Consider the following 72,089-nt stretch of genomic DNA (forward strand, 5'->3'; position numbering starts at 1 on the left):
TCAAACGCCTTACTAAAATCTAAGTAAATTAGATCCACTGCGTTTCCTTTATCTAAAAAATCTGTTACTCTCTCAAAGAAGGAGATCAGGTTGGTTTGGCACGATCTACCTTTTGTAAAACCATGTTGTATTTTGTCCCATTTACCATTGACTTCAATGTCCTTAACTACCTTCTCCTTCAAAATTTTTTCCAAGACCTTGCATACTGCAGATGTCAAACTAACAGGCCTATAATTACTTGGATCACTTTTTTTCCCTTTCTTAAAAATAGGAACTATGTTAGCAATTCTCCAATCATACGGTACAACCCCTGAGTTTACAGATTCATTAAAAATTCTTGCTAATGGGCTTGCAATTTCTTGTGCCAATTCTTTTAATATTCTTGGATGAAGATTATCTGGGCCCCCCGATTTAGTCCCATTAAGCTGTTTGAGTTTTGCTTCTACCTCAGATATGGTGATGTCTACCTCCATATCCTCATTCCCATTTATCATGCTACCATTATCCCTAAGATCCTCTTTAGTCTTATTAAAGACTGAGGCAAAGTATTTGTTTAGATATTGGGCCATGCCTAGATTATCCTTGACCTCCACTCCATCCTCAGTTTTTAGCGGTCCCACTTCTTTCTTTGTTTTCTTCCTATTTATATGACTATAGACTTATAGACTATATACTTAAAAGCAGATGCTTAATTTTCAGCACTTGAGTAGCCCCTTTGACTCCAATAGCATTACTTCAGGGTTTTGCTGGCTCAGGGCAAGAGGGCTGAGCACCATGCAGGATCAAGAGATTTAGATTAGGGAAGTCACAGTGGCTGGTTCTGGTGGCCCCAGAGAGATGCTGATCTCCTGATCTTTGTTAGTCCTGCACTTCATGAGGCAGAGAGCGAGATAGTTTAGGATGATACTTCTGCAAACTTCTGCCTTGGGGTTTGTGTATGGGGCTGGGGGATTTATTGCTGTGCCGGGGAGACACTATTGTACATAAAAGCAGTAACAAAAAGAAGCCTGTATTTGGAGTGGCACTAACTTGGCACCATGAAAGGAAAAACTGCAGCTCCACTGGAAAGAGTGGGGTAAAGGATTTAAAAGACTAAAAAACCCGACAATTTTGCTTGACTTGAAATTCAACTATATTTTCCTCATGCAAAATGAAAAATAATGCTGGTAATTGATACTGATGGTTAAACAAATTGAAACCATAGGCAGAGAATTAAGTTACAGTTTTATGGAAAGAACAGAATATGTTTAATAAGCACTAGCTAGAGCCAACAGGTCTTGCACTGTATAACTTGCAGGGTGTTTTAATTATGTTGAGGTCAGAATATCTGTTTCCAGCTTTAATCAGTTGATTCAGTTTTTTTATTGGGTCAGAATAAAAGTGCAACAGGGATTTGGTGCATAGATTTATCTTGTATATTTAAAATATGAATTAGAGATAAAAAGGTAACATAGTCTATGGTATGCTAGTGATGCCAAGCTGTGTTTATGACCAGGCATTTAACTTCAGAAATATGGATTACATCTTTGAACAATATGTTGTCTGAATTCTGAGTGTTGTGCAAATCTTGGATTCTTAACCAGTGGCTCTTACAATAATTTTGAGTCACAAAGCAGTTTAGTTTATATTACAAGGTGATAGTAAAATAAGAAGGAAACAAACTTTCCAAGCCCTCTTTGGACTCACGGGGTCCTTTGCTGTTGGAGTTGAGCTATACTGGTATCATTTGTAAATGGTGCTCTTTAATGTGTACTCTCAAATACCAGTTCATTGATGTCAAATGTGACTTAAACAAGATAAACTCCTTGGTTTTCCCTTGTTGTATCTGCAAGGAGGTACCAGTTTTGATGTAATTCTGTCTCTTTCTCTACATGGGAGATGGGTAAAGAAGTGGGGAGGGGGGAATCGCCTATTTATATTTTTCATAGTGGTGGACATCCACTGGTTTGGACATCTCTCGGCACTAGACCTACTCATTCCATCACCTACTCATTAGGCTTTTTAAAATTTTCCTCCCCTTCCTCTGAGCTCAGAAAGGCTTTGCTGAATTCCAAAGTTGAAACTACAAAAACTAGGTCCAAAAAAAAAAAAGACCACTGAAGATTATTGAAGCTAGGTAGAAACAAAAGGACGACTGAAGATTATTAGATTGATAGGTTTAAGGTATAACACAGACAAACTTAATTTTATAATAGCTTTTTATATAGAGAGGAGCTTTTCAAACCACTGCATGCTTTTCATTATGAAATTAAAAATTATAGGTGAAGAAGCCATTTTTTTTCTTCTTGCCAGTCATTCACTGACCTGGACAATACTCAGGGGATGTATCCAGTAGTAAGAGCCAATTCTTATGGTGGAAACAAATATTCAATGTATGGCAACATAAACTCAACTGGGAGAAATGAAAATGGAGTGTATTCATTTACTTTCTCTAATTTTTGTTTCCTTGCTTAGTCCTTCAGTGGCAGCCAGAAGGACCAAAGACTACACTAATTGAAGAGATTATGTCAGTTATGTAGTATGTGTTGAAAGAATTGGAAATCTCCAGTGGGTGTGTTGCAAATCCAATGTGCAGACGTAAGGTTCTCAGGAGCCTCTTGCAGAATGTATTTTGATCCTATGAGGGGACTTAATGGATGCTTCGAATGTTTGCCATATGTTTGATATGATCCATTGACAGCATTAGTATTGGAGGCTCTCAAACATTTTTGAGACCCTTGGAGGTATGAGTAGACCCTTGGAAGTATAAGTATCTGATTTTCTCCACTCATTGGTCCAATGTAGATAGATGATGAAACTGGCTGTTTTTCTAACAATATTTGGTCTTGAAACAAATATAAGGGAGAGAGAGAAATTGTTTAAGTGGAACTTTTTGTTTTCTGGTTGTATACAAAATCAGGATCTTAACTAAATACCATCTTCTGCAAGACAAAGTGAAGATACTTCTTTCATTGACAGAGGTTCCAACTTGCTCACTCTCCTAACAGAAGAAATTTCTGTAAGGAAGGAGACAGACCAGGTATGGTGAGGTCTCCAGCAGAAAATTAAAAAGGAGGCTTGTTAGAACCAGACTTCACTGGGGGTGTCTCTTTTGTGACAGCTGTGACAAAATGGGAGAAGGAGGGGGCTATTACCTGAAATCTTGAATTAATAAGCCAAAGGGGCAGAGGATCGACCCTTTACAAAGTTTAGGTTGATAACTTATGGAACCCAGCCATGGGAAAATTAGAGGGTGCCTGCAATAAACATTTGAAGACGGTTTAGACTGAGGTGTAGGTGTAAGCTGAACAAGTCCTCCAAATCCTCTTGTACGTTAGCGCTATAGAAGGTTTCTGAGACTTTAACAGAAATTTTACCTGCTGCAAAGTATTATATGCATGTTGCTGAACTTTCTGGTTCCACTCCATAAAATCAAATCTGTGAGTAATGTGCATACTAGCAGATACCTTTGTCTGAGAATAGCCCACGAAGAATTTGGACTAGCAGCTAGTGCACTGAGCTGGAGTTAGGAGATCTGTGGTTTGTTCTTTGTCAGGTTATGTGACTTGCGACTTTGTAAAATTGAGAATTATATTTGCAGAAGGATTATGAATAGAGCTGAGCAAAATATTTTGGCCAACTCTTTTTTTTTTTTAAAAAAAGCCACTGAAAATTGCATATTTTGGTTGACCAAAACATTTTGTCTTATGCTTTTTGGACATGTTGCCAGAATGCCACAAGATGTGGCCCATCAAGTCCTTGCAGCTGCACAGGAACAGACCAATGGCAAACTATCATTATGGCTGACTGTTTGGCTAAGCGTTGAAGAAGAAAAAGAAGAAAACATTTTGTGAATTCGTGTTGATTTTGTTGTATTGTTTCAGCTGGAAAAAATTCAGAAATGTTGATTGATTCATTTTGACCTTTCAGAAATTTATTCTTTTGTTTTGAACACATCATTTGGAAATTATCAAAACAAAACCTTTTGGTTTTTTTAAACTAAATTCACATGGGGATTTAAGTGGCACTCACAAAATGGAGGAGAAGAGGCCCTTATGTCCAACAGCTCTGTGGTTAGGCCATTCACCAGGGATGCTGGAGACCCAGGTTTGAATCTGGAGCGGGGGCTGGAACCCAGGTGTAATTCCTCTCAGGTGAGTGCCCCAGCTACCAGGCTGTAGACTCATTCTCTCTCAGGCCCACTAACTGTCCAAGTATGTTCTAGAAAATGGAATTGATTCAATGTGAGAGAGATCTATCTTAAAATAGCCAATAATCTGGTGGTTAGGACATTGAGCTGAGAAAGAAGAGAGCAGGGAAAGGAGGCCACCAACACTGCCTGCTCCTTGGTTTTGTGAATGGTGCCCTAAATCCCCATAAGAATCTAGTCCAAAAATCAAAATGCTTTTACTGCAATTGGGCTATAATTGAGAAGGCTCTCATGCGAATAGGGCTCAGATTGTGTGAAGACAGAAGAGGCCACTGGTAGGCGAGTAGAAAAGGGAGTAGTGAAAGATTGGTCTGTGAGGTGGGTTGAAGCAAACAATTGGTGCTTCTTAAAAACCTGGAGGGAAGTTTTTCACTGGATGCCTAGTTGACAATGTGGTCAGACATTGCTGCTTGTTAAGTAAGCAGTGTTTTATTCCATTATGCTCTTGTGAGCCCACAGATGCTTTTGCAGGTTCTACCCCATGGGGGTTCTGTGACCTTTTGGTCTGCAGCAGCAGCTTCTTATTCTGAAGGGGAAGTTCCAACTTGGGGGCTGGCCACGTAAAGCCTTATATGGCCACTTGTGTGCTCCTCCTTTCTGCTTGCCTGGGGTGAAGTCGCAGACTTTGTTCCAGCCAAACCTTGGAAATGGCATTAAGAGAGGCAGCCAACATCCCTGAAGGCTTCCTTCAGTGTTCAAGGCATGGAAACTTCTTGCAAGGGTCACACTCACAGCCAGCCAAGAAAAGTTATTAGAGGTCACCTACACATGGAGAAGAGACCTTCTGGGCAAATTCTCCCATAGTGCTGATTGGAGGAGGAGTTAAGAACACCTTTTCAATAGCAATAGGAACCCCTTGCTTTAGATGGGTAATCGAAGAGGAAAAGCTCCCTTAGTTGCAGAGCAAGGAAACTTCATGAGATCTTCCTCTTCCAAACATAGAGATTGAGAGATTGTTGTCATCAACCTGTGTGAGATCATACTGATATTGTCAGCTTCAACTTTTGCAGACTCTTGAAGAAGAGTTTGGGCTAGACATGAGTGGGGAACCAATGAGTGCATAACTTCAGAGGCAGCCAGGCTGTTAAGGGAATAAGTTGTGCAGAGGCAGTGGGCTATCCTTCTAATGTACTAGACTTCTTCTGATACCCTGAAATGTGCAGAATTTCCCATTGAATCCTGGGACATCCACAGGCTCGGAGAGCCATTTTCCCAACTAAACCACCCAATCCAGATGAAATGATTAGAGGAACTTCAGTGGCCTTGATGCCACGGATGCTATGCTAACTTTTGCCGACACTGTGGATTTTACACAGAAGGCTACAGTTTGGCTCAAAATATTTTGTATACATTTTTATTGCATGATTAATAGAACAAAATAGTCTAACCTGCACTAGGAGGCGAATAGTCTATTGCTGGCTTTTTCACTGACAATAGTAGCTTCTTTTCTTCTTGCGGAGCACTGTGTCTCAGGAAATGAAATATTACTGTCACTTGATATGTACAAAAACTAGAACTGTATATTGGTTGATGGTCAGCTTTGCATGGACATACCAGACTTAGAGAAGAAGCTGTGGAGCCCTTAGGATTTGGTTCAGTTTAGATAATTTGGTTCAGTTTAGAAGCAGAATGCTCCAATCAAGCACCCACATGCCGTGTATAAAGCATGTTTTGAAAAGTTACCATTAATACTAGAAACAGACCCATTCATGATGAACTCCAGATGATTCCATATATTAATATGAAAATCTGGATGTAATTCAGAGATTCTTGCACTGTTAAAGGAATTGTGACACACTTTGGAACTAGCAAAAAAATGATTCATAGCATCTTTCCTAAGTGGGATTTTTTTAAACATTTATTTTGCAGTGGCTTTAAGTCCAAGCCAGTAGGTTAAAACATCTATTTTAATAAACAAGTGTTTGTAGACAAAGTTTGAAATGGAACACATCTGCAGAACAACATCGAAAGAACAATATTTGAGAGCTTTCCCTCAAACCCTCCCAAAAGGGATTTTAAAATTTTATTTTAATTTTTTACACTTGAACTGTAAAATGTTTGAGTGTTGGGCAGACAAATGGCTAATATTGGCCTCAGTTCAGTAAATATCTGCAAGAAAGAAAGTATTGTGACTTTTTAATTTTTTTACTTGACATATGTTATTTCTCTCACATCACTCAAGCAAAATACTCATTGGCCTTTAGAGGACATTTGACTGAACAAAGCCTTTGGGAGAGGGAATGAGAAAAGATCCTTGGCTCTCTTCTATCATGGCACTGTTGCCAGATGCTGCTGGGGGTGCAGTATGAAGCAGCCAAAGGGTACCCAAGGATCTGACCATACATTGCAAGGAGCAATCCTGTAGCCAAAGGGAAGGGGACAGATAAACGCAGAGGTCTTTTCCATCTCTAATATATTGGATTCCATGATTCATTCTGCTAAATGATGGAAAACTTTTCCCAGTTCAAAAGCTTTCCATTGTCACCAAGTGAGTGCATGCTGAAAAAGTATCCATAAGCCAAAATGATCTTGCTCAGCCAACTTTTGCATGGAGGAAGGAGTAAAATGGACAAAATAACAGTAAATGCAGACCTCTGCCTTATGTCAGAAATAGGAAAGTTAATTTAAAATCACCCTTTCTCCTCTTTTGCACGATTGTACTTTTCCCCATATAATCTACAAATGTGTGATAAATTTCTAACACCTTCAAATAAGCATCTAAATTGTTAGGATCTTATCCAAACTTGTTCTTAAAAGGTTTGTCCACCACAGAATATAAATCCAAGTGTATCAATCAATGTGTACATTTTCATGTATTCCTTATTAATGTTGCATACTCTATAGCCTTCTCCCCTCCCCCTCCCCCCCCCGGGGTTTTTAAATCCCTACATTAGGCCTTTGAAGAATCCCCCATGTTCCCTGTTTTTATACCTTTACCGTTTAGTCCCTCAGTTGTATCTACTATCCTTCTGGGAAGAAGTCCCCTCCCCCTCCCTAAACAAGCCTGTCAACTTTGCTTCTTTATGAGCAGAAGGGGTTATTCTTAAATGGTGCCAGTTGCTTTCTCCTTTATGGGGAATAGTGAGAGAAACGTTTATTACTGAGCTGGGAAGGTGGACAAAAGAGAGAGAACAATGACATGGTCTCTTTTGTGAATAAGACAATCCCTTCCTATGATAAATATTTACATCAGATAGGTGTATGGATTGTAGGTATGCCTGCAACTTATCTTCGGGTATTTGGAAATGTGTGTCTATTATTGTTTCTTTGAAAAGGAATGTGTAATCTTCAAACAGAAAAGGAACAGAGCCAACAATGCATCATCTCTTTCAAGATGAGCTACTTTGTGCTTTTGTTTGTTTGTTTTTTTAATATTTAATATGCCAACAAGAGAATACTTAGTTTTACTGCATAAAGGCAAAAAACTATTTGAGGTGGTTGGGCTGAATAACCATACTGCATACTATAAAGGAAGGTATTTCAGTTTATATGGGAATAGAACAGCACCTACCTAAGTCTCTACCTTAAAGCCTTAACTCTGTGCTACATGCTGGGGTCTGTCATTGATGATAAAACCAATTGTCATAAATATAAAGGGAAGGGTAAACCCCTTTGAAATCCCTCCTGGCCAGCGGAAAGCTCCTCTCACCTGTAAAGGGTTAAGAAGCTAAAGGTAACCTCGCTGGCACCTGACCAAAATGACCAATGAGGAGACAAGATACTTTCAAAAGCTGGGAGGAGGGAGAGAAACAAAGGGTCTGTGTCTGTCTGTATGCTGCTCTTGCCAGGGATAGACTAGGAATGGAGTCTTAGAACTTTTAGTAAGTAATCTAGCTAGGTATGTGTTAGATTGTGATTTCTTTAAATGGCTGAGAAAAGAATTGTGCTGAATAGAATAACTATTTCTGTCTGTGTATCTTTTTTGTAACTTAAGGTTTTGCCTAGAGGGGTTCTCTATGTTTTTGAATCTAATTACCCTGTAAGATATCTACCATCCTGATTTTACAGGGGGGATTTCTTTATTTCTATTTACTTCTATTTTTTATTAAAAGTCTTCTTGTAAAAAACTGAATGCTTTTTCATTGTTCTCAGATCCAAGGGTTTGGGTCTGTGGTCACCTATGCAAATTGGTGAGGCTTTTTATCCAACATTTCCCAGGAAAGGGGGGGTGCAAGTGTTGGGAGGATTGTTCATTGTTCTTAAGATCCAAGGGTCTGGGTCTGTAGTCACCTAGGCAAATTGGTGAGGCTTTTTACCAAACCTTGTCCAGGAAGTGGGGTGCAAGGTTTTGGGAAGTATTTGGGGGGGAAGGACGTGTCCAAACAGCTCTTCCCCAGTAACCAGTATTAGTTTGGTGGTGGTAGCGGCCAGTCCAAGGACAACGGGTGGAATATTTTGTACCTTGGGGAAGTTTTGACCTAAGCTGGTAAAGATAAGCTTAGGAGGTTTTTCATGCAGGTCCCCACATCTGTACCCTAGAGTTCAGAGTGGGGGAGGAACCTTGACACCAATATATAGGAAGACTGAATGCTAATTTTAGATAGCTCTCTCAACTTTTATTTTTTGTTTCTTTAAAACAAACAACCCTTTAACTTAATTTAGGATGCAGGATTTGCTCATAATACCGGTTTCTAAACTGAAAACCAGAAGTCAGAATCAGAACACCAATGAGTGGGCATTGTGATAATTAAAGGCTTAGCTGACATTTAAAATGCATATAATGCTAGATTTAGCCATATCCCATAGCTGAACAATAAACAGATATTTTCCAGAACCTGTGATCTTGTCTTGGAATAGCAAATAATACAATATTTTGATATTGGATTTAAAAAACGTATATATAAAAACCCGAAAAAAGATTAAAAAAAAAATAAAGCAATAGACCAAGCATTTCGTTGATTATTCAGAAAAATCTACTCCGTGTGAGTCACAAAGAAAAGCTCGTATAGCTTATAAGATCATAGGCATTTATGTTTCATTGGCACTGCTGTGGAAGCGTGAAGATATTCCACTAAATAAAAAATATTATTCATTATTTGTTTGCTGCCCGAATTGTGTTGGATGCTTTCCAGATATTCAAGAAGAGATGGTGCTTTTCCCAGTGAGCTCTCACTCTAAGGATGACAGAGGATAGTCTTCCTAGTTTGGTTGTAAATGAGTTCAGTTTTTCTATCTGCATGAGATATAAAATATTAGCTAAACCTGTGTGTATTAAAGGAGTGCTTTAATCCTCCAAAGGTTGAGTGTTTTGGTTTTGACTGGCAAATACCAACCAGAAGCTTGCAAAAGTCTTGCAAACACACTCCTAGATTGTGCAGGCCATGGATATATTCACAGGAGGCACTAGGAAAGCTACAAGCCTGAACTAGTAGAGTTTCCAATCAGTTGGCCTTGCAGGTAGGAGGAGCTTGCAGATGAAGCTGAGGCTAGGGGAACAGACTTCCAACTCCGTGCATCCCCAGGTTCTGTAGTGTAAGGAAGTGCCAGGCTTACAAAGGCAGAGGGGATAATTGTGTGGAAGGCTAATCCAGCCATGCTATTGTCCTGGTTCATCTTTCCTCCTTTGGGTGCTGTGCCATCACTAGCTGAGTGCCCCACAGATTGACCCAGGGCAAATTAGTGTTGTTTGAAACATTAACTGTCAACTGAATTTCTGCATGGAAATCTATGGGGTTAGCATGGAATGATTCCAGAGAGAGAGGTGGGTCTCCTGCCCCTTCTCAAAAACCCTACAGATCACACGCCCATAGTCTGGAAAAAATGCCTTACAACTCAATCTATTCAATTTATTGAAGAGGAAATTAAAAGGAGACTTGATCATGGCCTATAAGCTCTACACAGGGAGAGATAATGGCATAACCGGAGCCAATGGCTGGAAGTTGACATCAGCAACATTCAAACTGAAGATAAAAAACAAATGTTTAGGAGTGATGATGGAGCTGTTTGCAAAACTCCATGATGATGGAGCTGATTGTGTGTAAATTCTGCAGCACTTGGGAGTTTTACATCAAGATTGGATGTATTTTTAAAGATATGTTCTAGTTCATCCCCAGGTTATTGAGCTAGATGCAGGTATCACTGAGTGGAATTCTATGCCCTGTGTTATGCAGGAGGTTTAGATTGGTTGATCATAGTGGTCCTTTTTGGCCTTAAAAGCTATTAATCCCCATTGAGGACATGAGTAAATTGTAAGTACCAAGATGTTCAATGACTTGTTCATAATCACACGGTGAATCGGGAGTCTTGACTCCTCGGCCCTTGCTTTAATCACTAGTGGCCGGATTTACAAAATTATTTAGGCATCTAAACGTTAACAAGCTCAGGAGTTTTTGTAAATGTAAGATGCTTACCTCTAAAATCAATGAGCGTTAGACATCTAACCTGCTTGGGGACTTTTGTAAAACCTAACTACGTCTTTAGGTGCTTGAATATCTCTGGCCCTAGAGCACTCTTGCCCATCCTGTACCATGTTTACAGCTACATGAACAATTTGTCAAGTAAAAATTGTTTTACGCATGTAACTCCCTCTTCTCCTCCTGAATTATCAGAGCACTGTTTGCTATTCCTAATTGTTTGACAAATATTTTGTGCAAATAAGTATAAGCCTACGGTTACTTGTGAATTGTCCTCACTTTATTCATTCAGATATTCAATATTCATGGTTCACTATGCAAGTTGTGTGAGTGGTCACAGAAGGGATAGGGTGTCATTCACATTTCCAAGATGGATGACCTATTCTAATCTATCAAAAATGCATGAACAAATCAGTAGCGCTTTCCATTCTTTAGAGCAAAGGGAGAGAACTTCACAGGGAGAAAGAGAGAGAAGGGGTAGAGAATCTTGGGACATATTAAATAGTTTCTATTTTTCTTTTCACATAAAAAAGAGCATTACCCTAAAATTGCAAACATAGATTCTTTGTTTTTTAAAAAAAAAAAGTTTGTGGCACTTTTGCTTTCTAGGGGTATATCTACACTGCAAAGTTGTCGACAAACCAAATGTTTAGGAGTGATGATGGAGGTGATTGCAAAGGTGTGTGTAAATCCTGCAGCACTTGGGAGTTTTACATCAAGATTGGATGTATTTTAAAAGATATGTTCTAGTTCATCCCCAGGTTATTGAGCTAGATGCAGGTATCATTGGTGGAATTCTATGCCCTCTGTTATGCAGGAGGTTAGATTGGTTGATCATAGTGGTCCCTTTTGGCCTTAAAAGCTACTAATCCCCATTGAGGACATGAGTAAATTGTAAGTACCAAGATGTTTAATGACTTGTTCATAATCACACGGTGAATCGGGAGTCTTTTAAGTAACCCCTTAAAAAAGCCCTCCCACGAAAGACAAAAGTTTTGCTTACGCAAGTGGCGGTGTGAACACGGCTTTGTTGGCAGGAGTATTCTTCTGCTGACAAAGCTAATGCCGCTCATGGGGCTGGACAAATTTTGTCGGCAAAAGTGCCAAAAAAGTACCAACAAAGAGCGTTTATACACGCTGACTTTTAGCGACCAGGCTGTGTCAACACAGTCTAGTCGCTAAAAGCTGCATGGTGTAGACAAGCCCTAATGAATATTCTAAAGTTAGTCTCATGGATATTCTATTAAAAGACATTGTGAATACCAGCAAAGTACACCTATATTTTTTCTTCCAAGAACATTCAAAAACCCTATTTGCAGTATTCCCCCAGCTCTTGAAATTTTTAATCCATTTCTAGTTAAAATCCACAGTCCACACTGAATTTAAAACATTAGTTTGATAACAGCTTTTCTTACTGTATAACCAGGTTACAGCACCCATGTTTTAGATCTTTGTAACTGGTTGAATATTTGGAAAAATAAATAGTACTCATATAAAAATATTTACACATTTTAGCTTCATGTTTGAATCAATAAGGAATATTTGAACACAATTAATTGAACTTTGGCACAGGGCTGAAAAATTACGTAGTTTGACAAGTGTCATAGTAAACTAAGATGGAAAAGCCCTAGGAAGATATCTTGTCAATCCTTCTGCCAATGCAGGATTGTTCCCTATAGTATATTTCTAATGCTAGTCCAATTTTACACAGACCAAGTAATCAGCCTTTTAGTTCCAATGGAATCTAAAAAAGGAAAGTATTTAGTGTCAAAGTTTTAGAACATACGTGTAGCTCTATAGCTGAAATTTTCATTCGATTCGCCCCCCTCCCCCCCCCGCCCCAGAAGTTAGTAGTGTGTATGTCTGAGTTTCTAAATCAAACATTACTTTTTAATTTCCACAATCATTTTGAAAACTAAATTAACTTAATTATGCAGCATAAAGTAAGTACTGTTGTATTGCTAGCAAATTAGACCTCACATAACCACCAATAGCCCGGTTCTAGAATATCTTATCTTCATTGGAAACTGCCTTAGAAGCTTTGGAAATTTCTTAGCCCTTTCTTAGAAGAGGAGGAGGCCTCTTTGAAAATATTCAGACAAGACAGGGCTTCCTCTGGAGAGTGTCAGTAGGGGCTGCTGAAATAAATTTGACAATTTTCATAATTTCTTCTTTGCAACTTCTTTTTCTATCATACATGTACTTTTTCTGTGGTCTACATCAGTGATTCTCAATCAGTGGTCTGGGACCCCCTGGGGGGACACGAGCAGGTTTCAGGGAGTCCGCAAAGCAGGGCCAGCATTAAACTCTCTGGGGCCCAGAGCAGAAAGCCAAAGCCCCACTGCATAGGGTTGTAACCAGGGGCTCTGAGCCCCACCACTCAGGGCTGAAGCCCGAGCCTACGAAATGTAGCTTCGCGGGGGGTGGGCCTGTAGCATGGGGCCTTGGGCAGTTGCCCTGCTTGCTACCCCCTAATGCCGGCCCTGGCTTTTATATGAAGAAAAACAGTTGTGACACAGGTGCGCCATGGAGTTTCAGCATGTTGGGGAGGGCCTCAGAAAGAAAAAGGTTGAGAACCCCCGGTCTCCATTATACAAGTAATATGTGCCAACGAGTGGGGAGTGGGCAGTAAAGCCTGCATTGGATGTGTGGGTCAAGAGACACAAAGGGGCCAGAGATGGTGCCCAGATTCTAGGCTGGAATGACAGGGAGGTTTGTGGGATGATCTATGGTGACAAAGTAGGGAGGGCTGGGAGGAGAGAACCAGTTACTTCAGAGAAAGGTGCAAGGATCTCTATAATAGAAAATTGTGGAATAACCTATGCATGAGGGAAGTGTCTCTCTAACGTCTGTAATTAGTGGCTGACTTACATTGTGAGGATTTATAGCCCTTATATAAGTCACCCTATCCAATGTAACCGTGGATAATCTCATTATTGTTATAAAAGTCTCATCCTGTTCTGAATCCTGCTAAATTCTTAACTTCAGTGATATCTTGTGTCAATGAAATCTTCAGGTTAATGTAAATAAATTTCTTATCAGTTAACTTTCTGCCTTTCAGTTTCATTGGGTGCCTCCTTGTTGTAGTATTATGAGACAGTAAGTAGGAGCACCAGATTTACCTTTTCTAGACCATTAATTGACAAGGTTTTATCATGTCTACTCTCTAAATTAAATAATCTTCATGCTTTTAAACTCTCATCATACAGTAGTCTTCGTGCTTCTAATCATTTTCACTGCCTACCTATTGCTGCCATTCCTTTTCTGAGATTTGGTGACCAGCTCTGAACGCAATGTTCTAGGTGAGGGGATATCATCAATTTATATATTGCCATCATAATGTTCTTATTTTCTATACCATTCTTTATACATCCTTATTGTTTGGTTTGATTGGGTTTTTTTTAACCCATCACTCTGCCTTGAACAGAAGTTTATTGAGCTGTCCACAGAACATGAGTCTTTTCTCTGAGCTGAAATAATTAATTTAGAACTCAGTAAGATACATGAGTAAGTCAAATGATTCCTTTCAATGTGTATTACTTTGCCTTTGTTAGCAGTGAATTTCATCTGCCATTGTGCCACTAGTTTTGCCAATTCCTTTTGCAGTTCCTCACAGTATTTAATCTCAGTTCTGTCATCTACACATTTTACCTCCTCCTTGTTCATCCCTCTTTCCCAGATCATTAAAAATATCTTAAGATTAGTCCAAGTATAGATCTTTTGGACCTGCAGCTATATTTACACAAAAAGAATGTACATCTCCATTATTATATCGTGAGAAAACATTCACATCTTTACTGAAGATAGACTAAAACTTACTATAATGTCTAATAATATAAAATGATACAATAACAAAAACCAAAATCATAGAATCATAGAATATCAGGGTTGGAAGGGACCTCAGGAGGTCATCTAGTCCAACCCCCTGCTCAAAGCAGGACCAATCCCCAATTAAATCATCCCAGCCAGGGCTTTGTCAAGCCTGACCTTAAAAAATTCTAAGGAAGGAGATTCCACCACCTCCCTAGGTAACGCATTCCAGTGTTTCACCACCCTCCTAGTGAAAAAGTGTTTCCTAATATCCAACCTAAACCTCCCCCACTGCAACTTGAGACCATTACTCCTTGTTCTCTCATCTGCTACCACTGAGAACAGTCTAGAGCCATCCTCTTTGGAACCCCCTTTCAGGTAGTTGAATCAAATCCCCCCTCATTCTTCTCTTCCGTAGAATAAAAATCCCCAGTTCCCTCACCCTCAAAAGTCATGTGTTCCAGTCCCCTAATCATTTTTGTTGCCCTCCGCTGGACTCTTTCCAATTTTTCCACATCCTTCTTGTAGTGTGGGGCCCAAAACAGGACACAGTACTCCAGGTGACGCCTCACCAGTGTCGAATAGAGGGGAACGATCACGTCCCTCGATCTACTGGCAATGCCCCTACTTATACATCCCAAAATGCCATTGGCCTTCTTGGCAACAAGGGCACACTGTTGACTCATCTCCAGCTTCTCGTCCACTGTAACCCCTAGGTCCTTTTCTGCAGAACTGCTGCCCAGCCATTCGGTCCCTAGTCTGTAGCAGTGCATTGGATTCTTCCGTCCTAAGTGCAGGACTCTGCACTTGTCCTTGTTGAACCGCATCAGATTTCTTTTGGCCCGATCCTCCTATTTGTCTAGGTCCCTCTGTATCCTATCCCTACACTCCAGCGTATCTACCTCTCCTCCTAGTTTAGTGTCATCTGCAAACTTGCTGAGGGTGCAATCCATACCATCCTCCAGATCATTTATGAAGATATTGAACAAAACCGGCCCCAGGACCCACCCTTGGGGCACTCCACTTGATACCGGCTGCCAACTAGACATGGAGCCATTGATCATTACCGTTGAGCCCCACAATCTAGCCAGCTTTCTATCCACCTTATAGTCCATTTATCCAGCCCATACTTCTTTAACTTGCTGGCAAGAATACTGTGGGACACAGTGTCAAAAGCTTTGCTTAAGTCAAGGAACAACACGTCCACTGCTTTCCCTTCATCCACAGAACCAGTTATCTTGTCATAGAAGGCCATTAGATTAGTCAGGCATGACTTGCCCTTGGTGAATCCATGCTGACTCTTCCTGATCACTTTCCTCTCCTCTAAGTGCTTCACAATTGATTCCTTGAGGACCTGCTCCATGATTTTTCCAGGGACTGAGGTGAGGCTGACTGGCCTGTAGTTCCCAGGATCCTCCTTCTTCCCTTTTTTAAAGATGGGCACTTTTCCAGTCGTCCGGGACTTCCCCCGATCGCCATGAGTTTTCAAAGATAATGGCCAGTGGCTCTACAATCACATCCACCAACTCCTTTAGCACCACCAACTCCTTTAGCACTCTCTTTCTCCACTTTAGCACTCTTTCTCCACAGAGGGCTGGTCACCTCCGTGGTCACCTGGTTTTCAAAGATAATGGCCAGTGGCTCTACAATCACATCCACCAACTCCTTTAGCACCACCAACTCCTTTAGCACTCTCTTTCTCCACTTTAGCACTCTTTCTCCACAGAGGGCTGGTCACCTCCTCCCCATGCTGTGCTGCCCAGTGCAGTAGTCTGGGAGCTGACTTTGTTTGTGAAGACAGAGGCAAAAAAAGCATTGAGTACATTAGCTTTTTCCACATCCTCTGTCACTAGGTTGCCTCCCTCATTCAGTAAGGGGCCCACACTTTCCTTGACTTTCTTCTTGTTGCTAACATACCTGAAGAAACCCTTCTTGTTACTCTTAACATCTCTTGCTAGCTGCAACTGCAGGTGTGATTTGGCCTTCCTGATTTCACTCCTGCATGCCCGAGCAATATTTTTATACTCATCCCTGGTCATTTGTCCAATCTTCCACTTCTTGTAAGCTTCTTTTTTGTATTTAAGATCAGCAAGGATTTCACAAAATATTGTTATACAGCTCTTAAACATACGTCTAACAAGTAATTTATAAAATCTTTATAGTGTTGGTTTTTTTAAAGCAATCCTGCTTTAAATCCAATGAAAAACAGTTAAGGGTCAGTGAAACTTTCTGAAAAGCTCAGAGATTACTGTCCAAAAATACTCATGCTGAGTTACACTTCGATATTTATTACTGTGTGTGACATATATTGTTTATATGTGAAGATTCTTTCTGTCTAGCAACTCTGGAAAGTCAGAAAAGGCAGAAAATCTTAGCGTAAATCTCTCTTGATTTTTCTTGATTTCTCAGAAATCTAATATAGATGACCCCTGCTATGTTGAACTTTTCCACAGTGAATTCCTTAGGATTGTAAACTTTTCCTCAAGGTCTACTACCTTTCAGTCTATCCCACCAAATCACAAGCACTTTGTAATGAGATACTATTACAATGAGGAATCGTTAGCAACATAGACTCCTTGTCCAAGGAGTAATGGACAAATTACTCCTTAATTAAGCGTTTACCATCTGTTCCATTCCCATTTAAGACTGCAAGAAGAACATATTTTACAGTTACATCAGTAAAAAAATTAAATGATTGGAGTACACAGTACGGTTTATACGTATTCATTTAGACAGTGTAACATATAATGGTAATGGTGATGTTTTCTCCTTGCTCTGGGCCTCTATGAAGGAGAACAGTTAATTTCTGACACAATAAATTTGGACTTATTTTGATGCATTAAGTACATGAAAGACTTTTTTTTCCCTCCAGGTTTCATTGGATGTACATCTTTGTCTCAGAGCATCCTGGCGGGATCCTGGAAGCAAAGCTTAGCTCATTCTACAACACGTGGAGAATTAAAGGATATCAGAGGCATTAAAAACTGACAACTGCAATTTTAATATGCCAGGTAAATGGAGCTATTTTGTGTCACTTTCTAAAGTTGTTAACAGTTATGCCATGACTACGATTTACAGAAAAAGGACCTGCTGGTAGCTATTTAGAGGGAAAACAATGATTTTTCCTGCAAACTCATGCCCTGGTAAATTACAGTAAAGACTGATAGAATAGCAATTAAATGAAAGAAAATCCAGTGGCATCATTAAAGGATGCAGTTAGGGGAAAACTTTTTGTGATAAATATGCAAGTAAATCCTTTCCCTTCCATTCTCTCTTTCCACTGTTTCTTCCTCTCCAGGCTTTTAAAGTATTGTTTCAGTATTTTAATAGCTATACAACATGTACAAAATTTCTTTGCTGCTGTTTTTGAGTTCAAAATAAATTAATACCTGCAGCAATAATGCACAATAGATTTATCTCTGAATTAACTTCACACTTACATTTGATCAGGAGAGCATCACTAGTACCAGGCTAAGACCAGTTGTTCTACTTTCCATGAAGGTTCTCTTTTCTGATCAAAAAGATTGGGCCAGATTCTGAACTCTGTTACCTTGGTGTACCTTGATTGAAGTCAGGTGAAACTAAGATCCAAATTCTTCTTCTTGTAGCAACTAGGAGTCCTAGTCATAAATTACGACCCCCATTGTGCTAGGTGCTGTACAAGCAGTCTGGCCTGCTGTCTGTTAATTACCAATTCTGCCTAAGTGCTTAGTCATAACCTTTGTAGTGCTATAATGGACTGACATCAACCATTTGCGAGGGGGAGCTCTTCTGATGATTTTAGGAGGCACTGACTCTAGAATGACTGGTTCAGCCATATGAAGAATAGAAATGGCAGGCTTAGCAGAACAAGACAAAATACATTAGAGAGAGATTTGTGGCAACCATGAAAACCACCTGTAATAGAAATGGAAAAGTGGAAAGACAATCAAACCAGAATATACAGAAGCTGATTGCTAGATCATTCCTACAATTTTTATCTTACTGAAGACAGATTTTAAAGATTGCTCAATATGAGCTATTTTCAATATCTTATGGACGTACTTTTGGCTAGTACCTTTCCCCTCAATATACATAAGTACTTTTCTTGGGGGGGTTGGTTTTCTTTGGAAGAGAGGTGCCACAGGGGCTTTTGTGTTTAGTTTAGAGAAGGCAAGGTAGAAGAGGTGAGTCCTGTGCTTGGCAAAGTCTGTGACGGTCCTTAGATCCTGTAGGAATTTCTTCCACAGTCTCAGACTGGTCCCTGAGAAAACTCTGTCTTCTGTGTAGACAAACTTTATCCTTATGAGAGAAAATTCCACTGTGCCAGAGGAGTGGCATTGTCGACCACAGTCTTCATCCCAGAACAAAACACTTTCAAACATCCCTTTCAAAACAAAACCTCCTGAGCCCAATTATTCAATTATTTTCTTTCTGTAAATCATCTTTTATGTTTCAGTCTGGGTCCCACAGACCCCACCAGTGGAGGCTGCCTGACTGTTTGTTTGAAGTGATCGGAGGTTTGGCTTGTTAGTAGTCTGAGGAGAGATGGATTAGTGGGCAGAATGCAGATGAGGTGGTTAAAAGTTCATGATAAATACAATTTATGATTTTGTTCTATAATTTATAACATAGATCATGGATATAACCACTGTGTGTGTATGGGCACATGTACATATACATGGGGTATCTATAGATGTGGGTTGTTTATGTATGGGTTCTATAGTAAAAAAAGAATTAAACAGTTGTAACTGGTTTCAGAGTAGCAGCCGTGTTAGTCTGTATTCGCAAAAAGAAAAGGAGTACTTGTGGCACCTTAGTGGTAGCTGACATTTTGCTGATATAGTACAGAATCAGCTCGGGTGTCCTGTTTAGAAGTAGATAGCTTGACATAGGAAATACATCCCACAATTGAAATGAATGGAAAAATCAGAAACTTTCAAAATCTTGAAAAGTTCTGTTTTTTTTTTAAGAAACTTGTTTTATTTAACAGTGGTTTAAGTGTATAACATTGTTTATTTTGCCTAAGTGAAGGTTCTCTTCTAGTGGAGAAATCAAAGTTCTTCTCTTTTCCTGTGTCGATTTTATATTTTGTATTTAGGAGGTGATAACATTTGGGCCATACTGGCTATAACTATTCTTTACTGTGTCCCTTGGGAGTTCAAGCTCTGAAATGAAACCAGAGCTGCAGCTGTGGCAGTAACCATGTGGCTTTTCTAACGAGAAACAACTTGCTGTTTTTTCCCCCTCAGGCTAAACTTGTGCTCTACACAAAAAAATAAAGACTCCAAATCATGGTTAGGCCACAGTCTTCTGAAATCTTTCATTTGGATCAAAGAATGTATCCTTAAATTGGACTTAATGACAACTTGGTGGGAGGGGGGAATGTTGGGCTATGAATGACACGTTTGTATGTTGAGATGCCGCTGTAGAAAAAATAACATCTTTTGTCTATTCTGTTTGTTAATCCCCAAACTTCCTATGAAATAGAAATATTTTTTAAAACAGTATTCAATACAAATACATCATCTTTTTATACAAATTGTAGATATTTAAATAAGTGGATTTATTGGAAAAAAGTTTAAATTCTTCAGATTTAGCTTTGCGATAAAAAATTGGTTAATTTTCGGCAGAGTTTGAATACCACATACTGTTTAATTAATTCTAACACATCACCCATTGATGGGTTAATTTTGTGTATATGGAATTCTATGCTAGACATAATTTTGCTTTGGCAGCCGTATTTACTCCAGTAGGCTAATTGCTGGGAATCCCAGTTGTTAAGATGAGTTTATGATGTGTTAGCAAAAACCAAAAAAACAGCTGACAACCACACACTTTGTTTTCAGGACAAAATTTATATTTACACTCATTTTTTTAAGTGATGTTGAACTATTAGAACGCAGAAGAATTCACTTAAGAACAATGTTTTGTTATAAAATACTACTTTTTAAAATTTCTTTTGTACTACAGTTTACTTAATACTTCTGTCTATAATACAGCTAAATGGAGTAAACTAGGTAAACTAAGATAAGTCTATTTTTGTAGGTTCTTATATTGCCCTCATCACCATATTATCTGAACACCTTCCAGTACAGAATTAAGCAACATGACTAACATCTGTGATTATTCTCTCTCAAGTCCTATCTTATACCACAAAGCTAAATTCTGATAGGGGCTCAATCTTTCAGGCAAAGGCATAACAATAGCAAGTGGCTGTGTAGCTCCTTCCTGGAAGGGCCTAAAACAGCCCTGGGAGAGATCTGGGGCAGGGGAAAAGCTGGGCTGATTGGCAGAGCAGCCGCATCTGGGGCCACGCCCAAAACAGACCCAGCGGGCCTTATAAAAGCCAGGGAGGCCAGGAGCAGAGGAACTCTCTCTCTAGCCCTGAGAGGGAGGAACCTGGCTGCACAGACCTGACTAGAGGACCTAGTTTGGAGCAGGGCTGGGGAAAGGCCCGGGGAGCTCGGGCCTAGGAAAGCCCCAGGCTGCAGACCTGGGAAGGCCTATTAGGTATGGGGGTTGCAGGGGCAGCCAGGGGTAGGCAGAGGCAGCAGGTCCAAACCCCCTCACCTGTGATGAGTGACTTATAGTGCAGTCTGCCCCAGGGAGCAGGGGCTAGTTGGTGACTGGCAGTAGCTCATGACTGAGGTGAGGTGGGGATAGTGTGGAGGGGTTTCCCTGGGAGGGGGAGACCCAGAAGTGTGGGGGTACTGCCAGGGGGCAGCACCCAGTTAAAGGGGCACTGGGGTCCTGGGAGGGACACGGGAGCCAGCAGCAAGGCGAGACACCGGCCAACAGAGGGCGCTCCAGAGGCTGGAATGCTAATTCCCTGAGACAACCAGCAGGAGGCGCTGCCGGTGAGTCTGCGCCCGGTTACAGAGTGATGGAGAATGCAGGCATGTGCGGTCCGCCCCTGATACTAGGGGCCGAGGCAAGGACTGTGGACTATTGCCCAAACATTTGAATTTGCCAAGAAAAATCATGCCAAACCAACCTAATTTCCTTCTTTGATGGGGTTACTGGCTTAGTGCATAAGGGGAAGCTGTAGAGGTGATATCTTAATTTTTAGTTATGCCTTTGACACTCCCATGTGATATTTTCATAAGCAAACTAGGGAAACATGGTCTAGATGAAATTACTGTGAGGTGGGTGCACACAACTGATCGAAATACCATTCTAAAAGAGTCGTTATTAATGGTTTGCTGTCAAACTTGGAGGATGTGTCTAGTGATATACAGCAGGGCTTTGGTACTAGTCAATATTTTTATGACTTGGATGATGGAGTCGAGAGTATGCTTATAAAATTTGTGGATGACACCAAGCTAGGAGGTTTTGCAAGCACTTTGGAGGGCAGGATTAGAATTCACAATAACCTTGACCAATTGGAAAATAGGTCTGAAATCAACAAGATGAAAATCAATAAGACAAATGCAAAGTACTACACTTGGGAAGGAAAAATCAAATTCACAACTACACACTGGGGAATAACCGTCTAGGCAAAAAAAAACCTGGCCTATGAGGAAAGGCTAAAACACCTGGGCATGTTTAGTCTTAAAGAAAGAAGATGGTGGAGGTACTTGATTAGCCTTTACCTATATTAAGGACTGTTATAAAGAGGACAGTGATCAGTTGTTCTCTATGCCCACTGAAGATGGGACAACAAGTAATCAGATTAATCTGCAGGAAGAAGATTTGGGTTAGGTATTAAGAAATCCTTTCTATCTAAAAGGATAGTTAAGCATTGGAATAAGCTTCCAAGTCAGGTTGTGGAATCTCTGTCACTGCGGGTTTTAAGAACAGGTTAGAGAAACAGTCTTCAGGGATGGTCTAGGTATACGTCATCCCGCCTCAGTGCAGGGGGCTGGACTAGCTGACCTCTGAAAGTCCCTTCCACCAATACATTTCTGTGATTCTGTGAACATACGTCAGAGAGGGTAACTTATAATTGAAACGCTTACCAAGCAAAGTGGCAAATTCATCATCACTAGGGGTCTTTATCATAGGCATAGTTTGACTGCTATATTTGTGTGGGGGAGGGGAAAGCACGGGTGTGCATGCACGCATGTTCTGTTGGTTCACTGGCTTTCTCCCCCTGCCCAGAGTGGTACCTGGGCTACCAGTACTGGATGGGGGCGGGAGACAGACGACAGGCCAGGTTCATGGGGGAGTCTCAGCTGCTGCTGTCTCCTGTGGTGACCTGAGCAGCTTGGCTCACAGAAATGGGAGCATGGGGGGAGGGGAAGTGGAATGTGACTCCACATGACCCTCAATGCTTTGCCTCTGTTTGGGGGAGCAATGCCTCCCCTGCACCACCCCCAAACTATGTCCATGGTCTTTATCTTTTCAAAAGACAACCAATCTTGATTTAATCTGTAGCTCAAACCACAAGTTCTTGAGGTTGATGGTATTCTCTTATGGGCCAGAGAAGAAAAATTCCCTCCACTGCAGGAATTGCTGGGTGAAATTCTATGGCCAGAGTGGTGTAGAAGCTAGATTAAATGAACATACTGGACCACTATGGCCTTAAATATCTGTGAATCTATAAAAAAAAGTTCAGATATAAATCTAAGCAAAGGGAGCAGTCTCTTGAAATGTACAGTCACACTTTGGAAGCAGTTTGGTCTAGCAGTTTTTACATAGGACCATAAATCAGAAATTTTAGGTTTTATTACCTGATATACCATTGATTAGCAAGACATACTAGAATTTATTATCAAAAGACAGACATACAACTGATTGCTTAATTAATACAAACAGTTATAACTTCATTAGCAAATCATGCATGCAAGTTTAGGCTTTGGCCTAGATTTAATCATGATTTATTAATGCATAATCTGTCTCTATGTACTTATATGGCCCCCATTACTCAATCTAATGCATTTATCCTCAATGCTTCTGAGATAGGGAAGTACTAACATCTCCATTTTACACAAATTATTGAGGTTCATAGTATTCTATCAACTTCAGTGAACCTGGAGCTGAGGCCCATAGATTAAGGGCTACATTCCCAAAGGTGTTTAGGCATCTAATGGGACTTTCAAAGGCACTTAAGCAGGTTAAATGCCCACTTCCCATTGGAATCAGTTTTATCAACCTGCGTAGGCACTTTTGAAAATTCACCTAGGCACCTACCTGCATCTTTAGGTACCTAAATACCTTTGAAAAAAAACACGGCTGCTACTCTAAATACCTTTGAGAATCTGGCCCTAAATCTGTGATGTTTGATTCTCCGATCTAAGACCCAGGCTGAAACCCTAACCGCTGTACCATCTTTCCGCTCTACCACTCTTTAAAACATTGGATTCCTCCCCAAGAAAGCATGGGGTTTTCATTTCCTCATCTGCAAAGCTAAGTCTTTCAGAAACCATGATGGGGAAGATCAGGCCTAGGAGCTGGGGTCAGAACCAGAATCAAGTGCCCAGTGTGCTTTTGGAAAAAGGCTGGACCAGAAGCAGGACCGGAGCAAGAGCAAAGCTGGAGCTGGCTAAGGCTTGTGGAGTCTGTTACCACTAAAAAGCAAGAGAGAAATCCAGACCAGGGAGTGATGTTGAGCAGACTGCGCTGCTGTTTCTCCTGTGAGGCTTATATACCTGCCCTGTGAGTCACCAGACTAGCTCTTGACTTCTGGATTGGCTAGAGCATGCCCTAGGAATGACTCATCAACACATGTGGCTTAATCAGGGTCTAGTTGCTTTTAAGAACAGCTTCTCATCTTACAAGGCCTGCCAATGTGTGTGCATTTGTTTTGTTTTTTTGGTCTGAAAAGATGTGGGAGGATTGACTATAATATCTTCCCCAACCAGCTGGAAAAGAGGGGTTAACATTCTAATTAAATAATGGATTTGTTAGATTCCATAGAAATCTTAGTCTGCTTTGAAGAACACAAAAATAGTAAACACATGTCCAACTTTGAAAATCTGGTCCTATTGTATGAGTCTTATAGCAAATATTCTGATTTTCTAGGAACCAGATATGAGAGGAAATAAGTGATTCTTACTTCCTCTACTTTCTTGCTTTCCACCCACTCTTTTGCCTTCCTTTCTTGCATTTTAAATAGTTTATTTTTATGACAAAATGAAAACTAAAAACATCATCTTCTGTTTCTGAATTTATATAAATCGGATTAAATTAAATTTAAACCTACTGGTATGTGTTGAGTTGAAAGAGACTGAGATTATAAAGAGGAAAACTGCCTCAGAATGAAAGAGGTGAATACCTCAAGGACCCCAAATAAATTAGGAGAGAGCAAAACTTATTATTTCATGCAATCACATTAACTCATGTCAACATTCTAATTTCATGACAACTGGCAAGAGATGTCACATGTTAATGTGAATTACTGTGTCAGCGGAACAAAATTTCTAACCTGAATAATGGCTCATGTTGCGTCACCCCACCGGCTTATCTGTTCCAGAATCTACAGATATAATACTGTGTGTATGAAATGAACTCTATCGACATTGTAAAGACAAAATCAAGCACCTATCTCTGAGTTATCTCTGAGTTATCTTCCGCAGCTGTAAGAGTGCCATTAGGGTCCCCCCCTGCCCCGACACATTGCTTAATACTGAGATGTGGAAATAATGGCTATAGGTCAGTATCTACTCATGAGACCTCAGCAGAAGAATGTATAGCTGAAAACAACATTGAGTTTAAAGCAGGGCACTAATAAACTTCCAATGCACCGGAATATCACGCCAGGATTTTAGACATGCAGGATACAAACAGCAGATGCTGAAGTACTTAAATGAAAATCATAGTGTAGATATTCAGCAGATGAATACAAAGTATCTATAGGGATTTTAGAAGGAAAAAATAATTTCCCTCCCTAGTTATATCAAATTTTACTTGTTTTTATTTCAAAGCCCGCAGTTATGATCCCAATAACCATTACTAGGAGTTTACACTACCTTGCCGTGTTCCTTCATGCAAGGATTTTTTTTTTTAACTGACAGCCTTTTCTACTTTTCCCCTTGCTAAATATAAACTACTGGCATTATATATATTTTAATATACATTTTCTACAGAGAATAAGTATAATAATGACTTGCACAAAATAGCATGACTAACATGGGAGATATGCTTACATCAACTCTAGAAAATTAATGTTTCTAGAGATATTCCAGATGCCACAACGATTTCTGATATCATTAGAAGTTTCTCCAATGCCTGCTAGTCAGACTATATAAATTAGAGCAGATGGGATTTTAAAATTGTTTCCCCTTAGTGTTGCATGTTCTCTGAAAGTTACGGAACACCTCACCCATTCTTTTAGGATAAGTACAGTAGTTAATCTGCCTTCCATCTGCCTCATTAGTGTAGCCTGGCATGTGATTTACAAGATTCAAAACGAATATTCCATATTAGTCCCATCTCATAAAAAATGTATTTAAAGTAAAAAAGTACATGTTCTTCCTTTATAATTGATAATTAAACTCATATTTTACTTTGTTTAATCTTCTAACATTTCCTAGATATTAGTCAATTTGGCATATCTAATTTTTCCATGTTTTAAAACAAATACTTTCATGAAATTTCCGAAGCCTTCCAGATTCAGAGGCTCTATTGATCTTGGTATCATTCTCTTCCCAACATGGGGCCAGATTGGCCCCCCACCTGCAAAGGGAGAAAAATAGTTGAAACTCAGAACTTCCAAGGTTAAGTGTTTACTATTGCTTTGCCATTTGTAAATAACGTGGCTATTCCATACTCATGACAATCAAACCTTTGTACCACACAACTCCTTTGAAGAGGGAAATCTAATTTTCATTTTAAAACATGCAATAATCTGAACTATATTAAAGAAAATTGCCACTTGATGCCAGTAACCTTGCAAACTATCACCCAGTTTCCAACCATCACAGCAAATTAAATGAGAAGCTAGCTAAAAATACCCTTCAAGACCACCATCTGCATCCAACAGCCTGGATCTACCCCCTAATCAGGTTTCAGACCAGGGCAAGGTACAGAGAGGGCACCTGTTCTTTGGTGTCCACAATGGAAGTGCGTCCTGCTGGAACTGTCTGTCCCATTCAGTGGAATTGATCACCAAATAGCTGTTTGGCCTTCAAAAGGCTGCAAGAATGGACAGAAATATTCTTAAATGGTTCAGGATCCGGTGCTTCCTCTCAGACCGAACCCACAGAGTTGTAATGAGTAAACTGTTCCTCCATGCTTATTACATTCAGAACTAAATTTCAAACCCAGCTCTTTGAGTTTTCCTCCAATAGTGCATACACCAGCTCACTCACACATTTAATATTTTAAAAAATTGTTTATCTCCATAGAAGGAAAAAAGAGAGAGACAGAGAGAGAAATGTCCATTATGTCTTTATCAGGGGAGGCACTCGGATGGTATGGCTTTGGGCACTAAGGTTTGAAACTAGGCACATAATTATTTTATAAAATCCTGTAAGAAGTGACTACAGGAATTGTATCGGACATCAACAACAGATGTTAAAATATCCATCCGTTCTTTTGAATATTGTCTAACACAGAGCCTATCTGGTGGTGCTCGGTGCCCTGAATTCAGTCTTCACTAGAGCTTGGGGGGTGCCTTATACCTCACACGGTCTGACCCTTAAATTATGAGCTCTTTGGGGCAAAGACTTTGTATTTGTAAAGTACCATGTACATCTAAAGCACTGCAGAAAGAAAGGTAACTAATACTAATAAATACTTCACGGTGTAACTAATTTGGTCAGGCTTGCTATGCACTGGATTCTGTAGCAGGAGACGGGCAGCTGCTATAATAGATAAGGGATCCTGGAAAGACACTTTGCTGGATAAATTCTACAAGTTGTTCTAACTTGCAATGGTACCTGCCAGAGACAGAGGTTTAATAGCATACTCTTTTGTTTCCAGTTGCCTCTAACTTCTGTCTACTTGTTTGTTTGTCTTCAGAATGTTAGCTCTTTGGGACAGCAACTTTTAACTTTTTGCCTGTTTGGAAAGAACTTAGTGCATAATAGGCAAAACCACAGACAAATAACAAACCGTGTCTTTCGCTCTATTCATCGGGTAACTAATTTGTTGTGGTTCTACATTACAAATTCACATGCAGACTTCCAGTCACAGAATGGGCCATATCCTTTGTTAACCTGTGCCCCCATAGAATTCTACTGAAATCTCAGCAAAGTAAATGTATGAGTTGAGTTGAATATTGCATATCTGTGCATCAGTATAATATTGCTTTAGGTAGCCACAGATGCAGAGCTAACAATCTCTCTCCCCTCCAACTTTAAATGGGTGACAGACAGCCTGACTACACACAGTCAAAAGAAAGAGGATGGAGTTCCAGATTCCTGGCTCCCTTAAACATGCCACAACCTTCTGCTCTGCAGAATTATTCTATTTGGTTGATCCCTTGTATGTCTATAGACCATATTAGCTGGCCAAAAATTTGAAATGCCATTTTGGAAACTGCAAAGATGCCTAATATTTTTCTTCTGCTTATCCCAGTTCGAGGTATGTCCCAAGGTGTTTGCAGATGATGGGAAGCTGCTTTGGAACCCACAGAATGGTTGGCAATGAATGGTTCATTCAGATTCACCCTGGCAGTCCGACTCCCAAAAACTGATGGTGTTGCCAAAGTGCCTGGCAAAGGAAGCATGTAAATAATTCCCAACTGTGCAGTTACATCTGTGATATTGGGCTCAGCTTAGTGACACAACATACCTACTTTTACCCACAAATTACTTTGTAGAGTCACAAGTGGATTTAGCTCGCTATTATTTTCACAGATGTAAGTGGCATGTTAATTAACTTTATCATGATGGGGGGGGGGGAAATCATATCAAGCACAGCCATTTCCATATAAGTAGCACTGAATGCAGCTTCCTGTGCTTGATTATCATGGAAGGGCTACTTGGTTGTACAGACAGGGAAATATGTATTTTTATGTAACTCTATTTGTATAACTATTGGAATAGCTATTAGTGCAGAAACATTTATGTTGCTACTGGGGATGCTGTACAGCTCGAAAAAATCAATACATTTTGAAATTATTCTGCTGTTTGTGTCCTGGTATTTCTGACACTTCCCTGAGGGAGTAATAGGCAAAAAGTCAGGGTGCTTCCTTACTTAATCTAATCCTCTGAAAGCAAAGGGCTTGGTCCTACATTCCATGTATACACAAAACCCAGATTTATTTTAGTTGCAGTTTTGGAGTGCTCACTATCCCTGAAAATTAGGCTATTTATTTAGATGACTAATTTCAGGTATTTTAGGCACTCAGGCATTTTCATACTGCTGTACATTCATCTAAGTACTAGAGGTGTGACAATTACATGCAAGAGATTTTGGTACCTATTATAGTCCACACGGCTAACTAGGGAGGGGGTTGAGGAAGAGGGCATTGTGGATCATCACTGAAGTCTTTTTATCCAGTCCTTGTGCCTATCCAACCTTAGCAGTTATTAAATATTAATACTTTTTTTCCTAGTTATTCCTTTCCTTCAAGGATCTCAAAGTGCTTTCCAAACATTTAGAAAGACAAGGTGGGTGAAGTAATATCTTTTACTGGACCAATGTCTGTTGGTGAGAGAGAGGCTCTTTCGAGCCACACAGAGCTCTTCTTCAGGTCTGGGAAAGGTATTCCAAGGGTCACAGCTAAATGCAAGATGGAACACATTGCTTAGGATAAGTAGTTAGTACCTGTTCTAAGGGATCAGTCAAGATAGAGTGACCCATTAACACCTCTTCAGTCATAGGACAAAAAGGGGGATTAGTAGTTACAGATTGTTTTAATAAACCATAAATACAGTGTCTCTGTTCAGTCCATGATTTTTAGTGTCTAGCAGAGTTATGTGCTAACTACTTATGCTAAACAATCTGTTCCATCTTGCATTTAGCTGTGATGCTCTGAATACCTTTCCTAGACCTGAAGAAGAGCTCTTTGTGGCTTGAAAGTTTGTTTCTCTTTCCAACAGAAGTTGGTCTAATAAAAGATACTACCTCATCCATCTTGTCTCTCTAATATCCTGGGACCGAGATGCCTACAACTGCATTCCAAACATTTGTTAGGTAAGCTTCACGACATGCATGTTAGGGATATAAGTGGTAGGGACTACATTGCCCAGCCATTAAAATGCAGCCACCTCTAAAGTGAAATGCTGTCATAAATATAAAGGGAAGGGTAAACCCCTTTGAAATCCCTCCTGGCCAGGGGAAAGCTCCTCTCACCTGTAAAGGGTTAAGAAGCTAAAGGTAACCTCGCTGGCACCTGACCAAAATGACCAATGAGGAGACAAGATACTTTCAAAAGCTGGGAGGAGGGAGAGAAACAAAGGGTCTGTGTGTCTGTCTATAGTCTGTCTTTGTCGGGGATAGACCAGGAATGGAGTCTTAGAACTTTTAGTAAGTAATCTAGCTAGGTATGTGTTAGATTATGATTGCTTTAAATGGCTGAGAAAAGAATTGTGCTGAATAGAATAACTATTTCTGTCTGTGTATCTTTTTTGTAACTTAAGGTTTTGCCTAGAGGGGTTCTCTATGTTTTTGAATCTAATTACCCTGTAAGATATCTACCATCCTGATTTTACAGGGGGGATTTCTTTATTTCTATTTACTTCTATTTTTATTAAAAGTCTTCTTGTAAGAAACTGAATGCTTTTTCATTGTTCTCAGATCCAAGGGTTTAGGTCTGTGGTCACCTATGCAAATTGCTGAGGCTTTTTATCCAACATTTCCCAGGAAAGGGGGGGTGCAAGTGTTGGGAGGATTGTTCATTGTTCTTAAGATCCAAGGGTCTGGGTCTGTAGTCACCTAGGCAAATTGGTGAGGCTTTTTACCAAACCTTGTCCAGGAAGTGGGGTGCAAGGTTTTGGGAAGTATTTTGGGGGGAAGGACGCGTCCAAACAGCTCTTCCCCAGTAACCAGTATTAGTTTGGTGGTGGTAGCGGCCAGTCCAAGGACAACAGGTGGAATATTTTGTACCTTGGGGAAGTTTTGACCTAAGCTGGTAAAGATACGCTTAGGAGGTTTTTCATGCAGGTCCCCACATCTGTACCCTAGAGTTCAGAGTGGGGGAGGAACCTTGACAAATGCAATAGTAGTTTAACGGTGTGTCCACCAACATTACCCAACAGGTTAGGTCAGGAAGCAAAAAAAAAAAAAAAGAAAAAAAAAGAAAAGAATATCCTCTTTAATTGAATCTGCGGGAGGAACTCAGAGGTAGAATATTATCTAAATTACAGTTTGGCCAGAACAACTGATATTTAACATGTCTACTATGCAGAAAAGTGATATGGAATCTTTACTGACAAAAGAAGTCAGGATCTCAGTTTTATCTGTCATATGAAAGACAGCAGGCCAGATTCTGACCACAGTTACATTGTTGTAATCCTCGGGCACCTCTACTGAAGTAACTATATTCATATCAGTGTAACTGAATATAGAATCTAGTCCTGCACCAGACAGGCACATTGATTCAGAAATGACTCCGAAGTAAGAACTACTTGGTAAGTTATCAGAACTAATTCCTGCAGCACTTGAAGTTTAATTTGGAATTTAAATTAACATCCGTTTCTACTTGCAATATATACAGGTATCGTTGCGGAGAGTGGACCAGATGATATGTCTGGGGCGAGAAAGCAGAAGGAGACTCCGCTGGTTGGAAGGCATGAGATGCGCTGTCCTGAGGTTGGGGGTTCCACGACCACCACCCCCAAGAGGAGAAGGCGGGTGGTGGTGGTCGGGGACTCTCTCCTCCGGGGGACTGAGTCATCTATCTGCCGCCCTGACCGGGAAAACCGAGAAGTCTGCTGCTTGCCAGGGGCTAAGATTCGTGATGTGACGGAGAGACTGCCGAGACTCATCAAGCCCTCGGATCGCTACCCCTTCCTGCTTCTCCACGTGGGCACCAATGATACTGCCAAGAATGACCTTGAGCGGATCACTGCGGACTATGTGGCTCTAGGAAGAAGAATAAAGGAGTTGGAGGCGCAAGTGGTGTTCTCGTCCATCCTCCCCGTGGAAGGAAAAGGCCTAGGTAGGGAGCGTCGAATCGTGGAAGTCAACGAATGGCTACGCAGATGGTGTCGGAGAGAAGGCTTTGGATTCTTTGACCATGGGATGGTGTTCCATGAAGGAGGAGTGCTGGGTAGAGACGGGCTCCATCTTACGAAGAGAGGGAAGAGCATCTTTGCCAGCAGGCTGGCTAACCTAGTGAGGAGGGCTTTAAACTAGGTTCACCGGGGGAAGGAGACCAAAGCCCTGAGGTAAGTGGGAAAGCGGGATACCGGGAGGAAGCACAGGCAGGAATGTCTGTGAGGGGAGGGCTCCTGCCTCATACTGGCAATGAGGGGCGATCAACAGGTTATCTCAAGTGCTTATATACAAATGCACAAAGCCTTGGAAACAAGCAGGGAGAACTGGAGGTCCTGGTGATGTCAAGGAACTATGACGTGATCGGAATAACAGAGACTTGGTGGGATAACTCACATGACTGGAGTACTGTCATGGATGGTTATAAACTGTTCAGGAAGGACAGGCAGGGCAGAAAAGGTGGGGGAGTAGCACTGTATGTAAGGGAGCAGTATGACTGCTCAGAGCTCCGGTACGAAACTGCAGAAAAACCTGAGTGTCTCTGGATTAAGTTTAGAAGTGTGTGCAACAAGAGTGATGTAGTGGTGGGAGTCTGCTATAGACCACCGGACCAGGGGGATGAGGTGGATGAGGCTTTCTTCCGGCAGCTCACGGAAGCTACTAGATCGCATGCCCTGATTCTCATGGGTGACTTTAATTTTCCTGATATCTGCTGGGAGAGCAATACAGCGGTGCATAGACAATCCAGGAAGTTTTTGGAAAGCGTAGGGGACAATTTCCTGGCGCAAGTGCTAGAGGAGCCAACTAGGGGGGGTGCTTTTCTTGACCTGCTGCTCACAAACCGGGTAGAATTAGTGGGGGAAGCAAAAGTGGATGGGAATCTGGGAGGCAGTGACCATGAGTTGGTTGAGTTCAGGATCCTGACGCAGGGAACAAAGGTAAGCAGCAGGATACGGACCCTGGACTTCAGGAAAGCAGACTTCGACTCCCTCAGGGAACGGATGGCCAGGATCCCCTGGGGGACTAACTTGAAGGGGAAAGGAGTCCAGGAGAGCTGGCTGTATTTCAAGGAATCCCTGTTGAGGTTACAGGGACAAACCATCCCGATGAGTCGAAAGAATAGTAAATATGGCAGGCGACCAACTTGGCTTAATGGTGAAATCCTAGCGGATCTTAAACATAAAAAAGAAGCTTACAAGAAGTGGAAGGTTGGACATATGACCAGGGAAGAGTATAAAAATATTGCTCGGGCATGTAGGAATGTTATCAGGAGGGCCAAATCGCACCTGGAGCTGCAGCTAGCCAGAGATGTCAAGAGTAACAAGAAGGGTTTCTTCAGGTATGTTGGCAACAAGAAGAAAGCCAAGGAATGTGTGGGCCCCTTACTGAATGAGGGAGGCAACCTAGTGACAGAGGATGTGGAAAAAGCTAATGTACTCAATGCTTTTTTTGCCTCTGTTTTCACTAACAAGGTCAGCTCCCAGACTGCTGCGCTGGGCATCACAAAATGCGGAAGAGATGGCCAGCCCTCTGTGGAGATAGAGGCGGTTAGGGACTATTTAGAAAAGCTGGACGTGCACAAGTCCATGGGGCCGGACGAGTTGCATCCGAGAGTGCTGAAGGAATTGGCGGCTGTGATTGCAGAGCCACTGGCCATTATCTTTGAAAACTCGTGGCGAACCGGGGAAGTCCCGGATGACTGGAAAAAGGCTAATGTAGTGCCAATCTTTAAAAAAGGGAAGAAGGAAGATCCTGGGAACTACAGGCCAGTCAGCCTCACCTCAGTCCCTGGAAAAATCATGGAGCAGGTCCTCAAAGAATCAATCCTGAAGCACTTGCATGAGAGGAAAGTGATCAGGAACAGCCAGCATGGATTCACCAAGGGAAGGTCATGCCTGACTAATCTAATCGCCTTTTATGATGAGATTACTGGTTCTGTGGATGAAGGGAAAGCAGTGGATGTATTGTTTCTTGACTTTAGCAAAGCTTTTGACACGGTCTCCCATAGTATTCTTGTCAGCAAGTTAAGGAAGTATGGGCTGGATGAATGCACTATAAGGTGGGTAGAAAGCTGGCTAAATTGTCGGGCTCAACGGGTAGTGATCAATGGCTCCATGTCTAGTTGGCAGCCGGTATCAAGTGGAGTGCCCCAGGGGTCGGTCCTGGGGCCGGTTTTATTCAATATCTTCATAAATGATCTGGAGGATGGTGTGGATTGCACTCTCAGCAAATTTGCGGATGATACTAAACTGGGAGGAGTGGTAGATACGCTGGAGGGGAGGGATAGGATACAGAAGGACCTAGACAAATTGGAGGATTGGGCCAAAAGGAATCTGATGAGGTTCAATAAGGATAAGTGCAGGGTCCTGCACTTAGGACGGAAGAACCCAATGCACAGCTACAGACTAGGGACCGAATGGCTAGGCAGCAGTTCTGCAGAAAAGGACCTAGGGGTGACAGTGGACGAGAAGCTGGATATGAGTCAGCAGTGTGCCCTTGTTGCCAAGAAGGCCAATGGCATTTTGGGATGTATAAGTAGGGGCATAGCGAGCAGATCGAGGGACGTGATCGTTCCCCTCTATTCGACATTGGTGAGGCCTCATCTGGAGTACTGTGTCCAGTTTTGGGCCCCACACTTCAAGAAGGATGTGGATAAATTGGAGAGAGTCCAGCGAAGGGCAACAAAAATGATTAGGGGACTGGAACACATGAGTTATGAGGAGAGGCTGAGGGAGCTGGGATTGTTTAGCCTGCAGAAGAGAAGAATGAGGGGGGATTTGATAGCTGCTTTCAACTACCTGAAAGGGGGTTCCAAAGAGGATGGCTCTAGACTGTTCTCAATGGTAGCAGATGACAGAACGAGGAGTAATGGTCTCAAGTTGCAGTGGGGGAGGTTTAGATTGGATATTAGGAAAAACTTTTTCACTAAGAGGGTGGTGAAACACTGGAATGCGTTACCTAGGGAGGTGGTAGAATCTCCTTCCTTAGAGGTTTTTAAGGTCAGGCTTGACAAAGCCCTGGCTGGGATGATTTAACTGGGAATTGGTCCTGCTTTGAGCAGGGGGTTGGACTAGATGACCTTCTGGGGTCCCTTCCAACCCTGATATTCTATGATTCTATGATTCTATAACTCACAGAGAAAATACATTTAATCATATACCACTTTGGTAAATTCAGTTATCACTAACAGGCAATGCCATCTTAAAATCAAAGTCAAAATTGTCAGTATTTCATACTATTGGTGCTTAAGAAATATGTAATAATACAATAATGAGAGAGACAAGATAGGCAGGGTAATATGTTTTACTGGACCATCTTCTCTGGGTGGAAGGTATAAGGTGGTCCAGTAAGAGATATTACCTTGCCTCTCTCATCCTTGGACCAATATGATTACAACACTGGAAGTACAATAACAGTTACAAAGAATTATGCAGTCCACTGCTTTAATGGATAGTCCACCTTTTCTTCCATTTCAGAATTATATGATTTTTTTTTTGGCAATAAATGCCTGGCATAAGTCATGACCTAGAAAATATGACTTCTCCTTTCACAGTCCCCTGGGTTTTGTTGGGAAGCAAAGGGCAGTAGGAACATTTTCCCCAGTCATTCTTTTCTGAAGAGGCGCAAGTTTTTTTAGCTTGAGCTGCTGGACTAAGATCAGAAACAATATTTAGTTTCTGTTACACAATACTGTAGTTGCTCCTCTTCTTTACCACTTCTAAGATGCTTTTGAATATATGGCATACCAGAGTTCCTCCACTGTCTTATTCAACTGATCTCTCTGTTCAGGATTAACAAATGCTCTAACTTTTCTCAATGTATATTGGATCATTTTCATATCCAAGTAAAGCAGTGATGACAAAATATATATATATATGCAGTATGTGAACTTAAACGCCCAACAAGAACCTCTCACATACAAAATTTTTGGACTTTGCCTGATGCCTGAAGTTTTTTCTTTTCTTTTTTTTTTTTTTAAATATTCGTTTATGCTCTAGGCCTTTGTTTAGTTCAGTTTTAATGTCTTAAATGATGTGACTACCATTGGCAGTCTTTTCCAATCTAAAAACTCCAATAGGATATTGTTACCAGTTCTCTCAATTTTTATGAATATCAATATGAAAGAAGCTGATGTTACAGCATGTTAAGATGCCCCGGTCATCCAGTCTCATGAAAATACCTATGGGAGAATGCTGGTGTGGAGAAAATTTCCACAAGGATTTCCTCATGAGGTTTCCCACAAACCATTCTGAGGGGATGGAATTTGTGTCTCCACAGAATGGGCTGTGGTCGTCCCCCCACCCCCGTCCCCTGAGGACAAAGTAGATTCTGAGATTCTCCTGCATAACTCTAGAAAATTATGTCTCTGTTAGGCCCTCTGATCTCCTTGGCAAGTCAGGCCCCCTTTGCAAGCTCATCCTCTGGTAATGACAATCCCCAGAATTACTCTGAAGGGACATTCCTTGGTGTGGAGAGGGCTTAAGAGAAATGTAATATAGACTACAGATGAACTACCTTTTCTGATCTCCATGAAGCTAGCGGGGGAAAATGTTGGTCCCCCTGTTACTGGCCCAACCTTCCCCAGTCCAGGTTCACTGTCTATTCTGTATTGATCTTGATTCTTGAACAGGTACAGGAGGATCAGTGTACAGTGGTGCATAAAACCCCTTTTATACATGGATTAGATCTGTTTCCAGATCCTGAGCCTATGAAAGAGTCAATTTTTCACAGTGCGTTATTATTTGAGGTCTGAAACTGATTTTATTTTTTTTTAATACGGATCGCTCTTTTCTATAATACTGTTTAAGACTGGCTTTAAAAAGTGAGGACAACAAACTTAATTAGCCTGTAAAGCAAGAGATGTTCAGAAGTGAAATGTGTTGTGGTAATGAGTGGATTAGCAATATAGATTATGTTTGGTAGTCTTGTGGAGTGGTGCCAAAGAAATAAAAGACTGGCATATTTTACTAAATAGCATATTTCATGTATAAGTGGTATTGTCTAATGCCTACTTATCCCTGCATAAAGGTTCAATAGCAAAAAGGAGGTACAACATGTAACACCAGAGGCTTACTCCATTTCAACAAAGAAGTTTTTAGAAGACGAAACAGAAGTTTTCTACAAAAATACCTTAACTTCAGCAACTTTTCTCTGTGTGAATGATCTTGTTGTTTTCTGCCCTGTTATCTCTCACCCCAAACTCATTTTGAATTATCTTTTTTCCCCCCAGACTATTCTGTAGAGTATTATCTCTGATGCACCTCATGAAATGACATTCCTGCCTTAGATTCAACTAGTGAATTTACAAACACATGAGGATTAGAAAGAAGGAAAATCCATTAGCAAGATGAGAATGTGAGAAAAGGATGGAGGGGAAAAAACTGAACAAGGAAAACTAAACTTTAAAAAAATGTTAAATGATGCAGATTAAAAGCCAAACAGTTACCCTCTTTAATCCACGTTCAGTGAATGTGAAAGCAACTATATTGGAATGGGTATAAAGTTTCCTTATACCATGCTGTTTGCCAAGTCCAACCTAGAGATTATGGACATGAAATAATGTATTAATCTTTAGATCATGTTTACATTATCTGGATGTATGGTATTTTGAGTATCATGTCAAGTTATTTAAATGAAGTTTCAATGCAAAACACTCTGAATTCTGTCCAAATCTTTTTTCTTCAGTGAAGTGTGCAAAACACATCTCTTCTAGTCTTTCAAACACAGCAAATTAAAAAAATATGGAGATAGTGTCCCATTGATCTTCACTCAGCTCTGTAAGCTTTAGCCTTCATCTTTGGAGCCATCTAAATGTTCAGTTCATTTCAGAGCTTTTCTAGGTCATACTGATTGTATAGTTCATTGAATCAACATTGTGGAACAGTAACTCCACAGATTAGCAACAGCACTGTGAAAAATGGTCTTGCCCCTAGAGCCCTGGTTGGCAGGGCAATGTGCAAACAGGAGAAACTGGGATCTACGCCCCCTCCCCTCCCACTGAGCTCTAGTAGGGTAGAGAAATGGAGGGAAGTCCCTCCCCATCTTCCTTTTGCAAGCTCTCCTGAGAAGAAGGGGTAATGTGGGTAATGGTGGCTGTGGCTACTGCCACTGCTATTGTTACCAGGGACGCAGAAGGATGAAAACCGGGAATTGAGGCTGGGAAATAGGTCCAGGAAACAGTGAGTGTGGTCCTGGTGAGCCTGCACTGCATGTAAGGATCAGGCAGAGCCCAAAAGGAAGTTGGCCCCTGATTAGTGACCAAGGAGCTGATCCTAGAGGGGCATTGGGGCTATTTGTGATTGACAAAGGAGACTGTTGCTGATAATGGCATTGGCATGACTTCTGGGTGAATCCTGCCTTCCCAAAGGCTGTTGAAAGGTTGTACTCCCAAAGGTAAGGGGTAAGATTTTGTGAATTCATAACCTGGAAGGGACTCCCCCCATCACAACATAATGCATGATCTCCTTTTCACGTGATGTGCTACTTAGAAGGCTCTAGTACTACACCACTATTTATCATACAAAAATATTCTGCTGCTTACGTCACTCCTATTGAGGTTTTACTGTTTAACTCAGACTGAAGGACTCAGATTGAATGTAAACCTTTTGGCATTGTTGAGTATCCATCGTAGTATGTGTATCCATGGTAACTACAAGAGAAGGTATGGGTGTGTAAGTGCTCTTAAGTAATACAGATTTATGTTTCTTTTGGAAGATGAGAAATGCTAGATATTTATAGGCTTATTAAAACAGCTTGTGCACATTCAAGGATGCACACACATTCTGTAGCAGCAAAATGGATGTCGTTATTGTAAATTTTTAATATGTGACAATAGTTCAGGAATATGGGTAAAAACCACAAGTGGATTTCTCATTCTATTGCTTTGCATGTTGGCAAGCAAACAAACCTAAGAAATGGCAGATCTAATTTAATCCCTGTTTCTTTATTTTCATCATATAATAAGCGTCATCATCACTACTTATGTCAGTCCTGCTGTTGCTTCTTATACAAGGGGTACAACAATGCCCTCCATAGGTTCAGTTTACTTTGATCAAAGTAGAACTTGCACCCTTTAATGTGATCTGCAGCCAGGTAACTGAGGGCAGAATTGGCCTTACTATGTTCAGACATTTTTTTTCCATATTGTATAAATTGATTGTTGAAACAGTGACACGATATTGGCTATTCTTACAAAGCTATCCTGGATATTTTAAACTATTTTCTTGTTTTGTTGCTATTTTAGGTTGTAAAAATAACCCCAATGGTTTAGAATTAAAATTATGACTAGAGTTTAAATGTTTGTTACAGCAAAGTCACAAATTATCTACACATCATTTGATCATGTATTTTCCAACACTGATCTTGCAAAATCTTGTGTGAACAGCAGGAAGTGCAACATTGTTACTCTCCACCACCAGAATGAGCAGAAGCTGTGCATGGTCACATGTAAGCTAAAACACTAGGCATAGTCCTGTGTTGAAATAAACCTTAAACCTTAAACTCCTTGTGTGCCTACTCTCTTGCTCCCAAGAACTCAGAGTAAAAAGAGGGCTGGATATGGATGGAAGCTAGGTATGCTGGAGGGAGACATCAGTTTACGAAACAAAATACTTTTCTGATGCAAAAGAGGAAAGAAAAAAACAAAAATATTATATACAGGCAAAAGGGTTTCTAAATGGAAGATTTTTTACAAAGATTTCCATGAGGCTTCAGCTGCTCTTTAGCTGGGCAAAAAAATTGAAAAAGGAATGCAAGCATAGGTTATGATCCCACAGAAATTTTCTTCTCCAGCTGCTGACCTACAGAAATTTGGCATGCGTGGCTTTCCAGCCATGAATAGTAAACCCTATTCTTGAGTAGAAATCCACAATTTTCTGCAACTGTGGAATGCTGAAATAGGCATTGTGAGAGATGCCATTTCACAAAGCTGGAAAGTCTGATTGCGTCTAGCCCAATTATTATTCAAGGGAATAAGACACAGGGACTCTATAGTCAACAGTCTCCTGATAACTTAATGCTGGATGATTTTTTTTCTGATTGACCAAACGTCAGTCACCAGTGTGATGTTGTGTATAAGAAAGATGACCATTTGTGTCATTGTTGCTACCACTGTTACACAATTACAACAAATAGTGTACAAAATATGTCATATAAGGTGTTGATGGAAAAGTTATGATTTGCTAAGTATGATTATCCTGTGAGTACGCATGTATCATCATTGTATCTGAAGTTATAAATATTGGCTATGTGCTTGTATCTTACACATGTGTTGTATTCCTGGGTGACACCCCTCCAAGTAGATTTGCATCCACGCTAGACAGCTATGTGTTGATGTCCCATTAAGAACACTTCACTCTAACAATGAAACTCATCCCACCCAGCAGTGTTCCCTCTAATTTTTTCCATCGTGTACGGAATGAATTTTGTTATGTGCACCAACATCAAAGTAATGTGCCGATGTGCACTGCCAGTAGAAACAAAAAAACCTAGATATAACATATATTTTTAAAAAGTTACTATAGGGATAATTACTCCAGCCAGGACAGGTTAGACATTTTAGAACTCGCTACTCAAAGAATTAAATTTAAGCATAAAAGAGAAATAAAATTATGAAATGCATAGACAAGTCAAAATAAAATAATACACTTTGAAAGAATAAAATTACAGAGAATATATGTGCATTGCAGGAAGTACCAAGAAGTAACAACAATAATACATGTATGTGTTGGGAGGTGAGCGTGAGAGACAGAGAGAGAGAGAGAGAGTGTGTGTGTGTGTGTGTGTGTGTGTGTGTGTGCGTGGGCGCACTGGCTGCTGGGGAAGTCTATGAGAGACCGTGCACTGTCTCTTTAAGGCACTCACACAGCAGAAGGCTCAGACAACAGCTGAGCTCTCCTGCTCCTGAGCCCTGTCCCGCACTCTGCAGAGGTGGGTACATGGGTAGGGAGAGGTGCAGGAGGGGAACACCCTGACATCACCACCCCTCCTTCCCCCCCCGCTCTGCACAGCAAGCAGGAGGGGCCCGGGAGCAGCTGGCCAGGGGCTCCAAGGCAGAGGGCAGGAGCAATGTGGCTGGGGAGCAATGGGGTGAGTACCTGAACACATGCCACCATGCATGGCTCTGCTAACCAAGTGCGCGGCACTAGATTCATTCCTGGGTGGCCGTGTGACCACGCACCTTAGAGGGAACACAGCCACACAGTAGCTCTTCCTGTAGATGCCTCAGACTCTGAGGGGGCCAGTGGCCACCCCCTGTAATTCAGTAAACTATGTATGGACATGTTATATGCTCAAGTGACCCTGGACTCCATCTTGGTCCAGTAATTCTCCACACCAGGGGCTGTGGACTTTCGTTAGGACAGTAAATTTCCATGCACGTGGCAGAAGATATAAAAAGGCACTTGAGACATCTCCATTTGGTTTTCATTTCCTGCTTCATTTCTCTGGACTGGATTTCTAACAAGGACTGATGACCCCCAATCTGTTTGCGTGGTTCCAGAGAGACTTTTGCAAACTAGCAGTTTATTCCATCTCTGCTACAAACCTGATATAAGGACTTTGCAACCACTTGTATGTATATGACTTGCAATCACTTGTATGTATATTATAATTCTCTTCTTTTCTTTTATTATTAAACCTTTAGTTTTTAGTAACTAAAGGACTGGTATCAGCGTAATTATTATGAGCCCCATTCCAGGCACCCAGTCACAACCAGGTGGGTATTTGGTAGTAGTTATAGTTTTGCCTGAGTGACCATTTTGTTATAGAGTGCAGGCACAGAGAGTAAGAAAGGGACCATAAGTCCTGCAGATTTTAACCCTTTCTGAAAGCCTTTTTAGTGTGGAGATGTGTCCCGAAACCTTCACAGCACAGGCTGGATAAGGGGAAACCTTCCTCACTCAGCATGAGAAGGACAGGGGAGAAGGCCTCAAAACTACAGAAGGTGGAGGACTGAAGAGATGGCGAGCAGTGGGAAGAAGGCCTCCTGCAAGTCTTTCCAGTACTTGAGTGAAGAATCCATCCCCAGTTAATGCTGTAGATGACCAATCATTAAAGATTGGTCTGTATTCCAGTACAGAAGGAGATTTTGATGATTTAAGTCCCAGTACTACTGTTTGCTTAGAAAAGGTCAGTGTAGGAAGACTTGTAGGTGCTGGGGATGCTGCATGCTATGTTGACGGTGTCAGAAGGTCATCTGGCTGTAATATCAACTATAGCACCTATGTAATCCCAGTCAAATCCTGTTGCAGCAAAAGGGAGTCTGGAATCAAAAGGCAAAGGAAATCTCATACTACTGCATAGACTTCCGGTGTCACTGGTACCAATAAAGTTTGAGGCTGTGTTGAAGGTAGTGTGTCTAATACCTTAGATGGAGCTGGTCTCAATGGTACATGCATCAGTACCAGAGCCTACAGCTAGCCTTCTTGATGTATGTCTGTTGTCATTTCTGGGGGGCCATGAGTCTCCATCTGTGCCCTAATCTCAGTCACTGGTTTTTGATGGACCTCTTCCATGAACTTATCTATTTCTTTGTCTCTGAAAAATTGTGTATGTGGAGGCCCTGCCGTTAGAGCCTGCAGTTTGCTTACTCTCCTTGTGAATATTATGGCAATAAGAAAAGCTGTTTTTTGGCAAAAGGGACAGAGAACAAGTTGCTTGAGGCCCAAATGGAGGTTTGATGAGGGCAGCTGGTACAGTGTTGAGGTTCCACAATTGAACCGCTTCTATCACAGGTGGAAAGAGATGGACAATAGTTTTTAGAACTTGGACTACAATGGAGTTAAAAGAAATTGACTTCCCCAGGATTGGAGAATGGAATGCCAAGATGGCTGCTAAATGGACCCTCAAAAAGCTGAGAGAGGATTTAAGATGTATCAAGTAATCCAAAATGTCCTGAATGCATACTAGCATTGGCTGAATTCCATGAGACTGGACCAAACTAAAAAATGCTTCCACTTGGCAGAATAGAGAGATATCGTACCGGGTTTTCTATTGTTAAATAGGGCTAACTGAAGTGCTTCTGAACATCAACCTTCCTCCTTGTCTACCCATGCAGAGTCCATGCCACGAGTACAGAGTGTTCAGTGTCAGGTGTCTGACCAGGGTGTTGAGTCAGGAAGCGGGGGAAGAGGTGTGGGAGGCCGAACAGATAGACTATGGCATTTGGAGAACCAACATTGTCTTGACCAAGCTGGCACAATGAGTATCCGTTTGGAATGATCCGCTTCAGTTTGAGAATAACCTGCAGGATGAGCGGATTGTGGGGGAAAGGCATACAGCAGTACTGATCCCCAGTTCAGATGGAAGGTGTTGGTGAAAGAGCCTAGACTGAGACTTGCTTGTGACCAAAACTGATGTCACTTCTTGGTTTGTTTTTTTTTTATTTATTGCAAACAGGTCAACAGACAGAATGTCCCATTCTCTGAAGATGGGCCTCAGAACACTGCATTTCAGGGGCTACTCATGATTCTGGGAGAAATACCTGCTGAGGTGATCAGCCAACTGCTTCTGGCTCCTGGTAAGTGAGTCGCCATGAGAATAATGCATTCCTTGATGCAGAAAAGCCACAGCTTTATTGCTTCTTGACAAAGCTGCTTAGAGTGAGCTTTCAAAATCTCTAGATGCTGTCTCCAACCTATTGTGGAGATATCAGTAGCTGTAGTCTTGATCGGTGGAGGATGGGCAATGGATACATCCTATCATACATTTTTTTGGTCTGTCCACCACTCTAGGGGCTCCAGGATCGCCAGTGGCACCCTTACAAAGCTGAACTCAGGAGATAGAAACATTTTAACCAGCTTTGAAGTGGATGAAGGCGCAATCTTTCAGGGTGGACTAAATAACTGCATGTGCCCAGGCACACAGACTGAAGTTGAATGACGAGATTGGAAGGACAGACACAGATGATTAATTGTTTGGAATCGCTTGTGCAGGGGAAACAATGTTTGCTTTCAAACTTGTAGAGTCTAGTATGGCCCCGATGAACTCCATTTTTTTCTGTTCACTTTCCCCTGTTCAAAATCAGTCCCAACAACTTGATGAGATTCAGCATGAAGTGAAGTTTAAAGACTTGGTCTTCAAATTTCCCCTCGCTAACCAATCATCCAGGTATGGGAAGAGGAGAGAGGCTGTGGCTGCAGTCATGCATTTGGTAAATATGCATGGGGCTGAGGACAGGCCAGACAGGAGTACTGTTTATTGATAATGTTGATCTGCCATTATAAGAAATTTCATGTGGCTTGGGAAAATCACATGTGGAAGTAGGAATTCTCAGATCGAGGATAGCAAACCAGTCATTTTGATCCAATGCAGGGAAGATTGTAGCTACATACAGAATCTGATATATGATGTACTTGTTGATATCTCAGTGGTCAAGAATAGGTCTCAGCCCTCCCTTCGACTTGGGGATCAGGAAATAACATGAGTAGAATCCTTTTTCCCAAAACTGAAGGGTAACTTCTTCTATGGCTCCTAAATCTCAGAGTCTGAATCTGCTGAAAAAGCAGTGACTCATGAGAGGGGTCCCTGAAAAGGGACAGTGTAGAGGAGTGGGAAGAGGGCGGATGGACAAGAATTGGATGGCATTACCTGATCACAGTTCTTAGGACCCATTTGTCTGTGGTTATTGTTTCCCAAGTACTGTAGAAGTGGGACAGCCTGTTCCCAAATGGAGGCAGTACGGTCAGGAAGTTGATGACTGGTATGCTGCCCTTGAGAGGAGAGTCACATTGGCCGTTTGTGCAAAGCTGATGGAGGATGAGCTGGTGGTTGGTTGAAGTTGTAACCAGAGGGCCTTCTCCTTTCTGACTTGTCTTCTCAAGGAGAAGTCCTGCTGCCTAGCAGGATAAGCCATCTGCCTGAAGTACTTCTGGGAATATTGACAATATTGCTGCTGCGGTTGCTGAGCTCCATAGTGATGACTCTTAACTTCTGGTATAGCCCCCAATGAACATACTGTGGCTGTAGAGTCCTTAAAGGAATGCAGCGTCTCATTAATCTTTTTGGAAAACAAGAACTGACCATTGAAGGGTAAATCCTTTATACTTTGTTGAACCTTGAGAGCTATGGCAGAGTTCTATAACATAAGAACATTAGAATTGCCCTACTGGGTCAGACCAAAGGTCTGTCTAGTCTAGTATCCTGTCTTCCGACAGTGGTCAGTGCCAGGTGCCACAGAGGGAATGAGCAGAACAGGTAATCATCAAGTGATCCATCCCCTGTTGCTCATTCCCAGCTTCTGGCAAACAGAGGCTAGGGACACCATTCCTGCCCATCCAGGCTAATAGCCATTGATGGACCTATTCTCCATGAATTTATGTAGTTCTTTTTTGAACCCTGTTATGGTCTTGGCTTTCACAACATCCTCTGGCAAGGAGTTCCACAGGTTGATTGTGCGTTGTGTGAAGAAATACTTCCTTTTATTTGTTTTAAACCTGCTGCCTATTAATTTCATTTGGTGACCCCTAGTTCTTGTTTCAGAGTAACAGCCGTGTTAGTCTGTCTTTGCAAAAAGAAAAGGAGTACTTGTGGCACCTTAGAGACTAACCAATTTATTTGAGCATGAGCTTTCGTGAGCTACAACTCACTTCATCGGATGCATACCGTGGAAACTGCAGTAGACATTATATACACACAGAGACCATGAAACAATACCCCCTCCCACCCCACTGTCCTGCTGGTAATAGCTTATCTAAAGTGATCATCAAGTTGGGCCATTTCCAGCACAAATCCAGGTTTTCTCACCCTCCGCCCCCCCCACACACACACACAAACTCACTCTCCTGCTGGTAATAGCCCATCCAAAGTGACCACTCTCTTCACAATGTGTATGAATGTACAATGTTCTTGTGTTATGAGAAGCAGTAAACTATGACTGGTGTAGAGAAAGTAGATATGAGAAGTAGTAAACAACACTTCCTTAACACAAGAACTAGGGGTCACCAAATTAAATTAATTTTATACACCTCAATCATATCTCTCCTTAGCCATCTTTTTTCCAAGCTGAAAAGTCCCAGTCTTATTAATCTCTCCTCATACGGAAGCCATTCCATACCCGTAATAATTTCTGTTGCCCTTTTCCAATTCCAATATATTTTTTTTTTTTAGATGGGCTGATCACATTTGCACACAGTATTCAAGATGCAGGCATACCATGGATTTATATAGAGGCAATGTCATATTTTCTGACCTATTATTTATCCCTTTTTAAATTATTCCCAGCATTCTGTTTGCTCTTTTGACTGCCACTGCACATTGAGTGGATGTTTGCAGAGAATAATCCACAATGACTCCAAGTGCTCTTTTTTGCATGGTAACAGCTAATTTAGACCCCATCATTTTATATGTATAGTTGGGATTATGCTTTCCAATGTGCATTACTTTGCATTTATCAACATTAAATTTCATCTGCCGTTTTGTTGCCCAGTCACCCAGTTTTGAGAGATCCTTTTGTAGTTCTACTCAGTCTGCCTGGGTCTTAACTATCTTTAGTAATTTTGTATCATCTGCAAATTTTGCCACCTCACTGTTTACCCCTTTTTCCAGATCATTTATGAATATGTTGAATAGGACTGGTCCCAGAACAGACCCCTGGGGGACACCACTATTTACCTCTCTCCATTCTGAAAACTGACTATTTATACCTACTCTTTGTTTTCTATCTTTTAACCAGTTACCACTCCATGAGAGCACCTTCCCTCTTATCCCGTGGCAGCTTACTCTGAGTAAGAGCTTTTGGTGAGGGACCTTCTCAAAGGCTTTCTGAAAATGTAAGAACACTATATCCACTGGATACCCTTGGTCCACATGCTTGTTGACCCCCTCAAAGAATTCTAGTAGATTGGTGAGCCATGATTTCCCTTTACTAAAACCATTTTTCATGGTCTGTGTGTATAAAAATATCCTCACTGCATTTTCCACTTTTATGCATCTGATGAAGTGAGCTGTAGCTCACGAAAGCTTATGCTCAAATAAATTGGTTAGTCTCTAAGGTGCCACAAGTACTCCTTTTCTTTTTGCGAATACAGACTAACACGGCTGCTACACTAAAACCATGTTGACTCTTTCCCAACAAATTATGTTCATCTATGTGTCTGACAATTTTGTTCTTTATTGTAGTTTCAACAAGTTTGCCCAGTCAGGCTTACAGGCCCGTAATTGCCCGGGATAACCTCTGGAGCCCTTTTTAAAAATTGGTGTCACGTTAGCTATCCTGCAGTCATCTGGTACAGAAGCTGATTTAAATGACAGGTTACAGACTACAGTTAGTAATTCTGAAATTTCACATTTGAGTTCCTTTAGAGCTCTTGGGTGAATACCCTCTGGTCCTGGTGACTTATTGCTGTTTAATTTATCAATTTGTTCCAAAACCTCCTCTAATGATACCTCAATCTGGGACAGTTCCTTAGATCTGTCACCTAAAAAGACCAAAAAGAATGGCTCAGGTTTGGCAATCTCCCTCACATCCTTAGCCAGGGAGACCGATGCAAAAAATTCATTTAGTTTCTCAAGCCTTATCGTCCTTGAGTGCTCCTTTAGCACCTCGATCGTCCAGTGGCTCCACTGGTTGTTTAGCAGGCTTCCTGCTTCTGATGTACTTTAAAAAAAATTGCTATTACTTTTTGAGTCTTTGGCTAACTGTTCCTCAAATTCTTTTTTGGCCTTCCTAATTGTAATTTTACACTTCCTTTGCCAGTGTTTATGCTCCTTTCTATTTTCCTCACTAGGATTTAACTTCCACTTTTTAAAGGATGCCTTTTTGCCTCTCACTGCTTCTTTTACTTTTTTGTTTAGCTATGGTGGCCCTTTTTTGGTTCTCTTACTATTTTCTTAATTTGGGGTATACATTTAAGTTGAGCCTCTATTACGGTGTCTTTAAAAAGTTTCCATGCAGCTTGCAGAGATTTCATTCTTGGCACTGTACCCTTTAATTTCTGTTTAACTAACCCCCTCATTTTTGTGTAGTTCCCCTTTCTGAAATTAAATGCTACAGTGTTGGGCCGCTGTGGTGTTTTTCCTGCCACAGGGATATTAAATTTAATTATATTTATGGTCACTATTACCAAGTGGTCCACTATTACCAAGCTATAGTCACCTCTTGGACCAGATCCTGTGCTCCACTTTGTACTAAATCAAGAATTGTCCCTCCTCTGGTGGGTTCCAGGACCAGCTGCTCCAAGAAGCAGTCATTTAAGGTGTCAAGAAACTTTATCTCGGCATCCCATCCTGAAGTGATATGTACCCAGTCAATATGGGGATAATTGAAACCCCCCATTATTATTATTGAGTTGTTTATTTCAATAGCCTCCCTAATCTCCCTGAGCATTTCACAGTCACTATCACCATCCTGGTTAAGTGGTCAGTAATATATCCCTACCGCTGTATTCTTATTCTTAAAGCATGGAATTTCTATCCATAGAGATTCTATGGTACAGTTTGATTCATTTATGATTTTTACTTCATTTGATTCTATGCTTTCTTTCACAAATGCCACTCCCCCACCAGCACAACTTGTTCTGTCCTTCTGATATATTTTGTACTATGGTATTACTGTATCCCATTGATTATCCTCATTCCATCAAGTTGAAAAAGTGGCTCTGGTCATATGTTGATAATACATATTATTATTGATTAGCCTGTTGATTAGCAATGGACATCTATAGTGCGGAGATAAAATAAATCTTCCTTCCCATTAAATCTAACCTCTTAGACTTCTTTAGGTGTCAACTTATACCTCCCTTTTTACAACCTCTCATTTGCCACTGTTACAACAAGAGAGTTAGGGGCCAAATGGGACTAAACCCACTCATACCCCTGCATGGGGACATAGTACCACTTATCTATATGGTTCACTATAGAAGGTAAGGAAGCTGGGGGATGCCACAAGGCCTTTATGGGTTCCAAAATAGGTTTATTTATAGGGAGAGCTGCCCTCCCTGGTGCCAACAGTTGAATAATGTCCACCAATTTATGGCTATTCTACTGAACAAACTCATCCTGAATGCCCAAGGCTGTAGCCATTTGCCTCAGGAGTTCTTGAGAACACCTACAATCCTCAGGCATAGGAGAAGACAAATCCAGCACTGTGGAATCATCTGGCGAGGAAAAAGAGGAAGAAAATAGAGCCAATCAGACCTCCTGCATCAATACCTGCTCTTGAACAATGGTTCAGGCTGAACCAGTTCAGATGGAGCAACATCAGTCTGTGTCTCCAGCCTGGGTGGCTTGGAGGCGAGATTACCAAAGAGTTCGTTGACCTTCCTCTGGTCTGGGCAGAGGATTGTGACCTTGCAGATAGAGGAACATCCCAAGAGTTCCACAGAGGCCACTGAAGAACAGGATACAGCACTGGATGACTCGTAGGAAGTGGACCAAGAGCCCTTACCCCTACTGTGAGAGCAGTGCCAATCCCAGTATCTATGTTGATCCCCCAGAAGACTCAAAGGCTTTCAAGAATGGTACTTGGAAGGAGAGGGAGAGGCAGAAAATGAGCTTGAGTGTGAAGAACATTCCAAGTAGTCTGATGTCAACAAAGGGGCCGTTCCTGGTGGAGTAAGCAAACATCCAAACTCAGATGATGTCTGGTAGGCAGGCTGTGTTTGTACCGAAGGCAACCCGTGCCTTCAGTACTAGTAGGGGAATTGTACTAACACTTGGCACCAAAACAGATGTCAGTACCGCAGTCAGAGTAGTACCAATCCTGCAAATCCCAAAATTGTTGTTGGTACAGAAGACAGTATCTGCCCCAACAAGCCCATTGGTACCAATAAAGAGTCCAATCTCAGCTCCATGTCCTAGCGTTTACACAGTGCTGAAGATGGTAACAACATATACTCTGCAACTAGTCCAGGTGGTGCCGAGGCAGCAGAAGAGACCACCATGGCAGAGTGCTCCTGATTTGAGAGAGTCAGGAACAGAACAAGTTTGATGCTACCTGATATATCTGTGGAGTTCAAAATTTTGATGCTGACACCAATGTTATTCGTGCTGGACACCACACGGATGGTACCAGAATGATGACATGGTGTTCAATTGCTCTGGTCTCAGTACCAGAGAGCAGGTAGATGGCTCAGCTCTGTCCTGTGCATCAGAGAAATCCTGGTGCCAGCCTGCACTCCTCTTAGAAGAGGAGGAGGAATCTCTCTGAGCTGTGGAGTGGCTCTGGTTAGTTTTGTGAGTCCTTTTCCTTGGAGGGCCCAGTGAAGGAAAATGAGCTCTCTTTCTCCTCAGAGATGAATCAAACTCTGGCTGTGGAACAACAGCCAATGCCAGTTCTGAAGTTCTCTGAGGGGGCAGATGATCTGTGGAGGCCCCTCGTGCCAAAGTGGGCCATGCTGCCTGCTACAAAAGGTGTTGCTTCAAGCACAGGTCTCTAGACACCTGCATTCTCTTTTTGAATGACCTACAAATGAAGCACTTTTCTTTAATGTGCCCTTCTCCAAGGCACAATAAGTACCAAGTGTGTAGGGATAACCATCCTCACACAATAGGCAGTGCTTAAAACCTGGTGAGGGCATTGTACCAAGCTAAATTCTCCTTAACTAAATTACTACTAACTAAATACTAAGGGTACTACTGTAACTTACTATAACTATGCACATGCATTCACAGAAAAAGTACTGTGATAGCAAAACATGAGCTGAGCGCTGGAATCAGTTGCCCAAGGAGGTTGTGGAATATCCATCATTGGAAATTTTGAAGAGCAGGTTAGACAAACACCTGTCAAGGATGGTCTAGATAATCCTTAGTCCTGCCATGAGTGAAGGGGACTGGACTAGATGATCTCTCAAGGTCCCTTCCAATCCTACGATTCTATACCACATGGAATGCTCTGACTCAAGCCACAGGTGGTGAGAAAGAACTGAGGGGAGTTGAGGTGGTGTGGCCCTTAAATAGCCATGGAAGAGGTTATGGAGTTCCAAGGGCATATGTGTCGCCCCAACAGATACTGCTCAGCAAAGTTCTCTGGCTTTGGGCACACGAGGTGTGTGCATACCTGTGTGGAATAAACATTTGCAATCACTCAAAGAAGCACCTTACATGACACCCATTGGTGAACTAGAATGTAAATACCAGATCCAGGGGATCCTTGTAACCCTTATGCACCTCTGTGCCCTCTACCAGTCAGCATCAAGAGGTCCTTAGATCACACCATGCACAGATGGCCCTAGCTGCCAGTGAATTTCATGAAATCCATGTAAATGTTCAGGAATTATGGGTACTGGTGGCTGACACCTCCACTGTTCAGCTGCCTCATTACAAACCCCACTCCCCAGACAGAATAATCTAGGTAAACTTCATGACATAAATCTCAGTTTTCCTCCCCACTTCCAATGGGTTTTCCATGGAAGGGACAATCTGTCCCTAGTTTTAGTAATGCCTTTGAGCTAAAACTGGCTGTCTGCAAACCTCCTTGCAGAATATAAAATGCAGGGTTTAACCTATAAACCCATCATAACCTGGGGTTTTGCTAATTGAGAAATGATTGCCTTTGTCTTGTGCTCTAATGCTTGTGATCAGAGAAAATGTTCACGCTAGATACCCCACAATTTCAATGGGAAGGTCTCCTGGAATGGCATTTTTCATGATGTGTACTTGACTTTTGAACTGACTCTTGACAGTCACACTTCCAGACATTCTAACAAGCCCTTTTTTCCTAAGGGCATTTGGAAAGGCAGTGTGGAAAGAATTAAAAATGAGTATTAACTGTTTGTTTAACTTAACTGTGCTTAGTATGTATAGATTTTTGCATAGAAAACAAATATGTTTAGTGATGTGAGTGTATGTATGTCACTACAGAATACGTATGATTTAACTACTATTAAGATTATCTACGATTTTTACTTTAAAGAGTAGACAGCTAAGAAAAATCTTGAAGAAGCTTCCAAAAACCACTCCTTCCAAATAAACCACAATATTACAGAGCCCTTTCATCATACAGTGTCCAGTATTGTTGCCAACAAAGATATATACTGTTCTATTTTAAATTAATTTGTGTTTGCAATGTTGATATGTGTGACTATATAAAATGATTTAAGTCTCTTTCCCTAGATTTGTTTAGCTGTTTTCACCTTCTTATTTGAACATGTACATATGGTATGTGAGAGTGAGAGCGCTCTCTGTAAATGTTTGGAAGCAGCATCTGTCAGACAATAAAACTTACTAGGAAATATGCTTCTCATTTAAAGCATTTCCACCAGAACAATTTTAGTTTTGGACTCAGTTCATTTTTATAGCTTAGAAGCATTAATAAGATGTACAGAGAACTATACAGTCACCAGAAAACCTGAGTTGTTGGTAATAATCTAAGATAGTTTTAAAAAACATTCTGTGTCTAGTCAGCACCACAGTTTCCCAATAGAAACCTGAAGCAACCGGCATCCAGGAGATTCTGGAAGTCCATAAAAAAAATCAAGCAACAGTATGGAATTCATTTTGTTAAACTGGAAAGTCTAAAGGTTACGATAACTGTTGGACCAAACGGACCCTCTTCAGGCATAAATAGCAAGACTCCTACTGTCCTCTCTTGCAGAACAGCTCAGCTGCCAGCAAAAGCAGGTGCTCTCACCGTATATGAGCTCCAGAGGAAATATTTAGTGAGTACTCAAACCTCTTTTAATGAATTAATGTATTACACAACTGTTAGTGTTTCAATTATGCTTATGCAGTTTTCTCTAAGGACAAAAGCATTTAAAAAGGAGGATTTTGAACAACTGAGTTTCACTCCTTTGCAATTATGTTAATTTTTAAATGTTTTTTCATAGCAAATATGATAGCAAAGTAACATATTATATTTGTAATGTATTTGACTTTAAATCTGTTCTAAAAATTCTGCTTCAACTTTTATGTTACTTCTCCATGCTTTATTTAATTTAATTTAATCTTTAAAATAATAAATGTATCATTAATGTTTTTACAGCAACATTTACCAGTCTAATTAATTCAAGATGTGATTCTAATAAGATTTTAAAAGAAAAATCAAAAACATATTTCCTCATATTACCATGAACAAGTTTAAGATATTTTTTATTTTCCATTAGAAACAGTTGTCCTAGATAGAGTTACAGCTTTGTAACTTACTGCATGGAAACTTCAGTTCTGGAAGTCCTATATGTTCTTAGATGCATTAGTTTTTTAAATGCTTTGTATGTATATTTTCCTTTAGTTCAAAACTTATGCTATATTAAATTTCATTGGGCTACAGTTATTCCGTTTTGAGTCTACAGTGACTAATAAGGCTAACATGGACACTTTTTTTCCGTTTCCATGTGTAGGGAAATGGAAAACCTGATGCTTGGCAACAGATCCTGTAAAGTTATCTGGACGCTGCTTATAACAATTTTAGGCTATACCAGCTGTCTGCCTGTGGGTGATGATTCTGTTTGCACAGCAGAGGAAGTTGCTAAGTACAGCATACTCTTTGTAGGGAAATGGAGTCAGGCTGCTTTCCCTAAGCAGTATCCCCTTTATAGGCCTCCAGCACAGTGGTCTTCCTTGCTAGGTAAGTGAAGTGTGTGCAGTGTCAAGACCAGACAAAACTCTCTACAGTTGTGGGGGGGGGGTTGTTCTTTATTTGAATTTATTGAGAATTCCCTTTAGTAAAATGAAAGTCAAAACTAATGTAGCTTGACAGCTAAACAGTAACATACAGAACTTGCAGCATTCAAAATACTTAGAGAATCTAAAAGTGTTTTCAGTTGGCTTCAGTTTTCAATTGGCTACAGCTGAGGTAAACAGTGGTAAGTTAAATGTTTTACAAAATCCTAAATATTAATCCCCAAATTGTTCCACATCAGAAATAAAACAGAGAAACTGTATCAATTAAGATAATCCAAAGTAGACTTTTATATTGAGAAATGTGTTCCCTTAAATAGGTGTTACCCATAGTTCTGACTATAACATGTGGAAAAAGGATGAATATGCCAGCAATGGTGTGCGTGATTTTGCTGAAAAGGGTGAAGCATGGACATTAATGAAGGAAATAGAAGCAGCTGGAGAAAAAATTCAAAGTGTGCATGGAATCTTCTCAGCTCCTGCCATTTCCAGTGGTACAGGACAAACCTTCACGGAATTAGAAGCACATTCAAGACACTCCTTAGTACGTACATTTACATTTTCATTTTAAGGGTTGCTTACTAGTTTTATACCAGCAGGATGCAAAAGGAGATATTTGAAATGCCACTGATAAGTATCAATATAATGCAAGGAATTGCTAAGAGAATCCAGTTTTAAAGAACTTTTTGAACATAAAATGAAATAAAAAAGCAGTCTGGAATATTTTCTTTTAGAAACCCTCAACTAAAATAGTCAGAAATATGTCTGACCCATTGCCATACTAGAAATCAGACCCTGATAGCCAAGCCTGTAGAGACTGGCAGGTGACAGTTATTTTTTATGATGTTTTTCTTTCACTTCGTAGGTTTCTTTTATTGTACGAATTGTGCCCAGCCCTGATTGGTTTGTGGGTGTTGACAGTCTAAATCTATGTGAAGGAGATCATTGGAAAGAACAAGAAACAGTAGAACTTTTTCCATATGATGCTGGAACAGACAGTGGTTTCACATTTTCCTCACCAAACTTTGCCACTATTCCACAGGACACTGTTACAGAAGTAAGTGTATGTATGTTATATGCATATGAATATGTATTATGTCATACCTGTATATTATGATTTTTTCTTTTAAAAATAACTTATGAAATTATAACATGAACTTTTTTTTCTTTGCAAAATGATTTTAATATTTAGTGTTGTATCTGGATTTATGACTTAGCCGGAGCTCCACAGTGATAGCACTTAGCATTCGTTTGGTTGATGTCCGTTTATTTTCTCTGTGTTTGCAAATCCATGTGTCTGAAATGTTATTTGTTATATCTAGGATCATAATACTTCTATTTTGCACTGTCATCTAAAATTCTGTAAAACAGAAATGCATGCTTTTTTGATTACATGCTTTTAAAAAAGCTGGATACATTTATAAAACTAAAACTATGCTGAAAAGAGCTTGCTGGGTTGGTCTGGGCTAGATATTTATCTGTGTTAGGGAATCTCTGGGGTTTGCAACTGCCATGTGGCCTGCAGCGGGGGAGGGGAAGTTTTCTGAGAGAATTGCCAAAACTTAGCAGCTGCTAGCATCTAAGGGAAATGAGCTAATGGAAAGGAAGAGGAAGGTTTGCTCAAACTTTTTTTTTTTCCTACTGCTACTGCCCTTCCCCTGCTGTAAGTCTTGTCTGCCCTTTCCACGCTCGGTCTATGCCTTACTTTGTTTCAGGGAGCTGTTGTTTAAAGGTGGAGAGAAACGGACTACCTTGCCCCTACATCCCTTAATAAAGTCAGCACTCAGCCAATTCCTTCTCATGTTTAATAAGTGCTTTCCTAGAGCAGAATGTAGTGCTTGCAGGAGTGGGAAAGAATAGAGAAGCTGAAGCACCATCCTCTGTGACCCCTTATAACCATACCACATCTACTACATTATGCCCCAGTCAGTAACCTTGCCACTGCCAGCATTCCCTATCTACAACTTCCTGTCTCCTCCATCAACCTGCTCCAAGCATTATTGTGCATGCTGACTACCCTCCATCCAGTATCTCCATCCAAAAATAGCCACAATTTCTTGTGTGATCTCAGTCCCAGAATCCTTCCACAAAAGTTAGTGGAATTATCTTCATGACAGAAATCGCAGCTTTTTTGTGGGGCTCGGGTGCGTAAAGGCTGTACATCCCCCGTTCATATATGTTTTACTTGCCCAGAAGCATAATTAAAACATGATATTCTGTTTAAAATTTCTATCCTTACTAACATGGCAATACTATTTCTATAAACTTCCTTTTATTTTTAATTCATAGATCACTTGTTCCTCTCCAAGTCACCCAGCAAACTCATTTTATTATCCCAAGCTAAAAAGTTTGCCACCTATTGCTCGAGTAACCATTGTAAAACTTAAAAGAAACCAGCTGGGTCTTCCTGGTCCTGAGCCTAACCTGACTGCTATAGGCAATGAAATAGATGACTCTGTCTCAGGTAAGTGGTTAGTTCTTTGATCAACTAGATCCTTTTGTTCCCATTCACTGAGCAGCAAGGAGGGAAGCAAAATTTTAGAAAAGTTCATATCTCTGGCAGGCCATGTGGAAGAGAATGTGGTTATGCAGAATATTCCTGCTCCAGGCAGCAGCAACTCTTCCTTTTACAAAAATGCTGCACAGAAAAGGGGGTCATGCCCAGTCAAATAACAGCCGATCGTTATATTTCTCTGTACCCTTTTCTATGTGGAACAGCATTAACTATTCCTCTGTACTCTGGGTCTAATTCTAATATTACTTACACTTGCATAAATTGGGAGTCATTCTACCAAAGCCAATGGAGTTCCACAAGTGTAAACATAGCGTAGGTAAGATTAGAATTGGGCCCTCTGTGACAGAGACCACAACAACAGTATAGGCAATAAACTAGTCCAGATGTCATAGGAAAAGGATACCGAAAGAAACACTGGGGGTGGGGGAAAGCCTTCATGTCTGGCCAGGGATCCACAGGTTTGGGTTAGATCCAAAGCATGTCTTATTCAAACCATAGAACTTCCACAGAACCACCAGTCCTGTGTGAAAGAGATTCTCTTGTCAGACTCTCAGCTCCCCAAATCCTGTGCAAATACTAAAAAAAGGGGTTCCTTCCTCTGAGTTCTTACATAATGGAGCAAAGCGATTATACTTACTGTATTCTCCTTGGTAAGAAGTATTTTGATAGTGATATGAAATAAGAAAACAAAATTCAGTTCACCAGCTTGAATAGAATTATGATGGCAACTGATACCTACAGAACAAGATACCCGAGGAGAGTTTAAAATTTGTATTGAAATGCTCAAGTGAAGCCAAGATTTAATTTCAAACAATAATATATTTATCCCATCACAGCTTGCTTTCTTTTTTTTTACTGTCAGTGAATGTTAGTGCTCATGTAAGTGAAGGTTGATAGCACTGATTTGACCCGGTCTTAGTGACAACTTCTAAGCTTCAAACTCAGCATAAATGCTACATCTCCTCTGACTGGAGGAAAGAGGACAGATGGCAGAGAGCCCCATGCAGGTTTACTCTATGCACCCTCTGGTGACTTTCTGTACAGGAATGTGAAAAGGGGAATGTGGAGGACTTCTTAAGAGAGGAGTGCAGAGACCAAAATCCTGCACAGGAAAGATCCATGGGATACATTCCCTAATATTCTGTAGTAGCAACCATGGCCCAAGTGCATGCCAGCTGCTTCAGATTGGGATTGAAGAGTCTATTTCTCTGGCTTTGTCTCTGTGCTAGGAGTTTGGACCATAAGGTGGGCTTCACAAATTTCCTCACAATTAATAAATAACCATGGTAAGGTAAGTTTTCTTTAATAAGGCCTGACTTGTACACTTAAAACGAGCAGATTTCTAGTTTAAAAAATGTTTTCTCAGTAAACGAGAGCTGATCATTCATCATTCAAACTGGGTGACACAGATTACATATAGAATAATATCCTTTCCTCCACAACATTTGAGAAGGGATTATTACTTACTCTGGCCCCAATTCAGGAAAGGAGCTTAAGTATGTACTTAAGTGCTTTCCTTACTAGGGGTGGTCTTTAAAACATGCGTAAGTGCTTCCTGTACTGGGTCCTTAGTATGTTACTTTGAAGATATCATGCAGGATTCTCATTCTTGGGTCTCAGCTCCCTAGCCTAAGACAGATGGGTTTGTCTTGTCCTGAAAGTTTAAGATCCAAGAGTTGGAAGTCAGCCAATATGGTATTTTTAGAGACTATTTATTTTATTTTATTTTATTTTATTTCCCCATAAATGTGAGTAACTGGAAGTGCTAGCTAGAGCAACATGCTGTATTAACTTCCCCACAAAGTTAATTAATGTGCCTCAGTGTAGGTTAAAAAACCCCTCCGCCCCCACCCTCAAGTGTTCCAATACTGGGCATCCCCATAGTAGATACTATAAATCAGTGGTTCTCAAACTGGGTGCAGGGACCCCCCAGGGCATCACGAGGTTATTACCTGGGGGGTTGCGAGCTGTCAGCCTTCACCCCGAACCCCGCTTTGTCTCCAGCATTTATAGTAGTGCTAAATATATTTTAAAAGTGTTTTTAATTTATAAGGGGGGGTCACACTCAGAGGCTTGCTGTCTGAAAGGGGTCACCAATACAAAAGTTTGAGAACCACTGCTGTAAACAGTACCAAACTACAACAGATTATGTAATATATTTGTAATACATTTGATGAGATAATATTAATTGTTTAGCCAAACTACACATTTAGTTCTTTTAAGCTTTCTATACAAGTCCATTTCTCTACGCTATTAAAATTTTTAGTAATTCAGGAGATATTATAAAATAAGAGCAACACATACTGAATCAGAGCAATTCATTGTAAGTAAAGCATTTGTTGGACATTCATAGAAGTCTCCACTTTGTGTATATACCAGTACCTTAATCAATATAAAAAAAGTTACTTCACAGGCATAAGGAAAGATTTAATTTCCAAAGGTCAAACCATGTTCCCCATCCACTCAAGGTCTATAGAGATCCAGACATCTTTCCTCCCAACTGCAGAGGGAGAGAGTATCTGTATATTTTCTTTGAGAATTTTATAACTCGCATATCATTCATATTTCTATATTACTTTACAGAATTTCTGATTTATTTGGTTGTAGTAAATGTACAGTATATTAGTGTTAAAAGGCTTTCAGTTATACAATATATTTTATTGGCAAAGGGAAGACTGTGTATAAAAGGTGCTTTAACTTTTCTTGCCAAAAACTAACTACAAGAAGATTTAGCCATAAAAAGAATTAGCATTTTCTTTACTCATGAGGAAGAATAGACTAGGACTTAAATGGAAAATGAAATGAATAGGAACAATATATACAAAGTCGTCCCAGAGTATATAAATAAACTTGATAAAAATCTTAATCCTGGTATTATCCAGCAAGCCATGCAAGGGCAAATGAGTTATTAGTAGTGAGATGACAGTAAAATATAATTATATTTTCGGAGCATGCTCATTTTAAACAGTTTTCCATTTAAAATTCTCCACTAAATAACTATTACACCATAATTAATGCAGTACCTCCAAACAACCTCTACATTAAACTAAAGAAGTCTACCTTTTCAGGAGCTGAAAACAGATGTCTTTATTTACTAGACAACATATGGCTTTTATTAAAGGAATGTAAAATTAAAATCATGTTAATTTGTTTTTTTAAGTAGATCTTTTTAATATCATCAGTAATGTAGCAAAACAAACATCAGCCTTATATTTGTATAAGTAAGGACAATTTGATAATAGTTTTGTACATTTTGCCAACTATGTGTTTGCCTTAAGCACATATTTCTGTCAAATCACCTCTTCTTATATATGTTACAGAAACACCACTGGACTGTGAGATTTCACTGTGGTCTTCCTGGGGTCTTTGCAGAGGTACTTGTGGAAAGATAGGGACCAAAACCAGAACTCGTTATGTACGCCTTCAAGCTGCCAATAATGGAACTCCTTGTCCAAACCTGGATGAAGAAATAGAATGTGAACCAGACAATTGTGTCTGAAATCTCCTTCCCAGTGGAATAAAGAATAGACAATAATTTAGATCATTTAAATTAAGGTTAGATTTAGTTGAAATCTATACTCCATGTCCGTCACTATTCCTTATAATTCAGGTATGATGTAATGTTTTATTGCAGTGTTTAATTAGACTGGATGCTGATTCTATTGTTTGATATCAAGACTTTTTTTAAAATTAGTTAATTTTAGTCCAGCAGTTCTTGATCGTTTACAGGGAAAACAAAACAAAATCCACTGAACCCATTCCTTCCTACAAATATTGTGTAAGTTCTTGCAGTACCATCTAGTGGCAGAAAAGAAATTTTTGGACATACTGCACAGTTCATTTAAGTTAACAAATCTTTTGAATATAATCTAGATTATCATATACATTCTTAAATATTAGAATTTGTAGATTTAAATTTGTTTATTTATACCTATGAAGCTAATTATTATGTTGCGGTAAATTATGTTTTATTATAATTTATTGGCATTAAGGTTGACTTCTTGTAATCATGGTTAATTGAGTACACTTCTTTGGAAAACGCTTACATAAACCAGAGTGACCAGATGTGTAACGTAGTTAGGACAATAAAATAACTGAGTAAACTTGTCTTGAATCCTATGCATGCAGAGGAGGAGGTTTGTTTTTCCTCAGACATTGGAAAAATGCCAACTACAAAATTACTCAGCCCACAAGCTTCATATAAGCACTAAAAAGTTTGGATACTAATGGAGAGCCACTGAACTCAGTTGAGTTGAATCTCTTTTCAGATTTAAAAACTGACTGATCTTTGGTGTGGATCCCTACATAAGTAAACTGACTGGGAAATAACTGGTGAAAAATTGTAAAGTCTGTTCAGCTGACTATAAATTTTACCATTTTCTCCATGTATGAAATAAATGTGTCCATGTTTCTTTAAAAGCATATGTGGATGTGAATTATTTGTTTATGTAAAAATCACAAATTTTTGAGGCATAAATGAGAAATTATAGATTTGTTTTTAAATGACTCAAAACAGAATTCTGTATGGATTTCACAAAGCATAATATAACAAAAACTGTTCCACACTCTGAGTATTGTTACTCAAATAGCTAATTGGTTGAAAAAATGATAGCCCATGGATTATGTAGAGTTTTTAGTTATAACATAGGGAAAGGATTTTTGAAATGCAAGAGTTCAACAGAAAACTTTTAAGCTAGTTGGGTTTTTTTAGGTCTACAGTGCACTGTCCTAGAAAATATACAAAAATAAGAAAGGCACAGATATGAACAAGAAAGATCTTGGATGGGGCTGCGTGGGTTCATTTTGAAACATGCCATCTCTGAAAATCATTTTTGGACATTAAAAGGGACACAGCACACTGCATTCTCTCTAGGTACAGGAACACTTAAAGGTTCTGACACTTTTTTTTTATAGGACTCAGATGAGGATCCTGATGAGTCCTGAAGAAATTAGAACTTTTATCAGCATAGTACATACTGGTCCTCCAAACACTGAATAAACAATTAAAACAAACACTTGGCTCCAGTCGAATACAGCTAAGTATTTTTAAAAAAACCCTAACTTTTGTCATTTCTGGATGTCTTGTATTCTTCTGATTGTCACTCTCCTGTCCTCCATGCCTCCTCGTTTCACTTATTCTTGTTTATAACATCTTTTTTTTTTCTCCACGTTCCTCCTGTGTCCACATTCGTACAGGTTCATTAGCGCTCAAATATCCTGATTTTGGGGAGAAAAGAACTTTTCTCAGGTCTCTCCACATTCTGTATTATGTTTGTCCTTTTCCATTCTTTGTTTATTTTCTATACAGAAGTCTTCCTTATTTTCTGTTTCGGGTTTTTTTTTAATTTAACTGTATAAATACCTAGATAGACAATTACCTCCAGGGTATAAGAACAACTTTAAAATGTTTTAAAATATACACGTGAAGTATGCTCTCTGCTTTTATATATCCTGTTCCCTCACTCCTTCCCCAATCCATTTTCCTTGCTCTTTGCCCCATTCATTTCATGGCTGTGAGACAGCCATGTTACTGCAAGGCATGAATTTAGCCTCCAGCATCATTCCTATTAATGGACAGAATTTGAACTGTTGACTGATAAATGGCTAAAGGCTCCAAGTCCTATTACTAGTCCATGTTCCTGGACTGATGATACAACTGTAAGTGAAAACATAATATGTGATAGTTACAAACACTAGGAATGAGAGGATAAGGAGAAACTTGTAATATTTTCCACGTGATGTCATGACGACAGTTGTAACTTATAACAACATGAAATATATAATAAAGGCCAGATTTTTCAAGTACTCGGCACCTGCAAATTGAGGCTGGTTTTTCAAAAGCACTCAACCACTGCTTCCGTTATGGCATTTATGTAACCCCCTTGGGGTTTAGAGAGCTTGGCCCTTTAAAACCTTGTCCAGAGGCAGAGGGAGTGCTGATTGTTGCAGCAAGAGGAAGTGTTGGTTATTCCAGGGGTGTGGAGAGAGGTAGAGTGACAGGATAGGTCTGTCTGTTGCTACAGAGAGAACAACTATAAGAAGCAGGCCCTCACATAGTGAAGCAACCGAGAATCAGCCCAAAGCCTGGGAGGGACAGAATGACCAACCAGGGACGCCCCAGGACAGGAGACAGGAGGAACACCATGTTAAGGAGGAATCACTTGAGACGGACAAACCGGATCTGGACTCAGTATCACAGTTGCCCAGAGCTGGATGGGGCCGTGAGTACTGGGGCATGTGATCTTGCATTGGACATAAGGAGGGAGGCTATAGCTAGCTAAGTGGGGAGGCTGTCACTCTGTGTGGGTTTGCAGAGAGTGGCAGAAAAGGGACCGGAGGGGTTTATTGTTGAAAGGTTACTGACACTGAAGACGAGCAAGAGCACCCAAGACTCACTGCTGTACTGGAACTCTGCACAGGATTCCTGGACTCTTAGTGTAGACGCATTGCTTGGTGTCTGTCCTTTTGTATTGTGGTACCACTGTCCTTGTGTTTGGATGTAACACTGTTTTACCACTCCCCCTATCTTCCCTTCTGTTGTTTTGCTTCAATCATCCTTCTGTAAATAAATATTTCCTTTTCCTATATTAATTGTACTCTTCCGGTGTGTGTGTTTACACCAGGGGGTTTGGAACAGGTGGGGGAGAATTTCCCTGATGCATTCCTGCAGATGCCTTTTGTTGGCCAGAGCTACCTGAAGAACAGACTCAATCTTGGCCATGAGGGTGCATTTATAACCAGGTTTCCTAGCATGCAGGAGATGGTCACTTATTTGAATGGTAAATCTGCTGTGTTGAAGGTTTTGCTTTTCACATACTTGTTGTTTGTATCCCCAGATCAGGATGAAGGATAGTCCCTTGACACAGGAGGTGGGAATCCTGAGGTAAATGCCTGTATTTGTCTATTAAACTCAGAGGGAGTTTGCCTGGGATCTGTCTGAGAGGAGGTATGCTAAGTGCTGCATTGGGGGGCTGTGTTGATGAGAATCTGAGTGTCTGTTGTGGGGACAGTTTGATAGTTTGACCGTGTGCTTGATTGTTTGAAAAGTGTCAATTGGGAGTGCTTTGTTCCAGGTGAGCCTTGAGTGGGCCTGACTGTTAAAGAAAGCCAGTCAGCTGAGAACCAGCTGAGCGGGGAATAGCAGAGAGGCTAACAGAGGGAGTTTGCCTGGGAGTTCGCCTGGGGAGAGCCCACTGAGCTTACATCTTGCCGGCTTCTCTGAGTAGTTGCTACAACTCCTGAGGAAGCTCGTAGAAGGAAGGTAATATGGATGGTGAGCATTCAGCTGTTGTGACCTTAATTGGATATGCCATATTTGTCTTTCTTCCAGAGGACAGAAGCGACTTTGTCTGTACAAAGTGCAAACTGGTCTCCATATTGGAAGAGAATGTTCAAGGCCTGGAGAAACAAGTATCAACCCTGCGTTGCATAAGAGAAACTGAAGATTTCCTGGACAGACGTCAGGATATGCTTCTACGGACACAACATTCTGAAGATTCAGAGCAGGCTGCGCAGCGGGGACAGAAGGACGGTGAAGAAATTTGGCAGCATGTGACCTCCAGAAGAAAAAAGGGGAGCGTCCATGTACCAGCAACGAAGATACAGGTGAGCAACCGTTTTCATGTTCTCTCCGCAGGTACCATTGTGGGGAGTGGCCCAGATGATACGTCTGGGAGAAGGGAGCAGAAGAAGACTCTGCCAGTTGAAAGGCATGAGATGCACTGTCCTAAAGTTGGGGGTTCCATGACCACCACTCCCAAGAGAGGGAGGCAGGTGGTGGTGGTCAGGGACTCTCTCCTCAGGGGGCCTGAGTCATCTATCTGCCGCCCTGACCGGGAAAACCGAGAAATCTGCTGCTTGCCAGGAGCTAGGATTCACGATGTGACGGAGAGACTGCCAAGAATCATCAAGCCCTCGGATCGCTACCGCTTCCTGCTTCTCCACATAGGCACCAATGATACTGCCAAGAATGACCTTGCGTGAATCACTGTGGACTACGTGGCTCTGGGAAGAAGGGTAAAGGAGTTTGAGATGCAAGTGATGTTCTCGTCCATCTTCCCCGTGGAAGGAAAAGGCCTGGGTAGAGACTGTCAAATCGTGGAAGTCAACAAATGGCTACACAGGTGGTGTCGGAGAGAAGGCTTTGAATTCTTTGGCCATGGGATGGTGTTCCAAGAAGAAGGAGTGCTAGACAGAGATGAGCTCCACCTAATGAGGAGAGGGAAGAGCATCTTCGCAAGCAGGCTGGCTAACCTAGTGAGGAGGGCTTTAAACTAGGTTCACCAGGGGAAGGAGACCAAAGCCCTGAGGTAAGTGGGGATGTGGGATACCGGGAGGAAGCATGAGCAGGAGAGCGCGAGAGGGGAGGGCTCCTGCCTCATACTGAGAAAGAGGGACGATCAGCGAGTTATCTCAAGTGCCTATAAACAAATGCAAGAAGCCTGGGAAAGAAGCAGGAAGAACTGGAAGGCCTGGCACAGTCAAGGAACTATGACGTGATTGGAATAACAGAGACTTGGTGGGATAACTCACATGACTCGAGTACTGTCATGGATGGATATAAACTGTTCAGGAAGGACAGGCAGGCAAGAAAAGATGGGGGAGTTGCATTGTATGTAAGAGAGCAGAATGACTGCTCAGAGCTCTGTATGAAACTGCAGAAAAACCTGAGAGTCTCTAGATTAAGTTTAGAAGTGTAAGTTTAGAAGTGTGAGCAACAAGGGTGATGTGGTGAGAGTCTGCTATAGACCACCAGACCAGGGGGATGAGGTGGACGAGGCTTTCTTCCGGCAACAAACAAAATTTACTAGATCGCAGGCCCTGGTTCTCATGGGAGACTTCAATCAGCCTGATATCTGCTGGGAGAGCAATACAGAGGTGCACAGACAATCCAGGAAGTTTTTGGAAAGTGCAGGGGACAATTTCCTGGTGCAAGTGCTGGAGGAACCAACTAGAGGCATAGCTCTTGTTGACCTGCTGCTCACAAACTGGAAAGAATTAGTAGGGGAAGCAAAGGTGGATGGGAACCTGGGCAGCAGTGACCATGAGATGGTCGAGTTCAGGATCCTGACACAGGGAAGAAAGGAGAGCAGCAGAATACAGACCCTGGACTTCAGAAAAGCAGACTTTGACTCCCTCAGGGAACTGATGGGAAGGATCCCCTGGGAGAACAACATGAGGGGGAAAGGAGTCCAGGAGAGCTGGCTATATTTAAAGAATCCTTATTGAGGTTACAGGGACAAACCATCCCGATGTGTAGAAAGTATAGTAAATATGGCAGGCGACCAGCTTGGCTTAACAGTGAAATCCTTGCTGATCTTAAACACAAAAAAGAAGCTTACAAAAAGTGGAAGATTGGACAAATGACCAGGAAAGATATAAAGATATTGCTCAGGCATGCAGGAGTGAAATCAGGAAGGCCAAATCGCACTTGGAGTTGCAGCTAGCAAGAGATGTTAAGAGTAACAAGAAGGGTTTCTTCAGGTATGTTAGCAACAAAAAGAAAGTCAAGGAAAGTGTGGGCCCCTTACCGAATGAGGGGGGCAACCTAGTGACAGAAGATGTGGAAAAAGCTAATTACTCAATGCTTTTTTTGCCTCTGTCTTCACAAACAAGGTCAGCTCCCAGACTACTGCACTGGGCAGTACAGCATGGGGAGGAGGTGAGCAGCCCTCTGTGGAGAAAGAAATGGTTCGGGACTATTTAGAAAAGCTGGACAAGCAAAAGTCCATGTGGCCGGATGCGCTGCATCCGAGAGTGCTAAAGGAGTTGGCGGATGTGATTGCAGAGCCATTGGCCATTATCTTTGAAAACTCATGGGGAGTGGGGGAAGGCCCGGATGGCTGGAAAAAGGCTAATGTAGTGCCCATCTTTAAAAATGGGAAGAAGGAGGTTCCGGGGAGTTACAGGCCAGACAGCCTCACGTCATTCCCTGGAAAAATCATGGAGCAGGTCCTCAAGGAATCAATTCTGAAGCACTTAGAGGAGAGGAAAGTGATCAGGAATAGTCAGCATGGATTCACCAAGGGCAAGTCATGCCTGACTAATCTAATTGCCTTCTATGATGAGATAACTGGCTCGATAACTGGATGGGGGGAAGCAGTGGACGTGTTCTTCCTTGACTTTAGCAAAGCTTTTGACACCATCTCCCACAGTATTCTTGCCAGCAAGTTAAAGAAGTATGGGCTGGATGAATGGACTATAACGTGGATAGAAAGCTGGCTAGATTGTCGGGCTCAACGGGTAGTGATCAATGGCTCCATGTCTAGTTGGCAGCCGGTATCAAGTACAGTGCCCCAAGGGTCGGTCCTGGGGCCGGTTTTGTTCAATATCTTCATTAATAATCTGGAGGATGGCGTGGATTGCACCCTCAGCAAAGTTTGCAGATGACACTAAACTGGGAGGAGAGAAAAATACTCTGGAGGGTAGGGATAGGATACAGAGGGACCTAGACAAATTAGAGGATTGGCCAAAAGAAATTTGATGAGGTTCAGCAAAGACAAGGGCAGAGTCCTGCACTTAGGATGGAAGAATCCTATGCACCGCTACAGCCTAGGGACTGAATGGCTAGGCAGCAGTTCTGCAGAAAAGGATTTAGGGGTTACAGTGGACGAGAAGCTGGAGATGAGTCAACAGTGTGCCCTTGTTGCCAAGAAGGCCAATGGCGTTTTGCGCTGTATAAGTAGGGGCATTACCAGCAGATCGAGGGACGTGGTCGTTCCCCTCTATTCAACATTGGTAAGGCCTCATCTGGAGTATTGTGTCCAGTTTTGGGCCCCACACTACAAGAAGGATGTGAAAAAATTGGAAATCGTCCAGTGGAGGGCAACAAAAATGATTAGGGGATTGGAACACATGACTTATGAAGAGAGGCTGAGGGAACTGGGATTGTTTAGTCTGTGGAAGAGAAGAATGAGGGGGTATTTGACAGCTGCTTTCAACTACCTGAAAGGGGGTTCCAAAGAGGATGGCTCTAGACTGTTCTCACTGGTAGCAGATGACAGAACAAGGAGTAATGGTCTCAAGTTGCAGTGGGGGAGGTGTAGGTTGGATATTAGGAAAAACTTTTTCACTAGGAGGGTGGTGAAGCACTGGAATGGGTTACCTAGGGAGGTGGTGGAATCTCCTTCCTTTTGAAGTTTTTATGGTTAGGCTTGACAAAGCCCTGACTGGGATTATTTAGTTGGGGATTGGTCCTGCTTTGAGCAGGGGTTGGACTAGATGACCTCCTGAGGTCCCTTCCAACCCTGCTATTCTATGGTTCTATGATTAACAACTGAAGCAGCTATTGTGAAACAAACTTGTTCTGGGAAGTCAACTGTGAAGGCACTGTCTCCCAGAATCTTGCGGATCACCTTGTGGAAACTGTAGAGGACACTATGATACTGGGGCATCACAAAGATATCCAAGTGTGTCATTTGCAGATTGTGACAGACGCTGCAAAAAATTTCTGTGGATAGGTGTCCTTTCGTGGAGATTAAGGGCTGGTACAGTGAAGGAAGGAAACTCCATATGGCTCAGAAAACTACTCTGGGTTTACAACATACCTGGTGGTTGTTCTTTCCTCACCTTACCTTATGGCACAATCTAGATTCAGGCCAGGCTTTAGAGGAACTGATGATCTCCTGTAATCAATGCATAGAGGAGAGACTCTCATCCTCCTGAACGTCTCTGCAGCTTTGATAAGAAACTGCACCTCTATTATTAGACCGCTCACTTGTGGAGTCTCAAAAGGATCAACTCTGTCTTTGTTCTATTCAACAGCTACATACATGCATAGAGTGAACTGGTCAGATGCCAAGTGCCAGCAGTATGCAGATGATACACTGCTCTGCATGTGTTTCACAATATATGATACCACTACCACCAAGATGGCCCACAATTTGAATGACATCAGCTCATGGAAAAAAACCAACAGGTTGAAGCTGAACTCAAGCAAGACAGAGGTTATGTTAATAGGCAGAGGAAAGCATTTTTAAAGGTTTGCAACCACAGTGGAATGTCTCCTTTGGTTGATGGTACTCCCTCACTATAGGCCAATTTAGTCTGTAGCTTAGGAATGTTCCTGGATTCCTCACTGATGTTAAGATCTCACATAGCAGCATCGACGAGTGCGAGGAGTTTGTCTCATCCTGGCAAACGATGACCTAATCACAGTTACTCACATGTTTGTCACCTCTTGGCTGCACTACAGCAATGCAATATACCTGGGAATGAAGCCTTTAGTGCTTAGTTACACAACATTGCACCATGTCTGCTCAGCAACACTGGCTCCTGCGAACACATCAGTCCTGTCCTCCACTCCCTACATTGTCTTCTCATAGAATATCATATCAAGTGCAAGGTCTTAGTCTTTATCTGCAAGGTGCTCAATGGTCTGTGCCCAGAGTAACTAAAAGATTGACTAAAGCTCCGGGATGAGGATGTGGTCGACAATTTTGCTCCTCTGGCACAATGGAACTTTCTGCAATAAAAATAAAGTTTGTCTGTGCAGGAGACAGAGCTTTCCTGGGGCTGGGCAAAGACTAGGAAAGGAACTCCAATAGGAACTGCAGGCCATTACAAGCCTCACCACCTTCCACTCTAAATGCAAGGCATATTTTTCCTTATCTTTTTTTATCATAAATGTACCAAAATGTGTGTGTCCAGTGCACACTTGTCCACTTGGGGAGAAGATGAGTGAACCAACTACTGGAAGGGGCTCTCGTACTATGATGAATGCTACATTAAGAGGGATGTATTTTGAGCTGGTGGGGTGAATATCCGAGTGTCTGTCTGCTGTGACCATTTGACTGGAGCTAGTTGCAGGGACTGTTTGACTATGTATTTGTTTGTTTGAAAAGTGTGAAATGGGAGTGCTTTGTTCCAGGTGGGCCTTGAGTGGTTGATTGGCGGGAAGGCTTTAAGGTGGGCCAAGTGCTTCGAGCCAGCAGCCTTATAAAAAGGCAGCCAGTTGCGAACAAATGGAGTTCGCCTGGGAGTTCGCTTGCGGGGGAGTTCCCACAGAATTTTTGTTTGCCTTTCAGGCTTTTCTGAGCAGTAAATACAACATCTGAAGAGGCTCTTAGAAGAAAGAGATTATGGACAGTGAGCAATCAGTGGTTGTGACCTGCACAGGATATGCCATGTTTGTCTTTCTCCCAGAGGATAGAAGCAACTTCGTCTGTACGAAGTGCAAGCTGGTCTCCATATTGGAAGAGAAGGTTAAAGGACTAGAGACCCAAGTATCGACCCTGCATTGCCTCAGAGAAAATGAAGATTTTCTGGATAGAAGTCGGCATTTGGTATTGCAGGCACAGCATGCTGAAGAATCTGAGAGGGCAGTGCAGAAAGGGGAAGAAAATTGGCAGCATGTGACCTCCAGAAGATGAGGAGAACCCATGTATCTCCACTGCAGATACAGGTAAGAAACTGTTTTCAGGTTCTCTGCACAGGTACTATGGTGGAGAATGGTTTGGAAGAGTCATCTGAGGGAAGGGATCAGAAGGAGACCCCCATTGACTGGAAGGCATGGGATGTATTGTCCTAGGGATGGCAGTTCCACAACCACTACTCCCAAGAGGAGGAGATGGGTGGTGATGGTCAGAGACTCCTTCCTAAGGGGGACGGAGTCATCAATCTGCTGTCCAGACCGGGAAACTCAAGAAGTGTGCTGCTTGTCTGGAGCTAGAATTCAGGATGTGATGGAATGTCTGCTAGGAACGCTACCCCTTCCTACTACTCCATGTGGGCACCAATGATACTGCCAAGAATGACCTTGAGCAGGTCACTGCAGACTATGTGGCTCTGGGAAGAAGGATAAAGGAATTTGAGGCGCAAGTTGTGTTCTTCTCCATCCTCCCTGTTGAAGGAAAAGGCCCAGGTAGGGACCATCGAATTGTGGAGGTAAATGCATGGTTACACAGGTGGTGTCTGAGAGAGGGCTTTGGATTCTTCGACCATGGGATGTTGTTCCGGGAAGAAGGATTGCTAGGAAGAGATGGAATCCACCTAATGAAGAGAGGGAACAGCATCTTTGCAGGCAGGCTTGCTAACCTAGTGAGGAGGGCTTTAAACTAGGTTAGCCAGGGGATGGTGACCTAAGCCTGGAGGTAAGTGGGGAAGTGGGATACCGGAAGGAACCATGAGCAGGAGCGCGAGAGGGGAGGGCTCCTGCCTCATACTGAGAAAGAGGGACGATCAGCGAGTTGTCTCAAGTGCCTATACACAAATGCAAGAAGCCTAGGAAACAAGCAGGGAGAACTGGAAGTCCTGGCACAGTCAAGGAACTATGATGTGATTGGAATAACAGAGACTTGGTGGAGTAACTCACATGACTGGAGCACTGTCATGGATGGGTATAAACTGTTCAGGAAGGACAGGCGGGGGAGAAAAGGTGGAGGAGTTGCACTGTATGTAAGAGAGCAGTATGATTGCTCAGAGCTCCAATATGAAACTGGAGAAAAGCCTGTTGAGAGTCTTTGGGTTAAGTTTAGAGGCGAGAGCAACAAGGGTGGGCATCTGCTATAGACCACCAGGCCAGGAGGATGAGGTAGACAAGGCTTTCTGTGGACAACTAACAGAAGTTTCCAGATCACTGGCCCTGGTTCTCATGGGAGACTTTAATCACCCTGACATCTGCTGGGAGAGCAATACAGCAGTGCAGAGACAATCCAGGAAGTTTTTGGAAAGTGTAGGGGACAACTTCCTGGTGCAAGTGCTGGAGGAACCAACTAGGGGCTGTGCTCCTCTTGACCTGCTGCTCACAAACAGGGAACAATTGGTAGGGGAAGTAGAAGTGGGTGGAACCTGGGCAGCAGTGACCATGAGATGGTTGAGTTCAGGATCCTGACAAAATGAAGAAAGGAGAGCAGCAGAATACAGACCCTGGATGTCAGAAAAGCAGAATCTGACTCCCTCAGGGAACTGATGGGCAGGATCCCCTGTGAGGCTAATATGAGGGGGAAGGGAGTCTAGGAGAGCTGCCTGTATTTTAAAGAAGCCTTACTGAGGGTGCAGGAATAAACCATCCCAATGTGCAGAAAGTATAGCGAATATGGCAGGCAACCAGCTTGGCTTAACAGAGAAATCTTTGGTGAGCTTATACACAAGAAAGAAGCTTACAAGAAGTGGAAACTTGGACAGATGACTAGGGAGGAGTATAAATATATTGCTCAAGCCTGCTGGGGTGTAATCAGGAAGGCCAAAGCACAACTGGAGTTGCAGCTAGCAAGGGATGAGAAGGGTAACAAGAAGGGTTTCTACAGGTATGTTAGCAACAAGAAGAAGGTCAGGGAAAGTGTGGGACCCTTACTGAATGGGGGAGGCAACCTAGTGAGAGATGATGTGGAAAAAGCTGAAGTACTCAATGTTTTTTTTGCCTTGGTCTTCACAGACAAGGTCAGCTCCCAGACTGCTGCACTGGGGAGCACAGTATGGGGAGGAGGTTAGCAGCCCTCACTAGTAAAGGAACAGGTTAAGGACTATATAGAAAAGTTGGACATGCACAAGTCCATGAGGCCAGAGAGAATACATCCGAGAGTGCTGAGGGAGTTGGCTGATGTGATTGCAGAGCCACTGGCCATTATCTTTGAAAACTCGTGGCGAACGGGGGAGGTCCCGGACTATTTGAAAGAGGCAAAAATAGTGCCCATCTTTAAAAAAGGGAAGAAAGAGAGCCCAGGGAACTATAGACAGGTCAGCCTCACTTCAGTGCCTGGAAAAATCATGGAGCAGGTCCTCAAGGAACCCATTTCAAAGCACTTGGAGAAAAGGAAGGTGATCAGGAACAGTCAACATGGATTTACCAAGGGCAAGTCATGCCCGACCAACCTGATTGCCTTCTATGATGAGATAACTGGCTCTGTGAATATGGGGATAGCAGTGGACGTGATATACCTTGACTTTAGCAAAGCTTTTGATATGGTCTCTTGCCAGCAAGTTAAAAAAGTATGGATTGGATGAATGGACTATAAGGTGAATAGAAAGCTGGTTAGATCATCGGGCTCAATGGGTAGTGATCAACAGTTTGATGTCTAGTTGGCAGCCGGTATCAAGAGGAGTGCCCCAGGGGTCTGTCCCGGGGCCGGTTTTGTTCAACATCTTCATTAATGATCTGGATGATGGGATGGATTGCACCCTTGGCAAATTCGTAGATGACACTAAGCTGCGGGGAGAGGTAGATATGCTGGAGGGTAGGGATGAGGTCCAGAGTGACCTAGACAAATTGGAGCATTGGGTCAGAAGAAGTCTGATGAGGCTCAACAAGGACAAGTGAAGAGTCCTGCACTTAGGACAGAAGAATCCCATGCACTGCTACAGGCTGTGGACCGACTGGCTAAGCGGCAGTTCTGCAGAAAAGGACCCGGGGATTACAGTGGATGAGAAGCTAGATATGAGTCAAGAGTGTTCCCTTATTGCCAAGAAGGCTAACGGCATATTGGGCTGAATTAGTAGGAGCATTGCCAGCAGATCGAGGGAAGTGATTATTCCCCCTCTATTCGGCACTGATGAAGTCACATCTGCAATATTGCATCCAGTTTTGGGCCTCCCACTACAAAAAGCTTGTGGACAAATTGGAGAGAGTCCAGCGGTGGGTAAAGAAAATTATTAGTGGGCTGAGGTACATGACTTATGAGGAGAGGCTGAGGGAACTGAGCTTATT

General features: G+C 41.5%; 1 protein-coding gene across 2 annotated transcripts; it reads left to right on the top strand.

Moving 5' to 3' along the window:
* Positions 1–17,239: 17,239 nt before the first annotated feature.
* SPON2 (spondin 2) lies at positions 17,240–59,846 on the top strand. 2 transcript variants are annotated; one of them, XM_084626534.1, is made up of 8 exons: positions 17,240–17,363; positions 42,778–42,898; positions 51,911–51,974; positions 52,653–52,879; positions 53,253–53,476; positions 53,798–53,989; positions 55,222–55,396; positions 58,768–59,846. In XM_084626534.1, exons 4-8 carry the CDS (start codon positions 52,657–52,659, stop codon positions 58,944–58,946), a joined length of 993 nt encoding a protein of 330 aa, XP_084482660.1. In that variant the 5' UTR covers positions 17,240–17,363; positions 42,778–42,898; positions 51,911–51,974; positions 52,653–52,656; the 3' UTR covers positions 58,947–59,846. The 2 variants fall into 2 exon arrangements, with proteins under 2 accessions (XP_084482660.1, XP_084482661.1); XM_084626535.1 differs by lacking the exons at positions 17,240–17,363; positions 42,778–42,898 and having other exon boundaries at positions 51,896–51,974.
* Positions 59,847–72,089: the final 12,243 nt, after the last annotated feature.

This window comes from Lepidochelys olivacea (assembly GCF_965140295.1).
Source record: "Lepidochelys olivacea isolate rLepOli2 genome assembly, chromosome: 4".
In the NCBI taxonomy this organism is placed as follows: Eukaryota; Metazoa; Chordata; order Testudines; family Cheloniidae; genus Lepidochelys; species Lepidochelys olivacea.

Excerpts from the sequence above, each read along its gene's own strand:
- SPON2 (XM_084626534.1), top strand. The coding sequence starts at position 52,657 with ATGGAAAACCTGATGCTTGGCAACAGATCCTGTAAAGTTATCTGGACG. Across the intron at positions 52,880-53,252 it reads ACAGTGGTCTTCCTTGCTAG|GTGTTACCCATAGTTCTGAC; the intron begins GTAAGTGAAGTG and ends TCCCTTAAATAG. Across the intron at positions 53,990-55,221 it reads CACAGGACACTGTTACAGAA|ATCACTTGTTCCTCTCCAAG; the intron begins GTAAGTGTATGT and ends TTTAATTCATAG.